This window comes from Gallinula chloropus, assembly GCF_964237585.1.
Source record: "Gallinula chloropus genome assembly, chromosome: 21".
Taxonomy (NCBI): domain Eukaryota; kingdom Metazoa; phylum Chordata; class Aves; order Gruiformes; family Rallidae; genus Gallinula; species Gallinula chloropus.
Genome location: NC_140106.1, coordinates 9,520,317 through 9,591,952, shown reverse-complemented (window position 1 = coordinate 9,591,952; position 71,636 = coordinate 9,520,317). Strand labels below are relative to the sequence as shown.

Genomic DNA, 71,636 nt, shown 5'->3' with positions numbered 1-71,636 from the left:
CCCAGCACCCCCCATCACCAACCAAGAGGGTTTGCTTTTCCTCCAGCATCCCTCTCTGCCATCCATCATCAGTGGAGTCAGGCTGGGGCTTACTGGGATTCACTGGGGACCTGCTTTGTCCTTTGGATTTTGTTTTTTTCCTTCTCTAGTTTCTCTTTTCATCTCTCCCTTTTCCATCTTGGCTTTTTGTCTCCAGGCCATCTCCCTGCAGAGACATGGGGAGGGAAAGTAGAGGCAAATCACTTCCCAGAGCTGAAAGCCCCAGGAAGGGGCAGAAGGTCTGGGCATCTGAAACAGAGGGAAGAGTCAAGGAAAGGGCAGGAAAAGCAGAAAAAACCCTGAGGTAAACAATCTCACTGTGCTGTGACCTGCAGAAAAGCCATGGAATGATGTGGAATTAAGACCTGACTGATGGGCATGGGGGTTGGAAGCCCATGGAGCTCAGCTCCCAGGTCACCCAGTTGCACCTCACAACACAGCCCTGTGCTCAGCCTGAGAACTGGGACAAGAGCATCGCTGCTTCTACAGTCCTGCAGCGTGAAGGTGTGGGAAGCACTGCCAGCATGAAGAATTGGTACTTGGGGCTTATTCTGGGCCTTTCCATGAGCTCATCACACTCCTCCCTGCGCACCTCTGCTGTGTGGTCCACCCCCTCACCCCCCTGGGCATCGCTGCTACCGGACATACAGTGAGCCACAGCTCTGATGCCACATCCCTGGCTCCAGGCTGATGAAACCAACACCTCCAGCAGCTGGGAAATGCCAAAACCCAGAGAGTGAGCAGTGCCCTTATTCATTACTGGCATTTTAATTACTCTGCTGGGGTCAACTGCAGTAAATGGGCTCCTAGGCTGGGAGTCATAAATGCCCAGAAACCCGTGATATTTAGTCTAGCTTGGAGCTGTCAGGCCAGGCACAGAACCCTGCCTTACTCTCCTGTTAAATGAGCCTTGTTCTAAGGAAGGGAAAAAAAAAGAGAGAGATTAATGAATGCATCCATATGAGCTATTAAGAGAAAAATAGAGGCAGAGATAAAGACAGACAGAGGCAGAGAATGGTAGCTCCTAAAACATGTGTTTTCTGCAATTTCATTTGTTACACAATAGATGCAGTTTCTTTCTTTCCTCAGACTGGAAAGATGGGCTTGACAACCATCTCATCAACAGCAGCATATAATAACATCTCCTTGCTATTAATATGCAAATTGAAAGGCACACACTGATTAAAAACATATTAGACAAAGGCTATTGTCAGAGAGCCATGAGCAGAGGCTTGATCAGTGAGCAGTGGCCCACGGAGGGGGATGCTGCTTAAACTGGTCCCTTTCAAACACCAGCATGGCAAGCCCAGCCCACAGCAGTGAGGAGACTGAGCTGTCCCTGTCACTGCTGCACCAGTATAAACCTCCAGGAAAGAATCTGCAAAGAGAGTCTTCCTGTCTGGGCTTCTTCTGAAGGTGAAGTCACCCAGCTCTGCTTTTAAGCTCAGGTGCCCCTGGCAGGACCTGCAGCTCAGGTACTCATGCTGCTGGGGATGATGCCATCCCTCCTGTGCACCTGGGTACCCACAGCCCATCCATGTCTTTCCCAGGGAGCAGCTGGGCTCTTGCTGCTGCTCTCTTGGCGTGAGCAAGGGCTGTGGGACAGACAGACAGACAGATAGACAGACAGACAGTGTTTAAATGCAGCTCCAGGAGCTGGGGATGCTGGGAGGGTTTCAGGGGAGGCTGCCCAGGCAGGTTAAGGGAGCTGGTGCATTGTACTGATGGCACCAAGCGTGTTCCTTCACAAGATGAGGTGTGATAACAGTCCCATCAAAGATGGATTAAAGAGTTTTATTCTAGGTCAGGGCATCTGTGGTCACTAGGCTAAAGGCAGGGGGAAAGGGGACAAGACCACTATGCAGGGATGTGCAGGACTGCTCAGCACCAGCTGCTCATGTCCTGCCCCATGGCCACAACAGCCCCAGTCTGCAGCCCCTGGGGGGAAGGGTATGGATGTGGGTCCCAGTGAAGCACACAGCAGCTGCACGCAGAGATGAGTTGTGGCAGTGCTGGTGGGATGATGACATGAGCAAAGGTGCTGGGAAAATGAGGGTAGGATATAGAGGAGGAATTACAGAGTTTGCTTTAGATCTCCTATGCTTTAGGGTACAAGTACAGTGTAAGAAAGTGATACACAAGTGCAAAACTTTGATGTGAAGAGCTCTGCAGCCACCTCCTGACCCAGCTCCTCACAGCCAGAGGAACACACTTGGTGAAGACAAACATCAGCAGGTCAACAGGACCAACTCCATCACCCCTCTTGTGATGCTGGAAATAGAAATTAGACTGGAAAATTTACCCAAAGGCCCCACACTTGAGCTCAGTGCAGTAACCCAAGTGGGGCACTTTGCAGTATTACTGGGTATTTGCTTTCCCTCTCTCAAGATCCCAATAGGGATGATGGAATGGGGTCATCTTGCAGATCCACAACAGATTTGGAGGCTCCCAGCAGCTTCTCACTAGTGAGAGAGGACTTTGAGCTGGTCACATGCTTGAGGAGTTCAGATGAATCCAGACAAGAGCAGGAAGCTGCCAGCTCAGCCAGGAGGAGGAAAGCAGGCTCTCCCATACATAATTTGAAGATTATGGAAGGTGCTTTTAAAGGTCAGGACTTGCTAATTAAGTTGATGCAAGAGGAACTTCACAAAGCAAGCACCACTTACGTACTAGGAGCATTCTTCTCCTGTGATTAATTTCTTTGCATGCATGAAGTGGCATGTCTCAGGGTAGAGTTACTTTACACACTGTTGCCATAGAGCTCCATCGCCTCAGTACAAGAAACCAGCTCCAAAACCATGTATTATTTGTGCTGTGTTTTGTCTGAGCATAAAACACTACAGGAAGTTAGTGTCTTGCCTCTGGAAACATCACCCAACATCTCTGCAGCACAGCCTGCAGAACTATATTGATGCAACATCCCCCAAAAGATTACAGTTTGGGTGTTAATAATCACACTCCCAGCTGTCTCCCAGCAGCACTCCAGTTAGCACTGCTCCTCAGAAGGAGTGTGTGTGTGGTGGGACAACCAGACTGACACTTCATTACTGAGATTTACTTTGGTTACTGAATTGGCCTGTGCAGAATCTTAAGCTGGGGAAAACATTTGGCTGGAAGAGACAAAAGTCGATTCTGTAGCACAGAATAGATGCTCTGCAGGAAAAATGCAGAGTGTGTTGTTGTGGTTTGGGTTTTGTTTTTTAACAAAGAAAATACATGCAAATGTTTTCATCCTTCAAGTTAAAGTAACCTTGGGGGATGCGATGGCTGCACCACATCTGTTTGCAAAGATCCCTAACACAGAGTTTAAGCCCAGGGTGGGTACCAGTCTTGACATCAGAGAAGAGCATGAGATCTGGAGGCATTTCTGCCCGGATCACTGACTTCCCACTAGGAGATTTGTCTTTTTATGTCTTGCTTTGAAGGCCTAATGAACTTAGGAAAAGCAAGAGATTAGAAGGATTTAGGCACCAAAGCTTGATTGACTGGACTGGGACAATGTTGGCAATAAATGCAAATATTGTGCTGCTCCAGTTACTCCAGTTTGAAACAGAGCAGAGGGATGTGACAGGGCATCTCACTCTTCCTCCCAGTGACGTGCCTCTTGCTCACCAGGGCTGGGTGGCGTGGGACACGGCAACCTCACCCCTCCTGTCCAAGTGTACATACATCTTTGCATCATTTTCATGGGAAAAAACTGCCAGAAAGTGGCCAAAACACACAGAAAATGAGATTTTTAATGTTTTTTTTTTCTGAATTTCTGGCTTTGGTGGCTCTCTTACTCCAAACAAACCACCAACTCCAGGCAGAGAAGGGCAAAGGGACTCGTGCAGTTCGGGCACCGGAGGCTGAGTTCCACCCAGCTCACTGCAGCAGCACCAGAGCTGTCGCCACACCTGCCTGGGGAAAGAAATTGTGTTTGGGCTGTAATTAATTTGCTGCTATTAGCTTGTAGTGATTACTTGAGCACACAAATCTGAATTTTTTTTTTCCCCTCCTCTGCAGCACCCTGGATGCAGCTCGGAGGAAGGGAGAATTTTGGGGAGGAGGGGAGAGGAGGGAGGCTCAGAAAAGTCAGGCTGCACACACATGAACAACATGCCCTATTTCTGTAAATCATTCTCCCTGTAAAGAGGCAGTTTAGATTCAGGAACACTGGCGTCTTATGTTATTACCCAAAACACAATAAACTGAGCAGCCCCACAGCTATGAAACCCAAGGAGATGCTTACTCATCTGTGAACAGCCCCGTTCTCCTCCACACACGAAAGGCATTGATGCAAGAGCACAAATTAATCACACAGAGCTTCTTCAGTATCTTTTACTGTCCCCTGAGAGCAAACAATTAGATTCTGCAGCACATCAGACCCTTCCCAGTGTGGGACTGATGGCACGAGCCCACCACACCGTCCAGCTGTGGCTCCCCATGAGTGGAGCCCCCTGGCAGCCTCTGGGATGTGGAAGAGCAACCATCTGTCTCCTGATCTCTGTTTAGACGCCTTAGCAGGGGAAAAGCAAAGGAGATGCTGCTGGTTGGGATGCTGCAAAGCACAGACCTGGAGCAGCCTCTGTTTTGCAGGCACCTCCAGCCTGCCAGGAGCTTTCAAAGCTGTAGGAGAGGGTGCAGGAGCCTCTGAATGCTCCTGCAGCACATGTAAAAGCAGCACAGGTCTGTGGGCACACACACAGCAAGGTGCACAAGTTACTCCACTTCTATAGGAAACAGTTTTTAAACACACCACTCAGAACCAGCAAGAGGAGGAGGAGGTGAGCACCAAAGGCACAAGGCTTTGCGATGGGCTCCGGGGGTTCCCACTCTCCCCCAAACACCCCCAAAACTCCCCTCCCCCCCACCCCCCCAGCAATATAAGGGAGCAAGGCAAAAGGAAAAGCCACTCACAGACAGGCTGCATGCTGGAAGCACCTGTAACTTCCTTCACTTGTCCCTTTTGTCAGCAGAAGATGCTCTCTGAGCGTGCAACAGCATCCCGCACCTGGACCCGCAGCAGATGCCAGTGCTGCTCCGAGTCTGTGCCTGCCACTCTCACAGGCCAAAGCTTTGGAAGTGTCCCCAGGCCACATCCTGCCACCACTCACCGTGAGCTTACACCCAGAGAGGTTTAAAGAAGCAGGATGGTGTGTGTATTCCCTTTGCCAGATAGGAAGAGGACCAGTAGGATGGCTCAGCTCTGTCAAGCCAATTAGCCCGGCGATGATACAGATGTAGCACATCCCTTTGATTAAATGCCAAATGAAGATAAAGCACTGGATATTGCTTATTTAGTATATTTGCCAACAAGATTTCATACATGATGGCAAAAAAAACCAAACCCCAAACCCTCATCACAGGAGTTTTATTCCTTCTTAAATGAAAAGGGATCTATTTTGTCTTCGTTGGGCTTCTGTGGAGCAACATTTATTATTGATCTTCCTCCTTAGGTAGGAGACTGATTTCTCCTCTCTGCTGAAGATTTGAAAGAGTCTTTTAAAAATAAATCTGTTCAGTTTGGGCTTTTAATTGCCTTTGCAAGGTGAAAAGAATAATTTCCACCAACCAAAGCAGGTTAGTTTCCACTAAGAGGGTGACCCCAGCAGCGAGGGATTTCAGAGTCCCAGATGAGATGGTAATTAAGCAGCCTGTTACAGAACATCAGCACTGCAAAGGAAAAGCCCTGCAGCTGCCTGCAGCCTGTACACTGCTCCAGCCAGACATGGAAGATGAACTTCTCCCCGTGCTTCCAGGAGCAAGTCCAGAGAAGGGCAACCAGGCTGGGGAAGGGGCTGGAGGGCAGTGAACCTTCCAATGGGCGGCTGAGGGGGCTGGGGGTGTTCAGCCTGGAGAAGAGGAGGCTGAGGGGAGACCTTCTCCCCACCTCCCCTGCCCTGACAGGAGGGTGCAGAGAGGTGGGGATTGATCTCTTTGCCCAACTGACAGGTGACAGGATGAGGGGAACAGGCTCAAGCTGCCCCAGGGCAGGGTCAGATCAGACACTGGGGAAAAGTTCTTCCCTGGAAGGGCTCTGGGGCACTGGCACAGGCTGCCCAGGGAGGGGGCTGAGTCACCACCCCTGGGTGGATTTAACAGACGGGTAGATGAGGTGCTCAGGGGTGTGGGTTAGCACAGGACAGGCACAGTTGGACTCGATGATCTCAAAGGTCTTTTCCAACCTGGTGATTCTCTGTAAGATCTGAAAACCAGACCCCTGACTGCAGCAGATTAAGACCACTGATCTTCCTCAGGCATCACAAGGGCCCCTCCACAAAAAGCCTGCTCCTCCTCCATCCCACAGGCTCACTTACAAGCAGAACACACGTAGTGACAGAGCTGCAGGTACCAGCAGTGGCTTCAGGACAATTATTTCTTAACAGGTGCTGCCTTGTGACCTCATGGCTATAAAGATCACCTCTCCCCAAACCACAGCTCAGTGCAGAGTTAGAGCGATGCTGCCTTGACATCATCCACTCATCCACCACCCAGGGCTGCTCAGACGTAGGGACCCTTTGGGTGTTGCTTCCCTCAAAGTGAGACAGGTCAAGTTTAATGAGCCCTGCATGTGATTATCATTAATATACACTAAGACTAATAATTCTATGAATATATAAAAGGACATCTGCATCACAACTGCAGTTCCCAAGTGACGTGGTCGAGCATCTCTCACCCTGTGCCACTCAGCACCAAAACACAGAGCAAAACACACGGTGCTTCGATTTTCCTTGTGCAGATGCAGGGAAGAGGGTGGAGGGAGAACACATGAATCATCTCTGCACGACTGGTTCAAGCAGAACATTCCCAAACCCACAAGCTGTGGATTAAATGAAGAGTTTCCCCGATGCAGAGCGAGTAGTGGGAGGTCACTGCTCTTCCTTGAGATGCTGGAGATTTGCACCTTGCTGGGATTCCTGGAAATGAATTGATGGCTCCATACACATTGGCTGCTCACTGTTTTTGTTGCACCATGCTGGGATTCCTGGAAATGAATTGATGGATCCATACACATTGGCTGCTCACTTCCAGGCACACCAGAGCCTCCGGCTGAGTGTGCCCAGAAAGGAAATGTCAAAGCCTGTTATTTCAGAGATGCAGAAGCAGGGTAATGGCCAGAGTCTCAGAAGAATTGTGCTTCTAAACATACATCAGGCAACCAAACTGCTCTTTAAAAAGGTGGTGTGTGATCCCCAGCAGCGTTCACAGGATGGGTGTCTCTGCATGCAACGTGCACTCACTGAGAGCGTGCAGCCAGGGCTGGTTTGCACTGCTTGCTGTACCTGCCTGAGACTGGACTGTGTTTAGTGCAGCTCCTCACACTGCAGCAGGTGAGCTAAGGAACCTGGGCTCTTGGGTGAGCTAAGGAACCTGGGCTCTTGGGTGAGTTAATGAACCTGGGCTCTTGGGTGAGCTAAGGATCCTGGGCTCTTGGGTGAGCTAGGAAATCCGGGCTCTTTGTGCTCAAAGCAGTGGAAAACCTAAAATCCTGGGGAGCTCCCTCTTCCTGGGGGCTGGAGTAACTTTTGTTTCTGCTCCCCTCAAAGCCATGGAGAACAAACAATTTTTTCCCTATGGATGATAGTCCCAAGTGCTGTGGAGTGGGACCTAGCTGAGGTCTGCCCCAACAGCATTCCTCTGGACAGTTAAGGCTGGGTTTTGGGCGGTTTTTTCTCCCTTCAATCCCATTTAGCTCTTTGCTCCCACCACGAGCCGCTGTCCCTGCCACAGGGCCACCAGACAGTGGTTCTGTGTGGGCACCAGGACTCCACCCAGAGGGCTGCCAGGGATGCCCAGCACGTAGAGAGTCTCCAGCACGTCCAGCTCCATCACTCCCAGCAGACCTGGCCCTGCTGAATGCTTCTCACAGGAGCAGTGTAGGGGATTTCCAGTGCTGGAAGAGAAAGGCTTTGGTCCAAACCCTCTGCCCCTGGGGCAGGGGATGCCAGGGCTTGGCAAGAAACCTGCAGCTCGGTGGTGCCAGCTCTGACAGCAAGTGGCTGGGGAGGCTGTGCCATGCTGGCCGGTGCCTCAGGGGAGGTCTGTCATCGCCACGGCTGCTGGAGCACCAAACCCTCCATCCCAGGGCATGGAGGATTTCCACCCTAGTGCAAAAACTCACCGGCTGGAATGCCTGGATGCTGGTGCTGGTGTGCCCTGCTGCAGCCACAGCTCCCAGCCCCACAGCCAGGGCAGCTCCAGGGATGCACAACGACGGTTGGTGTCGGTATCCTGAAACCAGCCTCCACATGCCGCCTCTCCGCTGTCCCCACCGCCGGTCCCTGATGCCTCTCCATCATCTCCCTGTGAGGTAACACCCTCTCAGCTGGTGCTACCCTCCCTGGATGGCCTGGCAAGCTGCTCCTGTGTCCTTCCTGCAGCTCTGCTGGGGGTGCTGCCCGCTCCCAGAACCGCAGGCAAGGCAGAGCAGCATCCAGCTCTGCGTCTGCATCAGCAACGTCGACAAAGCGAACGGCTTCCACCTCTCCTGTGGGGGATCCTACCCACAGGAAAAGGATTTTGCTCTTTCATTTTAGTTTTGCTTTGCTCACTGAACCATTTGTTTCTCTGAAGACAAGGAGGAAAGGGGGGGAAAAAAAAAAAAGAATTCATCCATTATACAATCCCTGTGATCGATTTTTTTTTGCTGCTCTTTATGGGGTGACACAAACCATGCTGGAGAAGGTGAGGAAAGTATGTTTATTTCTGGCTGAGGACTGATTACATCACTATCATGGGTCATGTAATAGAATAATTTGATACTCTCGGGAGGAATCTAAGAATAAATACGAAAAAGTAAAATATCTTGTTTCCACTGTCTCTGAAGGTGATGGATGATTAAGTGCTGTATTTACAGGATAGTTATCATACTCTAGACTCTGTGCTGAATAAATATTATCTTGAAAGGGTAAAAAAATCCATCGAAATATTTTAACTCACCACAAGATTAAAAAAAAAAAAAAAGAAGAAGAAAAAAAAATATTCCCATGTATTTGTCCAAAGCGAAGGTTAATTACATGTTAATCATCAAATCCACGCAGGCTCAATGTCCAAGAAAGCATCCTCTCCTTGCTGGCCAGTTCCCCTCCACAGAAGCAGCCTCGGTGGTTTTCCTTGTCTGGACTGATGAACTACTACTGGTTCTTCAGGCTGCAAGAGAGAAAGGAAGCAGGAGTCATAGAATCATAGACTGGGCTGGGTTGGGAGGGACCCCAAGGATCACAGAGCTCCAACCCCCCTGCCACAGGCAGGGACACCAACCTCCAGGTCTGGTGCTACACAACGTTGCCCAGGGCCAGCAGTGTGCCCTGGGGGCTGAGAGAGATAATGGGATCCTGTGGGTATCAAGAGTGTGGCCAGCAGGTCACAGGAGGGGATCCTCCCCCTCTGCTCTGCTCTGGTCAGGCCCCACCTGGAGTGTTGTGTCCAGTTCTGGGCTCCCTGGGATCAAACAGACAGGGATCTCCTGAAGAGAGTCCAGAGGAGGGACACAAAGATGATGAAGGGCCTGGAGCATCTCCCCTGTGAGGAAAGGCTGAGTGAGCTGGGGCTGTTCAGTCTGGAGAGGAGAAGACTAAGGGGGGATCTTATTAATGATTATAAATATCTGAAGGATGGGATGCAGGGGGAAATGGGCAGCCCCTTTTCAGTGTCTGTGGGGACAGGACAAGGGGCAATGGCTGCAAGTTGGAGCACAGGAAGAACTTTTCCCCAGTGAGGGTGAGGGAGCCCTGGGACAGGCTGCCCAGGGGGTGTGGAGTCTCCTTCTCTGGAGAGATTCCAGCCCCATCTGGACACCGACCTGTGTGCCCTGTCCTAGGGAGCTGCTTTGGCAGGGGGTTGGACCCGATGGGCTCTGGAGGTCCCTTCCAACCCCTGTGATTCTGTGATTATGTGATTTTGGGCTGATGAGGAATTTCTCCTTCAGCAGACGTTGGTGAGCTCAGGTTTACCCTTCCAGAAATCACTGATCCATATGCTCAACCCCAAAGATGCACCAGCCGTTCTGGGGCTTTCAAATGATGATCTCAAAGCAAAAGATATCAGAGAGATCTTTATTTTCACTTACACTGAAAGGGAAGGGAGATAATTTAATCCCATAATGAGAGAAAGTATTACACACTCTCTCTTCATAGGCAGTGTAATTATTCAGCTGCTCTCTGGAACTGAAATAATGACAAATTAAAATGCTTTTCAATTCCATCTACCTTTTATAACTATTCATCTTCTGGAGTTATTATCACTCTAAAGGCTTCTTTGTATTTTAGGCATCAGCCACTATACGTTACAGAAAGCACAGGGAAATTGTTACTGCTACCAGTAATAGTTGCAGTCATCGAGGTAAGAACGAAATCATTTGGCTTTGTTGTAAAGTATATGGTACAATCAAGTATTTAATATCATTTTCTGAAATGTATTGGAAGCTGTATATCAGAGAGTGCATCCCCTCTGGGTGACGATGCACAGGAGGGAGCTCAACCTCCGAGCGCTGGGGGCTGGAAGGATCCAGGGGAAACAGAACAAAACCCCATTTTGCATAAAAACCAACACAAACAAAGTCAGGTCAGGTACTGCCATAGCCTTCCTCTAGTCCTGTCTCCTGCTTTTTTTGTACAGCCTAAACTTCTGAAGCTGTGGAGCAGGGGTGGCTGCAGGCAGAGCACCCACCCAGGACCTGCCAGCTAAGTCAGGTCAGGGGCCAGGAGCATCTTTCAGCCACGACAGCCTCTACACCCTAGTTTACACTGCTTTAAATAGGTTGAAAATATCACTATTCCTATGGAAGTGATATTGGGGGGGGACACACAATGATGATGACGTTTCCCTGGGCACTGTATTTACAATATTTTGATCAGCTCAGGTTCCTGAACAGCCAAGCAGCTCGTGTTAATAAATACCCTATCCCAATTAGACATCTGTGCTCTCCATCAGAAGAAAGAAGCAGAAAAGAGCTCCCGGCACCGTGCCTGCTGTCACTGGCTCTGCAGCAGGCTGGTAATCATCCGGGTTTCACAGGGTGCAACCCAACGGCACGGGGATGGGCTGTGTGGGAAGATCTTCAGAGCATACCTTCCAAACTCAAAGTGACCACCCTCACAGCCCTCAGCACTCTTTTGGACTGGACACTGCTCTGCTTGGTACCTTTAAACTCCTACTGAATCTACTTCGCCCTAATAACAGCTGCAGGATCAGGCCCTCTCTCCCCAGAAGTCCTCAGATTAATGGGGAAGCGGGAGTTTGAAAGGGAACCCTAGATGTGTATTAGCATCTATGAATGTGTAAATGAGGGGGTTATAAAACCACAGAATACATTTCTGAACCCTGGATGTGGCAGAGAGGTCTGGCTGATCAAAGAGACGAAATAAAGGCGAAAAGATAAAATTCCTCTTTACGGGAGCGGGAATCGTTATCCCCATAGCGTCAGAGTCTTAATTAGTAGGGCTGGATCTCAGCCTCCCATCGCTGACAGCCAGAACAGGAGAGGACAGCTCGCAGCTCTCCCTACCCAGCAAGTTATTACAGTGTTTGATAGATTTGCAACCGGCCCAGAGACGGCACTTACATCAAATGTGGGTCTGGGCTCTGTACTCTGCCAACAGCATCTTTGGTCCTTTCATCCACAAGCCCCAGAGGAGCCGCTTCAGACCTGGAACTGGAGCATCTTCCCCAGACACAGTAATTTCCTCCTGGATGCGACGACGAACGCAGTGCCCTGTCCCCAATCCCACCCTGCCCGTGCTAATTAAAGGAGGGATGCCCTGAGTTAATATTCCACATGAAAATTCCTTTGCCCCAGAATCTGAACCTCCTCTGGCTTCTTCACAGCTACCTGGGACTTTAATTCTCCGCTGTCTGTTCCAAACCCCTTTTAGCAGTGGTTCCTCATCTTTCCAGTTTACATAAACCCAGGAGAGAGGGAAGTTTTGTTGCTGTCAGCCTGCAGTGAGCAGCCAGGCTGGCATGTGATGCTCTCCCTGCATTTCAGAGCTAGCCTGCCCTCCTTCCTGCAGCGACTCATCAGCTGGGATTTGGGCTGCCACTGGTCCCCATAGAAACGGAGCCCCCCGGTGCTGACCACGGTCCAGCTGAATCAGGCTCCAGCACTGCAGCCTTGCTCATCATCCCGCTCATCATCCTGCTGCTCCTCTGCTCAAGAAGGGAGAAGGGGAGATTTAAATAAAACCCCCTAAAACCCACACTTCTATTTCTGGAAAGCAAGTCAAACAATGACTCAATCATCTCTACACAGTTCATAAATCCCTAATTAAAGGTTTAGTGCTCCTCCCTGCTGCAGATGTTCCAGAGTCCAGCCACATTTCCAAACCTGCTGCTGTGCTGGTGAGTGTGCCTGCAGCCCCCAGCGCTGGCTGTCAGAGCTGGAGCTCTGCTTCCCAGGATGTGAACAGCAGCCCGGGCTCAGCTGCTCCATGGGAAGGTATGCTCCCATCAGAGCCATGACAAACACTGCCCTGACCTGGTGCACGCAGATCTGTGATGTCTTTAGAAGAAATATTCTCCTGTATCTGACTCTCACCCCAATTCCTCACGTTAAGACAAGAGACGAAAAGTATGGGGGGTTCCTTTCTCTTCAAATACACAGCTTACAGAGGGGAATAAAGGGAGCTAGTAGAGTCCAAGCTTTGCACAATCACTGGCCAGAGGAATAAGGACTAGCTCCATATCAGCTGCCTCCTCCTGCATCCTTTATCCAGCACCAATATACCAGCTAAGACGCTTTCAGCGTTCCCAGCCAAGACCCCGTTTTCCCCATCTTCTGGTCAAACACAGTCAGAGGCACCCAGAGAACCCCTGAAAGTCCTCTAACTAACAGCTCAGCTCTCCCTGCCAGCCACCCCCTAAGGAAGAGGAGGTCAGCTGCAGAGTAGTCAGCCTTGACTTCCCGCTCTGCTCATGGAGCTCCAGCGCTGCTGGCGCTGAGAAGTGATGGAGATCTGAGTAACAGGCCCTGCCAAGCAGCAGTTCAAGGGCTGCTGTATGGTGGGGTTATTTAAAGCGTCTCCAGCAGTGGCTCAGTTGTGTGTTGCTCTCTGGAGAGCTCTCAAAAACTGTAATAAATATCCACAACTTGACTCATTCCTCATAAAAGTTCTTCTCTCCTAAAGCAGCTTTTCAGAAGACTCATCTGCCTGGTATTTTTGGGTGCTGCCTGCGGATCACCTTCCCCACTAACCCATCCCAGAGCAAAATCCCTTTCCTTTACAAACTGTTTGCTATCCCACCCCCCCTTCTTTTTTTTTTTTTTAATTATATGAAGTATGACAGCTCCATAAAATGTTTTGTTGCCTTGGCAACTGCAATCCACTGGCTTCAGACTGAGTTATGAGGATGAGGACAGCCTTGACACTAACCACTGATAATGAGGACAGTGGAAAAAAAAGGGGTGGGCGAGACACTGGCTGGGGTATGTGGGGGGCTGCCAGAGGGACAGAGCACATTTACACTCACTTCACCCTGAGCTTGAGAGCTGAGGTGCTGTGGCCAGCCAGCCTTGCTCCGGGACAACGGGCGGCACTGGGAACTCAGCAGAAGGGCTGGTTCTGGATTTCAAAATTAACTTTCTTTGTATGGCAGACACAATCACTTGTAGAAAGCTACAAAAAAAACCCCTCTAGCTGCAACCTTAACAAAGCCTGGTTGTGTCCCTGCTGCCCTGCACATCCCCCTGTGCTGGAAGCAGGGCTGAACGGAGGGCACATGAGCCTTCAGGCACTCCTACGACAGCACGATGGAGGACAGCTTCTCACAATGCATTCATTTACAGCACCAGAAATGAAGATTTCTTCACCTCTGCCTGCACAACAGATGATTTCTATAGCCAGGGACACGAGCTGTATGAGCTGTTTTACTTTCCTGCTATTACCGCTATTATCCGGCTCTGTGGAGCACCATGTACAAGGTCATCTCTGTGTATGGGCAAGCAGAACAACTCCATCTGTGAGACAACCCCCACACCCCTTCCAAGGCTCATTCTGGGGCTGCATCTTGGGTCCAGCTGCATTCAGGAGCACACAGGGCTGGCACCGACCCCTTAGGTGATGAGGGACGGACAGACAGAGTCAGCATAAAGGGTGTGGGTAACTCATTCCCTCAGTCCCACATAGAGGACGAGGAAGCTGCAAAACCAGCTTTAAATAGGAGAGTAAAATCTGGTTACATACTAATTACAGGGTGGGAAGAGCTTTTGTTGTGCACAAGCCCAAGCTGCCAATCTATTGTCTCCGTGGCTCCGCTCTTCCGCCGTGCTCCGGTACTTGGCCTCAGAGAAAACCGTGTGAGAACGAACAACGGCTGGAGGAGATGGAATAATCAGAGCAATTTCCCATAGAAAATTGGTCAGAGGAACGTCTGTAATTGGCATTCCATTATTACATCTGTAACGCTCTTGCTTTTGAATTTATGGCTGTGTTTCCCCCCTTGTGTTGGATGCCCGTGAAAAATCCCTGGAGACCGGATTGAAGTCGTTATGAATAAATGATAAGAAACTAAATTTAGAAGGACTGATAAGAATGTTAATGCACAGGAGGGGAAAGTCCTTTAAGAAAAGCGAGTCCTGTGGACCTCTGTGCTGCCCTGGTGTTCCCTGCTCGTGCTGGCTTGATCTTCACGGAGATGAAAGAGAAAGGGCACCTTTCTGCCAGTATTCCGTGTGTTTTCAGAGCTCTGGAAAGCTCTGGGAATGACATGAAGGGAGTGTAATGCCTTTTGGCGTGCTGCTGTCTGGTTGAGATGGGAAGGGACACCAGGAGCCTCCATAAACCAAACCCAGTGCTGTTTGCACCCCGTGCTCTCTCCTTCCCAACTACCTGACTACCCTGTGTGCTCAGGACAGTCTTTGTGTGTACCCTGCTGCTTTATCACCCCCTGCAGGGACACACAGACAGACACACACACACATGGGGTTTCTGCTCAGCCAAACAGCAGCACATCCCCCGGCACAGAATGGGATTCCCAGGTTCTCCATCCTGCCACCCGGCCTCCTGCCACGCATGCTTTGGGGACGTGAGGGTCTTCTCCCCAGTGGGCAGCAGTAAAGGACTGTGGATGTGAATTACTGTCCCAACTCCTACCCAGCCATTCCCCTTCAGCCCTGAGCTCTGCAGTGGATACACTCCGTTACGCTCCGACTCCGGACAGGAGAAGATGAAGCAAGATGATCCTTCGCCTTTGCAATTCTCCTCTGAGTAAGTTGGAAGGAGGCATTTGGGAAAGGAAGAGATGCAGAAGGCCTTCTCCTCCTGCACAAGCTGCCTACGTGTCGCGATGATGCTCTGCTAATTGCAGGTGACTGAGAAACGAAAGCAGAAGGTGTGGGTACGGCGCAGAGGATGCGAGGCACCCTCCCACGCTGAGAAGGAGCAGCACATCTTATCTGCACACCCATATTTCCCATCCATGAGGCTGCTCTGATTTGAAATGAACTCCTTTATCCTTCATGGTGACACCAGCAGCAATAACGACACAGACTCAGGACTGGCAGGGGAAGGACAAGCTGCGGCTCTGATCCCAGGCAGCACATCACAACTGCTCTCATTCCAGGGGTCCCACAGGAAGAGCTGTCAGCTCTGTTTTCCAGTGTGCCCATTTTGTTGCACTGGGTACAGACCCCATCAGCACCACCCTGCACCACCAGATGTACAGAGAGAGCCGAAGGCAGTAAAGGACCTAGTGAAAGTCCCAGATTGCTCGTGGCACAGCCTAAAGCCACATCTCACTTGCCTGGCCCCAGCCCTCTCCTCCACAACCCATCTGGATCACCACGGCCGCTCCTTTCCTTCCACCTCAGCATCCATGGCAAAAAGCTGGGGAGAACACCACCTCATTAGAAAGTCTGACACCTTCAGTGCCTTCCACTCATCGAGACCCTGAACACGACTACGTGCTCGTGTCCAGGAAGGGGGGCGTTTGGAAGACACTCAGATGCTCCGTGAATAAGTAGGATAGAAAGTGAGTAATACCAGGAACCTTTGAAGGTCTAACATCAGCTGGGGAAGTTCTGCCTTTGTCCTTCGGTAGATTAAGCAAAATTAGACATTAAGTACTTCTTGCTGCTCTGATCATCCTGCCCCATCTTTCAGAGTGCCCGTAAAACTACCTGAAGTATTTCAGTATCTAACGACACCTTTTATATCCCTCTTCTAATCTGGGCAGTCCCGGAGCTCTTCACTCTGAAACAGTTCCCAAAGCTCCCATGTAAGTGTATTAGGAGAGATTAGTTCATTAATCTACTCTCTGGTACCATGTATCACTTCATTTTAATAATTTGCCCTAATTGACAGAGCAGACTCCCTCCAAGTCTCCAAGTTGGGTGATACATAATTGCTCTAAATCACAGCATAAACATTTTCACTGGGAAACACCCGACCCTGTTGCACTCCCAGTGCCTCTTCTGAGGTTTAACACATGAGCAAAGCTGCAAACTCCCCATCACTAGGCACAAATGCTTGTGGCATAAGACCAGACATCAGTAATGTCTTGGGTCACTGCTGCCTGGTTCTTCTTCACCCATCCCAAGCCAGCAGGCAGGGCTCAGTTCCAGGACAGGGTGGGGAGCTATATGGCTTCCCCGACATCCTCTGACATTTCAGTGGGGAGGGATGGCAGAACCATAGCCTGGCTGAGGACACAGGGAAGGGACGTGCCAAGCTGGGAGATGCTCTGAGCTGTAAATGCCTACAGCTTGTCACAGGCAGAATCATTGAATTGTCATGGTTGGGAAAGATCTTCAAGATTATCAAGCCCAACCGTCAGCCCTACACCACTCTAACCACTAAAGCATCTCCCAGAGCACCTCATCTACCTGGTTTACAAACACCCCCAGGGAGAGCAACTCCACCACCTCCCTGCTCCAGTGCTCCACCACTCTTTCAGTGAAGAATTCTTTCCTGATCTTCAATCTGAACCTTCCCTGGTGCAACCTGAGCCCATTGCCTCCTGTCCTGTAGAAGTATGAGTGCTCCTGCCCACAAGTGATGGACAAGCTGAGGAGGAGAGGGGTGTCCCAGAGGATGTGTAGCTTCCTGGGAGGTTTCCTGAGAAGGGGAGTAAAGGAGGAGAAGGAAGGAAAGCAGGACATCCCCTTAACCTCTTCACTGCTCCATAGAGGAGCCCCCCTCCCTGGGACATTGCAGGCTCAGCCCTGCTCTCCTCCAAGCAGAGATGCCTTGGGTGTCTGTGCTTGCAAACCACCCCAGGGCTCCTCAGATGACAGGGTTATCAGAGTGTAAAGCACAGGTACGTGTACATTCATCTACAGAGACACAGACAGACAGGACATGGAGGGAAGAGAGCAGAGATACCCACTTGGTCTGATGCTTGGAGCCCTTCAGGTGTGCGTGGTACTGCTCTATGGAGTTCAGGGTGACGTTGCAGATGTTGCAGGTGTAGCTGCGCTTCAGCCCTGTGAAGAAAACCAGAGTCATTAGTTGTGCATCGCCCTCAGCACCGGCTCTGGGCTTGGGGGTAGGCTGCAGGCAAGCTCAGGGCTGCACAGGGAGGTGAAACACCTCCATGCCTGGGCTCTTCGTGATGAAAACAGGCAGCTGGAAAGCACAAATGAGTGAAAATGGCTGAAGAAAGGAGGAAAAACAGGAAAAAAAACCCAAACCAGTAACCCTTGCCCCCAGCAAACCTCTAATTAATTACAAAGTACTCAGATCTCCAAGCTCATTTCCAGTTTCCCAGACATTTCTCTTCGCAGTAACCCATCTATTTACTTTTCCAGGCCAGGCTATCCAAGCATTAGTGAAGCCTAAAGGGATGTTTTAAAAAGCACAGACAGAGCAGAGCCAAGCAGGGTTCAAAGGCAAATCCCTCCTGGAGACAGTGGTCCCTGCGGATCCTCAGCTCAGGCATCCCTCTCCCGTGGTGCTCTCACAAAGCATCATCACGCTCAGACTAATGAGCCCACGAGGCCCCATTTACTCCTCCAGATTTTTTTTTGGTAGCAATTCCTGGTTAGTGTATTTAGGAGCCAAATCACTTAGGAACTTATTTTTTTCCCCACCCCTCCCCAGAGGGATCCACTTTGATCTACCCGCCGGAATGCACGGCTGTGATTGCTGAACACCGCCACCGACCCCAGAGAGCAGGCACCAGGCAGCGCTCATCTGAAGGTCAGTGCTGGGAGCTGGGTACCAGGCACACATCCAGACCCTGGAAGCTCGTTTTGCCTGATGGATTTAAGCCTTGGCCCCAATACCTGTCTGCACCCCTGGCCGCAGAGCAGCCCTTCCTCTGCTAATTTTAGCCCTTCGCAGATGCAATAACAACTATTTATAAAGCTGTTGCTCTTCCTGCTGGCCAACAGAGCACCAGGGAACTAGAAATAACATCTCAGTGGGTTCACAGTGGAGATGTTATGAAATTTCCGTGGTGTTTTTGGGTTGGGGGGGTGGTGTTTTGTTTTGTTTTGACTTTCTAACCATCCTCTCAGCTGTCTCCACTCCTTTTCATTTCATTGTCTGTTCGATTGCCAGGGTTATAATGTGATTTTTTCCAAGGAAATATACTGCATTTTTTTCTTATTGCTATGTAAATTGGGGAGCATGTGATGGAAGTGCAGCAGTGCAGTCAGCTGAGGAGCGTAACCATGAGCAAGACAGGGCAGGAGCCTGCACTGGACTCTGGAGAAGCACATGGGATGTTACCTCCTGCTAGCAAAAAGGAGATGAACGGTGCCAGCAGCACTGAAACAGACCACACAAACACCCCCAGAGCAAGAGGTATGGTCCATTCCACTCCCTGCATCATGAAAGGATCAAGGCTGTACCCTCTGAAGGGGCTGTGGGACCCCTGGAAAAGACCCTCAGGGCAGGAGCAGCATCCCTGTGCTTGGTTTAAAGAGCGTTCCTCTCCCCATGCACTGCTCTGCCCCTGGGCACAGGTTGTAGGAGACCAAGGGATTAAGCAGATTCCTGCACATCTCAAACAGACACTGCAAAGCAATTTATAAATAAGGGAAGTCATAGAAAACAGTCTCAAAAAACATCCCAAGCTGAAGAACTAAACTCAACAAAATCATAGAATCACAGGGGTTGGAAGGGACCTCCAGAGCCCATCAGGTCCAACCCCCTGCCAAAGCAGCTCCCTAGGACAGGGCACACAGGTTGGTGTCCAGATAGGTCCTGGATCTCTCCAGAGAAGGAGACTCCACACCCCCTGGGCAGCCTGTCCCAGGGCTCCCTCACCCTCACTGAGGAAAAGTTCTTCCCCATGTTGGTGTGGAACTCCCTGTGCTCCAACTTGCAGCCATTGCCCCTTGTCCTGTCCCCACAGACACTGAAACGGGGCTGCCCATTCCCCCCTGCATCCCACTCTTCAGATATTGATAAACATTAATAAGGTCCCCCCTTAGTCTTCTTCTCTCCAGGCTGAACAGCCCCAGCTTACTCAGCCTTTCCTCACAGGGGGAGATGCTCCAGGCCCTTCATCATCTCTGTGTCCCTCCTCTGGACTCTCTCCAGGAGATCCCTGTCTGTTTGATCCCAGGGAGCCCAGAACTGGACACAACACTCCAGGTGGGGCCTGACCAGTGCAGAGCAGAGGGGGAAGATCCCCTCCTGTGACCTGCTGGCCACACTCCTCCTGATGCCCCCCAGGATCCCATTGTCTCTCTCAGCCCCAGGGCACACTGCTGGCTCATGGCCACCCTGTCACCCACCAGGACCCCCAGGTCCTTCTCCACAGAGCTCCTCTCCAGCACGTCACCAGCCTGCACTTCGCCCCTTCAGCCAAGATCAAACTTCACAGCTCTGAAACATCCACTTCCAGCAAGACCTTTGCTCCCCCAAGGACTGTGCTCACACAAGAGACTGCTGGATTCTCACAGAGACCATGGCAATGAGAGAAGGCACCTTTCTCTGTACACAACCCAGAACAGCCCCAAACTGTACTCAACCAACTGTCCCAAACTGTGCTCAACCGACTGTCCTGTGCAGTAAAAAAAAAGCAAGATGATTTTGCAGATATCATAAAAAAATTGGCTGTTTAACACTGGAATAGCTTTAACATCACTACTGAAGCTTGGGGTTTTTTACTGCAGATTGATACTCAGACTGGGATGGTTATCATGGTGTTTCTTCTGATCCCAACCTTTCTGCTCCCTGCTATTTCAGACCATCCAATACAGGGAGTTGTCCTGGGCTGGTCTCTGGGAAGGGGGAAGGTGGTCAGGGTTAATGAGGAAGGCAGGATTATGGATGCAATCCCTGCACAGCACAGCCTGAGGTGCCCAGAGACACAAAACCCGCTATTCTCAGCATCATTTATTGTACTAAATCAGAAAATTATTTCTTCCCCATTTAAGTTTGTGCCTCAGAATTACAATTTAATGACTTAAGGCTGGGAGCATTTTCAGTTCTCAGCAGGACAAGGAAATCAAGACTTTGCCACCTCTGAAAAGGTGAAAAATCTAAAAATAGGAGCCTAGCAGCCAGGCAGCAATCAGAGAGAGAGGTGAAGGAGAAAAGGCCTTTTCCCAACGCAGTGTGCTGCCTGCTGGCTGCTGGGAATGGCCAGTATTGGGTTGGATTTGTGTCAGTTTGGAAAACGTAGAGTTTGGTCCATTTCTGAGGGGTTTATTCTTAGTGCCCCCCTCCTCCCTTCCTCCCTCTGTGGAGGATGAGCGGGTCCAGCTTGTGACAGATCACGTTGTCATTCACACACACCCATTCTGGTTTGTGTTCCTAAATGGGTTGTCACCCCAAACATTCCCCGGTGACTTTTACAGTCACAGAACAACGTGATGCTGCCAGGGAAGTTCCTCTGTGCCTGCAAAACCAGATCTGATTCATTTCTTCCTTTTTATTTCTTCTTTATTCTTTTCCCTCCTTCCACAAGGAGGGGAAGTGGCCCAAGGGACAACCATCTGTGGGAGAAATGAGAAGATTCTCCTAGGAACTACCACCACAACAAACCCAGGTCATTGCCCTTCTGCATCACCTGGCATTCCCAGTCCCCATGCTGGGACAGCATCCAGGCTGGGTTGGGAAGCCCAGGACAGCATCCCAGCCCTGTGGGGGCAAAGCCCAGAGCCCAAACAGACCCGGCTGCAGCTGCTGGAGGTGTCCCAGCGATGGAGAAGCAGCCTGCTGTGTGCTGGTGGTGTCACCGCGATGGCACAGGGGAGGGAAGGGCTGTGTCACGTCCCCCCCCCTCAATGCTTCTCGAGCACAAAGGACAGGAAAACAAAATGCTTTCTGATTTCTGCAAATGGAGCAAACCTGGCAACCAGACAGGCAGGGTCAGTACAAATCGGAGCGTGGCAGAGCCCCCGGGACAGGACAGGGCTCTTTTCCCTGCTCCCAGCAGCATGCCTACAGCTTAATTCCATTATTCTTTCACCTTGGGAAAAGAGCGCAGCGATTTCAGAGCAGAATTACAGCAGCAGTCACTTCTCTGCCTCATCCAACATGTTTTTACCCCAAGGACAGCGCGGGGCTGGATGTACATTAAATGCCTGTTTCCCTTCAGACATCCCTGAAGAGAGAGACAGCGATCTGGGGGCTCTTCCTCCCAGCATGGGCAAAACCTGGCACGAATTAAGTACAGAAACGTGCACATATGGCCCAGTCTGACGCTGTTTATCTCCCTTCACATTTCTTCTCTCCTCCCCTCCTTTGTAGTTTAACATCCTAATAATTCCCTGGGCGTCACAGACTGCATTAGCACCACTGACATTCCACACACATCGGAATTAATACGGAACCAGCCATGCTTTTCTTTGCGGGGGGGGAGAAATGAGAAGCCTCTCCAAGGAACTACGACCAACTAAACCACTAAACACTGTCCTGTCCTCCTAGAAAACACCAAACCAACCCCAAAACCCAAAGGGAGTTGCAAATTTTAGTCTCCACAGTCGAGCTGCTGCTTTGCACCAATTCACCTCCACGAACATCCCTTAATTGAAGGGCTCTGCTTAAAAATACCCGAGCTGTGGGATTCCTACCACGGGCTGCTGTTTAGGAACAGTTTTAATGTACCATGTAATAGCCTCTTTTGACTTTCCACACTATTATTTCCTTGCAGAACTTGTTAAAACAATTCATTTAGAACAAGTAACGCACGGTGTTCTCATATTCCATCGGTTGATCCTCACTGTGTTTAACGGCGCAGGCTGCGCGCAGGGTGTACATACACATTTACCATTCCCAGCTGTAGGTACAGGCTCTCTCCCCCCCAAAAAAACCCCTCACTTTCTCAAGGTCCCTTCCAACTTCTGTCATTCTGTGACTTTTCCCTTTTCAAGCTTCAGACCCTCACCTTGCAACCAGTCCTGCTTTGCTCAAATACCTTGTGTGTCTCTTGCATGGGAATCCGGCTCAACGTAGCCAAAAATCACCTTTAACAAATAATTCCAACATATTCTGCTCGAGCAGAGTGGGGAAATGATAATGCAGGAGTATTTAAACAGTTGCCTGCATTACTGCTCTTGTTGCTGGGGGAGCTGGGCTGGTTCAGCCTGGAGAAGAGAAGGCTGTGGGGGGACCTCATTGCAGCCTTCCAGTGCCTGAAGGGAGCAGAGACATAGGAGGGGAATCAGCTTGTTACAGGGCAGAGACTGGCAGGACAATGGGGTGGATTAAAGCTGAAAGAGGGAAGGTTTAGATTGGATATTAGGGGGAAGTTCTTTGCAGAGAGAGTGGTGAGGGGCTGGAACAGGCTGCCCAGAGAGGGGGTGGGTGCCCCATCCCTGGGGGTGTTCAAGGCCAGGTTGGCTGGGGCCCTGGGGAACCTTGTGTAGCTCCAGGCTGGAGGTTGGTGTCCCTGCCTGTGGCAGGGGGATTGGAGCTCTGTGACCCTTGGGGTCCCTTCCAACCCAGACCAGGCTGGGATTCCATGACTACACATCGCGATGTGGCCCAGGACAGAGATCTAACCGTGGCTGATCAAATCACTTAGGGATGCTGTCCTTATGGAACTGATTCCCGATGCAGTGGAAGAGGGTCTAGTCAAAGCTTCTCTCCCTGGCTGGCAGCTCCTGTCTCCGTTAAGCCAAGCACTGTCAGCAGCTGTGCACCTTCATGCCACGGCGCAGGGACAAGGCCGCACACAGCTGACACGGGAGCTGCCTCAGCACCTTGCTGCAGGCCGAGGCCTGGGACCGGGTTGCGATGGCCACACGGCAGAGGTCGGGACTGGGGAAACTGGTAATATTTTAAATTAAGGTAATAAGGTTCTAATGCTCAGCAGCTAATTTAACAGCATACATTAACTGCAGCCTTACTGAATCTTAATTACTCATGTAGGTGGAAGCGCCGTCAGTGATTACAGCTCCTAAGTGGGGACTCTGGGTTTCTTTATCACTGGCATGGCAAGGCTGATGATGGTGATGAGCAAAGGGCAATGCTGTCCCCCTGCCATGTCCAGCATAGGAGGGACCCGGAGCTGCTTGGCCGCAGCAGCTCTTCCCACCTGCTGGAAAATGTGGCTGTAGACTGGGCTGACTGTGAACTTGCTTGTGCTCAGCAGAATCACAGGTCTGCTGGTGTCCATGGATGTGCTGTGCTCCCCAACACTGGGATCATCATTCCCATGGCAGGGTTAAGTGCTGCAGGACCTCTTTAGTTGGAAACCCAGCGTCCCAAGACTGATTTGTATGGGAGGAGTCTTGAGTATGACGGGAAGTCACAGAATCACAGAATTGGAGTGGTTGGAAGGGGCCTCCAGAGCTCATCAGGTCCAACCCCCTGCCAAAGCAGCTCCCTAGGACAGGGCACACAGGTTGGTGTCTAGACAGGGCTGGAATCTCTCCAGAGAAGGAGACTCCACACCCCCTGGGCAGCCTGTCCCAGGGCTCCCTCACCCTCACAGGGAAGAAGCTCTTCCACATATTGATGGGGAACTCCCTGTGCTCCAACTTGAGCCCATCGCCCCTTGTCCTGTCCCCACAGACACTGAGAAGAGGCTGCCCATGTCCCCCTGTGTCCCACCCTTCAGACATTGATAACCATCGATCAGATCCCCTCTCAGGCTTCTTTTCTCCAGGCTGAACAGCCCCAGCTCACTCAGCCTTTCGTCATAGTGGAGATGCTCCAGCTCCTCCATCATCTTGGTAGCCTCTGCTGGACTCTCTCCAGCAGATCCCTGGAACTCCACTGAAACAAGACATGGAGGAAGGAAACTCCCCTCCCATAGACTGCAGGCTGAAACCACAGGCAGCCATTCCCTCTGGAATACCAGAATTAACAGTATCTGGTCTCCCTGGGGTTTGCCAAGGCTCCCAAGCTCTCCTGAAACGATGGCTTCATAAAATACACTGACTGACACCTGCTGGAGTTGAGTATTAGCCCTGCAGGCAGTCAGCAATAGGAAGATGGACCCCCACCCCCCCGAGCAGTCTGCCTCTGGAAATGCTGTGCTCAGTCCGAATCCCATATCCACATCTACCTCTGCATCCTCATGATACAGCAGCATTCCCCACCCTATGTCATGACATGTGCTCATGTAAAATTGAATGGGCTCCTATGTCCATTAAATGAAATATTAACCAGTCGAGTCATTAATGTCATTCTGCATAAGATGAATTAAAACACATTCCAGGGGAGCACTCCTTAAATCTCTTCCTACTAACCAAAAGCAACAGCACAGAATGGAAAGTATTTATAAGACACACAAAGAAACTAGGAGCTGAGAGGGGGAAGGAAACTCGGCTCACTGCCTGACTTTGCAGGAGAGATCTGCAACTGTGAGGATTTACCTGAGAATACAAAGGCTTCAGGTGACAGCATCCCCCTGCAGCTGTCCTGATTCTGCTTTACTGCAGCTGCTGCAATTTATTTTTGGGATTCACAGTGTAATCTCCTTGAGAGAATCAGAGAGAGGTGGGGGTGGTTGGGAACTCTGGAGATGTCCCCAGTCCCACCCCCCAGAGCAGGGTCCCCAGGGCAGCACCCAGGATCACGGGGTGCAAATGTCTCCAGAGATGGAGACTCCCCAACCCCTCTGGGCAGCCTGGCCCAGGGCTCTGCCACCTTCCCAGCAAAGAAGTTCCTCCTCAGGGTTAGGTAGAGCCTCCTCTGCTCCAGTTTGTGCCCATGGCCCCTTATCCTGTCCCTGGGCACCCTGAACACAGACTGACCCATCCTCCTGAGCCCACCCCTCAGGGGTTTATCAGCACTGAGAAGATCCCCCTCAGTCTTCCCTTCTCCAGGGTAAAAAGTCCCAAGTCCCTCAGCCTCTCTTCCTGAGAGAGATGTTCTGGTCCCCTCAGCATCTCCTCAGCCCTTTGTTGTCCCCTCTCCAGTAGTTCCCTATCCTTCCTGAACAGAGGCACCAGTTTCTGCTCCATGTTCCAGTGCTTTTCCTGCTCACCAGGACCAAGTGCCCCACAAGAAGACACATCCCTGCAGTTCAGGGCAGCCCAGCTAACCACCCTAGGTACTCAGGGCTCTGAGCCTCTTTCCATCACTACATAAAATCCAGGTTTTACTGGCAGGCACCTGAGAGAGCCTGAAATGCTTTGGCAATCACTTGTTGCCCCTCAAAAGGTGCTGATGACCGAGGGACAGTCTGTCTGTCCGATCATTCAATATCCATGCAGGAAAGGACACAACAAAGCCCAGACTTTCCAACCCTGTGCCAGCCTTCAAAAGAGAGAGAGAGTGAGTTGCTGTGAGGCTTTGGCTCAGCACCAGCAAGAAGCAGAGCTCGTTATTACCGAAATTCCTTGAGAATGAGGTTTGCCAGGGCCTGGCACGAGCCCTCTGCCCCCACAGAGCTCACCTGCCTCAGAGGAGGAACCTCAGCGATGGGTAAAGCCAGATGTGAAGTTAAACTGGTGAAATGTGACCTGATGGAGCTAAAATGTGATTCGCTTTCTGCCAGGCACAGGCTGTGGTGGTGAGGGCTGCCAGACAGAGCCACACCGGTGTCTCCGACTGAGCAGCGGATGAGTGGTGCATCTGGACAGGGCGAGCTGCCAGGGGCACAGCCCAGAGCTGGGGTTCCTTACTGTACCCCCTCCTTTTTGGCTTTTTACGACCCATTTCAGGGTTGGCTGGGGCACAGTTGCAGCTACAAGAGGCAGCTCTGCAGGGTCTGTCCATGTGCTCTCTCACTGAGGAAGAGCAAAGGGGTTTCCAGTCCAGTCCTTGAAGCAGGGGTCCAAGGGACCAGCCACATTGCCATTTGGAGATGCCAGATGGATCCTGCCCAGGGCAGCAGTGAGCTCTGCCTATCAACCCACGCAGCATGTGCACGGTGTGACTACTGTTAGCAAGGCTCCTTCCCCCTTCCCCCCTTTTTTTACCATCCTTTCTCATTTCTGAGTAGAAAACAAGGCTTTGAAACTGCAGGATGAGCACTTGGCAAGAAGAATCAATGCTTTTGTTTCCTATAAATATCAGTTGTCCAAAAATATATCTCTATTCTTATTCCTCCAAATACACATTCATATTTATCAATAAATATTTTATTACAGCCATTATCAAAACATCAAAGGCTGCTGGAGTGTTTGACTTCAACCGACACTGCTTGTTCCAGGCTCACACAATGCATCAAATGTTTGTCTCCCACAGCAGTCAAAATAGAATTAATATTTAAGTTGCGATGGGAGAAGCCACGGGGGTTAGTGTGGAAGGGAGATGAGTTTGCATTCTAGCAAAAAAAACAAGGGAGCACAACAAGTGCTGAGCCAGGGGAAGCCACAGCCATCGTCCCTACCACCTGCTGCCCAACACCAAACCCGCCGGGCATCGGCAGCACCCTCGGACAAGGTCTCGCTGACAAGCTGGGAGGGACTGCCACTGGGTATCTCTGAGCTGCCACCGTCACCACGCTTCTCACGTCACACATGATGCTGTCTGCTGAGGTAAGGCTGTGGCAGAGCTCTGCCTCCTACATCCATAGTGATCTGCTCTAGCCCCAGTGCTACAGGCATACGGGAGTGTGTCACAGTCCCTAGCTAAGAAAAGCTGTAAAACAGGGGATGTCCTGGCTGTACCCCGACTCCAGCAGTGGAGATGAGTGTTGCAGGACTCCAGGACATCTTCCTTGGCTCACTGAGTCTGGCTGTGTGGCTGTCCACACTAGAAAGCGCTGGACACCCATGACTCTGAGACAACAGCATAGAAGCATCTGACCAGAGGACCGAATCCAGCTTCCCTGGACACGGGGATGCCTAAAGCCGTGGCACAGCTCAGCAGACCCTCCTCCCCTGCAACCAACAGACAGCAACAGGACAACAGAGGATTCATCTGTGAATCCCCACCGTGCACAGACCCACTGTAAAGCCAAACCCCAGCACGGGCTGATATGAGTACACAAAGCCTTCCAGTTTCACCTCTCCTCCACACAAGCAAAATGAATAAAACACTTCACAATTGATTTATTTACAGTTAATGACATCCTCAGCCACTCTCGAGCTTGGCACAGTTCAAAGTACTAAGCACTTCCATGTTATTGTCCCAGGTTTTATTTCCCTGCATATTTCCAGCAGCGGGCAGTGACTCAGCCACATGAATCATTTATGGCACCGTGAGTCACACTAGGTAGCACACCAAGGCTCTGGATAACCATTACAAGGTTTAGTTGAGATCAAGAAAGGCACAAGATACTGCGTCGTCGTTAGTATTTAAAGGAGAGTTATTTCATTTGGCTGGGGAGGGGGTGTTTAAGGTATTTTAGAATGTTAATGCACTGTCTTGCTGGTAAACTAGACTTCCTCTCCCACATGGATTTGAAAGTCCAACCTGCACTTTCCTCTCAGCCTACGTGGTGTGTGCGTACGGGGATATCATCACGACCACGGAGGAAGCTTTCACCAGGAGGCTCATACCTCTCCTCCTGTAATGACACCTCGATGCTAAAAGGCACTTTGCTCACCCTGTGGTGACGCATCCCCATCAACTCAGCCTGTCCTCCCTCTGCGCCAGGCTGGGACGGGACTGGGCAGCACTGGGGACGCTCAGGGCAGGAGGCTGCCAGCCAGGATGTGGTTCTGCTCTGATGAGGGGGACTTCCCTCTTCCCCCCACCAAGGGGTGCAGGACCCAAATCCAGGTGACCCCAGGGCACAGCACCCACAGGACCCTGCAGGAGCTGCTCCTGATGGGACCAGGACAGACAGACAGCTGCTCTCCCTCCAGCAGGAACAGAGAAAACTTGTGTTTAACATCACCACCACGAGTGCTTGGTTCCTCCTTGCTGCTGCTGACCCAGGGCCATTGCAGTGTTTTACAAGCACTAATTAAATCACAGAAGACAGCTAATGCTCTCCATCAGGGAGGTGCCAGGAGTGCTCTGCCTCCAGCAGCACATGTCTGTCCCCATTTCCCTGTGCTTTATCCACTCTCCTCTCGGTCCACATTGGAGGACAGAAGCGTGTGCTGACGGAAGGGACTTTTGTTTTAGGGAAAAGCAAAAGAAATACCCAGGAAACAACTTTTCAACGATGTTGCCCAAACTGCAGAGCGGCCTCTTAGAGGAGGGGATTATTTTTATGGTCACAGGAACCTCACGAGCACCACAGCCCACCCAGCTTGACCAGAGGAACAGTGGGCAAGGGCACATTGCTGCGGTCACCAGACCCCAGGGAAAGCAGGTCCTCGCTCTCTGCACACCGATGCTCTCACCTCTCAGCTCTCCCAGGTCCAGGGTCTTCCCCAGCTGCTCCAGGAGGTCAGCCCTTGCTGCGTTCTTCTTGTGCTTCTTGCCATCGTAGTGCTGCTGTGCCATCATGGGGTTGTTGAACCAGGCTGCACACAGCTGGCAGTACCGGTCCGAGTCTCTCCGCTGATGCGGTGACGGTACCACCGGCGGATTATCCGTGTGCGGCTGCTTTAGGGAGCTGAGAGCGGTTTCTGTAAGAGGAAACATTCAGCCATGAGCTCTCCCAGGCTGTCTCAGCAACAGCAGACCCCGAGGCAGATCCCACATTAGACACAGGGAATAATTAGCAGCAGTTACAGGGTCCCAGTGGATATTTGGGATGTTACTGCTTGGAAATCTACCATTTCTCATTAAAAAAAAAAGCAGCGTGAAAGGAGAGCACAGGACTGTTCCTCAACTCCCTGCATTTCCCTAGCTGGGAGAGGAGGATGCTCTCATTGCAGCCTCGCATCTCATCGCTGTTGTGACTAAACCTGCCAAACTTATCCTGCTTCAATTGCGACTTCCAGGAAAAATTGCCAGTGGATAATAAACAGAACATGCAAACCCATCTACTTCTCAAGAGAGACAGGCAGATTTATCTTTATCTCAGGATTCCTTTCCCCCACCACCACCAATTTATTTGGTCTCAGGAAGAATAGGGAAAGCTGCAGGGACTGTGAATTGTCACAGATGAAAACTAATATTCAACAGCCTGATGCCTCATTCAAGTACCCCCCACACTGTGAACGGACAGGTCCCAGTAACCCACGACCTTCATTTAATCCCATCTCCCTTCATAGTCACCCAAAGGCCACCTGGGAACACAGAGGTGATTCTCCAAATAATTTCAAAGGAAAATGGGTCATTAGTCTTTACATAACAGAGCTGCACCTTGTTTGCCAGAGCCTTCCTGCCTTCAACGAGCCAGCAAAGCCGCGGAAAAACCAGTTTGAAGTAAAACAAAGTTCAGATAACGTCGGGATACAAAAAATACACAATGACTAGGGCTTAATTACCACACCTCATTCAAAAATTCCCTTTCATGTGGGTTTTTTCCTTCCCTTTTCTTTTCCAGATGAAATGCCTGCCATCTAAATAATTAAGGAACCGCTCTCTCCCTGTCGGAAGGACAGGCAAACTTTAAGGCGGTGAAGAGGAGCTCGATGGCTCCTTTGATCATGAAGCTCTGTGCTCTTGAAGCCCCGGTGAGAGAGCGGCTTGGCAAGTGATGAACCCACCTCAGCGCTTGATGTTGGCACCAGTGGGTGAAGTGGGGTTATATTTAGATGGGTAATTACCACCCAAGCCCACTGTGATTGACTCCACGGCTCAAGAAAGTTAATACCGTCACAAATCTTCCGCTGACCTGCTTGGGAAGGGATGTCTATTAACTTTCCTCAGGGAAATTGTATCTTACATATAGTGTTACTTACAACCTTATCAATTTCCAGGCGTTTATGAGCTCCTATTGTTTTTGATGACAACTGCCAAGGTATCAGAGTTCCGTGTCCAGGTGGCTGGTCAGGGCACTGTCACCCTCCTCGCGTGGCAGCCTCTGGACAAGCGCTCAGGGCTGTGTTTCCTCTCACTGCCCAGCACAAGAGAGGCAAGCTCCTTCATTAATGAAGTGATTACACCACGGGCTCCTGCAGAAGATCTCTCTTCCCCTCCTCCTGCTGCCTCATAAATGCCGTTTGGATTCGTATTGCCCCACCAGCGTATTCCTCTGCCCAGCTCCTGCTTAAACAGCTGAGATAGAAACCAAGCAGGATGCTGACCAAGAAAATCCTCCTCCTTTGGCCTGACCCCCAGTGCCCCTTGCAGCACCCTGGGGCTGCACTCGGACACATCCCGGCTCTGAGGTCAGTGGCTGCAGTGCTGCCTCCAGGAAAATGTCTCCTGAAACCTCCAGTGGGCAGCACTTGGGATGTTCCCAGCTCTATTTTGCTCCTAAAAACAACATCTTTAGTCATACTTATGCCAGCCCCTGTTTCTGTAGCTCACCCCCAGCCCCCCGAGGTGCACGCAGCAAACAGAGCAGACACACCACAGAGCAGAGCTGAGCCAGCCATGGGGATGAAGAAGACATTAGGGAACAACAACATTGCCTGTCCAAAGGTTGTGAAGGCTGTGCCTGCACTTGACTCCCGAAAAGCAAATGAGCACCTGCAGAGCCCCCCTCAAGGAGCTCTCCCTACATAAAGGGTCGCTGGCCTGGGCTGCCCTGTGAGGGGACCGGGCACAGACCTGGGGATGCCGCGTGGTGCCAGCCCTCTGTTGCTCACCAGGACAGGGCTGAGCCACACCAGGCACAGCCAAGGCACCAGGACTGGGATGCAGAGATGTTTGGGCATCTGCAACCAACCAGCTGTCGCAGCAGTGCAGGGCTGTGATTGACATGCTGCTCTCCAGGCCCCAGGCTGTAAAGTTAAATCTCTTGGGTCTTTTGGTCATCTTTCTCCTTGTTTATATGTTTCCTGTCGCCAGAGGGGAACCAGGGAGGCTGATGTTCACAGAGCTGGTGGTGTCCTCAGGAGTTACATCTCCCGCTCGCTGAAGGAATACGACTGGAGCATCCTCATCCTCTGCTGCTCAGCTGGCAGCTGGACCAGTGGCCCCGTGGCTGTGCATCTGAGCCCTTCTCAAGTCGGCTGGTGGCTTGTGCTCATCCAAACGCAGTGCAGGAGGCAGGCTGTCAGCAGGGCTGGCATTCCTACTTCAGGAGATTGCCCCAGAGCCCCCATTCCTGCTCCAGCCCCACTCCAAGCCCACCGCAACACCCAGACCCCAACCAGCCATGGGTTGCAGCCCCTACAGCAGGGTCCCAGCACTGCACCCTATGCCCATGTCACATGGTGACTGCCCCAGATGAGGGATTCCCTCTTAGCACACACCATACAGCGTATTTCCTTGCAAAGCCACATTCCTCAGGCTCTGCTCCCAACTAGCACCAGTCCCAAGGTGTGCTGAGCCCAGCTTGGCGACTAAGGAAACATCCCGCTTCTTCCCAGTCCTCTTAAAATGAAATAAAGCTGACTTCTCAAAAAAACATGGATTTATCATGTTGATAAGTGCCACATAACTACTAGAGAACAGAAAATACCCTCACTCCCCCCGCAGCGACACGAAAATGAATAATAAACACCCGCAAAACATCAAATGTTAAAAACGCTTCTCCACCTAAAACACAAACATAAAAGCTGCTAGTTTGACTATTTCAAGTATTTCAAAATGCTAAATAGCTCATGACAGTCTGCCTTACGTTCCCCTGTGCTGTGGGAGGGAAGTGAGAAAGCCTTACTTCGCTGCAAGAAGCAAAATACAAAGTTAGAAACACTTTAGCGCTCTGGTGATGAACTGATGTTTGACTTCTTTCTTGCATGCAAAGCTTTTTATTCATAGCTGCACTTCAACAGCACCCGACTTCTTCGTCATCGTCGCTCTCCAGGAACACAGCACGAGGATGAGAAAGTAACTGAGCCACGGCAACGGGGCGCTGGAGAAATCCAGCCTTCCTCAGAAGGCAAACCTGGGGCTATGGCAGACTCCAGGCATGGCTGGATGGATCCTCACACCCTGTCCTCATCTGAAATGCAAACCCTGCATGAGGAACTGGAGAACAAGGATGGATGACAACCTAGGAACCCTTTCCACCAGCAGAATCATGCCCTTAGTCCTCACCCTGGAGCTGGCATCTCCCCTCACACAGCCCCAGCACCCCCTGAAGCCGTGACCCACGGCAGCGGCACGGCACTGTGGGTGCCAGAGGACCAATTTCCACCTTCCCCAAGCGATGCCTGTGAGTACCTGCACTTCCATCAGTGACAGCAGCAGCCACTTCCCCCCACAGTTCTTGGCTTCATAACTCATGCTGGTGGCTGGATACAAGCTGACAGAAGACGTCAGAGACGGCAGGAGAAATTCAGCAGCGGTGACATAAAGGCTCTGTGGGCTCCAGCCTGGTGCAGCAGGAGCAATAGGACAGATCAGAAATATTTCACTGTGTGATGAGGTCGTTATGGCACTTCTCTCTCTCCTGAAAGCACCATTGGAGAAATGAGAGATCTATGTTTCACTGGGATGCTAAAATCACAAGGGAAGGTGTAACTCCGTAAGGGGACTGGGAATAGGTGTGATTTTCTATGGGTCTGGTGAGAGAGAAAACCCATTCTGCTCAGGGGCTGAATTCAGCCACCAGCGTGTCTGTGTATACCTGTTATACAGGTACCAGTATAGGTTGGGAACTGGCCTTTTGGGGAGCAGTGCAGGTGAGAGGGTCCTGGGGGGCAGAAGGATGCCCATGATCAGCACTGTGCCCTCGTGGATAAGGCAGCTGATTAGTAGGTCAGGAGAGGTCCCTCTCCCCCTCTGCTCTGCCCTGGTGGGGCCACACCTGGAATATTTGGTCCAGCTCTGGGCTCCTCAGCTCAAAGAGGACACAGAACTCCTTGAAAGAGCCCAGCACAGGGGCACTGAGATGATGGAGTGGAACCCCTTCCTTGTGAGGAGAGGCTGAGGGAGCTGGGCCTCTTTAGCTTGGAGAAGAGGAGACCAACGGGTGACCTCATTAATGTTTATAAATACATAAAGGGTGAGAGGCAGGAGGCTGGAGCCAGGCTCTGCTCAGCGATGGCAGCGACAGGACAAGGGGCAAGGGGCACAAGCTGGAGCAGAGGAAGCTCCATGGGAATGTCAGCAGGAACTTTTTCCCTGTGAGGGTGGCAGAGCCCTGGGACAGGCTGCCCAGAGAGGTTGGGGAGTCTCCTTCTCTGGAGACATTCAAACCTGCCTGGATGTGTTCCTGTGGGATTTAGTCTGGGTGATGCTGCTCTGGCAGGGGGGTGGGACTGGATGATCTTTCAAGGTCCCTTCCAACTCCTCATGCTCTGTGACTCTGTGATCTGCAAAGTAGGTCTGAACCCTCCTGAAGGCAGGTGACTGATGCTGCAGCATCTGCATCCGGATTATCCAGTAGGAACGTGGGGGCAAGAACTGCTGGGCAGTCGAGATGCATCCTAACATCCTGCCCTACTTGACATACCATGCTCAGAGTTTAGGACTGATGTTACCTCCGTGGTGATGAGAGGGAAGCCTGTTCTGTACCAGCACAGCAGAGGTGGGATAAACATTTCACCTTGTGGCATGAAACACCGGGAAGCTCCGGAGCTGCTCTCCAGTATAACGTTAACTGGAGCTCTGGTACCACGCTGCTATGCAGGGCAGAGTGTTCAGCACACAGGCACACGTTGGATGTTCAGCAGAGGTACCTCCAGAAATCCTTCCCTCTGCTGCTTTCCATCCAGAAACAGATGCAGGTGCTGGGTTGGGAAGAGCAGCTCTGCAGGGGTGAAGCCTCAGGGAATCTCTGGCCAGTGGCAGCCTTGCAGCACAGCATCTCTCAGAGGCAATGCCACCAGGAACAGAATTCCAGTCACAGACACTCTTCAAATTTCCACCTTTGCTGAGAACATTGCTTTTTTCCCAATGTTTTGGGTTGGATATTTTTTTCCCCTGGAACCCACTGCTCCTCAAACAGCTCCAGAATTCTTCCTAAATTTCCCCTGCAGTTTCAACTGCATTCATTAGTCTTCATCTCGTCCCCTAAATTCATTTAGTTTCTGTGCAGTCTCAAGGCGTGCTGTGCTCCACAGAGGCAGCTGAACATCCCTGTGAACACACCAACTCCTGCAAAGATGGTCAGGGCAAAGGATTTCACAGGCTCTTTCCTCCCTTTACCTGCACTTGGGGAATTCTGAAACACATTTTAAGCTGGGTTGTTTGGGGGTTTTTTTTGGTAATTAAAAGACTATGAGAGTTCAAATATCTGTACAGGCTCTTTCTCACTTTTTTGGGTCACATTGGAAAGTTAAAAAAAAAATCCTCTTCAATGCTTAGGGAAATACCAAGGAAAACAGGCAGCCCCTTCAATGGTCTGAAGGATTACTGTGCTGTCATCAGAAGAGAAGCTTGATCTCTTTTAAAGACACCAACCACAAGCTTGTGCTCCTGAAGTACCCGCTGCTCCATCACTGACTCAACTCCCAGGTCCCCAGAACACAGGAGGGCTGGGTCCATCCACAGCAACACTCCACTGGTCACCAGTACCTCTGAATCGCTGCAAGGCAGGGTCTTGTTCCTGAGCAGATCAATCCTACCTTCATCATTGTGTATCCCCACTAAGGAAATCAAAGGGAAAACAGACTGCAACTCTTCGTGCTGGGTGATGTGGAAACATCCACATGCTGGTCCCACAGCTCCAGCACTGTGGGAGGGGGCTCGGGGATGCAGCACACCCAACAACAGCTTTTTAATGATCCCCCCCAAAGGAACATCTCTCCAGCCTCCATCACTGAGTTTCCATGGCCAATTCTGGCAAGCAGGGCTTTAGGGAGAGCCTCTGGAGTGCCCTTCCATGGACCTGGGGAAGAAAGGTGGCTGGATAGTCCCAGTGATGAATTCCTGTTGAAAAACACTCAGATCCCCTGTAGCCACGTGCCTGGACATGCTGTTGTCACAGACACACATGAAGACCCCAGGGATGGGATGCTTCCCCCCCTCAGGAGCACCCAGCACCATCAGGGCTGGGCACGGTCAGCTCCAGGACTCCTGAGCACTGGAGCCTTGCAGGTTCCATCCGAGAGGCTAAAAGCTGCCTGGTGCCAGCCATGAAGGGCTGGGAAGAAAATCCAGTGGAAAAGAGCTGGGTGGCACTGTAGGGAGTCCTGAAAAACCACTGACTGTGTTCAAAGGGCACGTTTCTGAGATCGACTGGAGAGCAAAAGGCGCCTGTTAATGTATTCCTGCTGCTCAGCTTCATCAGATCAAGTGTCTGGAAGAGCTGATGAGTCCTTGAGTTACTTTCCTAGTGATTACAACGGCTGGAGAGCCCATTACTCTTGGAGCACCCGGTGCAGCTCCCTTGGAGTCACAGAGAGTCGCCTTGGCCCCAGCACTCCGTGCAGACCCCGGGCTCCTGGCTGCTGTCCCAGCCCAAACAGCCCCAGACCCACAGGGTCCTGCCAATGAGGGCCCCAGAGGTCCTGGGCATCTTCCTCAGTTGTTGGGTGAATCAGAGTTGTTGGGGTCGGTGGGAATCAGTCCCTGAAACCCAGCACCCCTCAGGAACTCACCTGGATTTAACCAGAAATGCCAGGTCTTGTGGCAGGCCCTTTGAGGCCAGAGGAGAAACTGCTGTAGGGGTGCAGATAGGGACAGGACTCTGAGCCCTAAGGCAAGCACCAGGCAATTAAACACCATAACGAGCACAGCACTTCTCTCTGTGCCCTTGTAAAGCTTTGCTGGCTGCAGAGAACAGCCTGAGGAGTCCTAAAGTGAGTTGGCTGCACGCTATCACGTTTGGTGACATTAGACTGTCCCTGGCTTGCTGTGGGATGCTCTGGAGCAGCCAGCACCCCCTGCCACCCACGGGACTCGCTTCCTGGTACCCCAAGTTTCCTGATGAACTCATGAACTCTGCCACACCTTTGCTTACCAAGCCTTCTGAGAGCACGCTCAATAGTTAAAACAAGTCAGCCACCATCTAAAGTGATTCCCAGAACTCCCTCCAGCAAAGGGGGTAACGCTTCCCAAGCCAGTCCTGGCAAAGGGCAGACGAAATTCTCTGTGTATCAGCATCTATCAGTCTGTAAAGTTAAAAAAAGCAACAAAACCCAAGAGCCAACATCCCCCTCCCTAACCCTTAACCCTACCCCCTTATTCAATCACATCTCGGATTTATGCACATCGTGCCAGGCAGGGTGTAAAGTGCACAGCTGAATTTATATCCTGCTCCAAAGGAAGTGTCCCCAGTAGCAAGACTGGGATGCATCTGTCTGCAGGCCCATGGCCCAGTTACCCTGCCTGGTTAGCAAGAGGAATACTTTGTTCAAGCATCCCCCAGTGTGACAACCACAGTGGAAGTTTCGTTTCAGTGTATATTTGGGGGTTGCAGAGACTTTATGGTTCAGCAAACAATCGGATGGGGAAGTTCTCCAGTCCCAACATCAGACTCTTTAAATGTGGAAGTTAATAGGCTCACGTCATCAGAGTCACCAGGGGAGAAATGATGAATACCCATCGGGGCAACAATCAGAACACAATCCATCCCATGCTTTTTAAAGCCCAGGGTTCCCTCTGAGGTGAAAGCAAATGATACCCTGTTCTGTACAGGCAGACGAAAGGCTTATTAGACATATGAGCTGTTGAATAACTTCTGATAATTAAGGTGAGGTGTGGCTATTCGTGCTGGAGGAGACATTGCCTTCCACCAAGCAAAAACCCTTTGGGAAGCAGGGAGCCAGAGGTAGGGCTCTCACAGCCCTGGCTGACAAACCACTAATCCGTGGGAACAAAGCAGACAATGCCGAGCATCAGCAGTTGTTAAAGGTTGTTATGACAGCGACAGGAGTGAATAGTTGCTTCTGCCAGCCTCCATCACTCAACTACCCATCTGCTGCCACCCAGCAGACACCGAGCTGGCCCACTCCACCCCACGCCAGACCCTCCTGCTCGCTGCCTGGACCTACCTGTGGCTTTTAATGTTGGTTGTTCACCTAGCAACAGTTTTAACCTTTTGGCATGGATTTTCCCTTGGTAGTGCGATTCGGCCACCACTGCTGAGGTAAAGGACATGTTACATAGCGTGCAGCATTTGTTCTTATCCACTGAGTCACCATCACTGCCCTGGGTGGAGACAAAAAAACACAAGACAAAAAAAAAAGAAACCAGAGGTGTTTAAGCCCACCAAGCACAGTCAGGGAGTAAGAAGAGAGAGGAAGCTAGGTTGTTATGCTAAGGTGGTTTCCAAGGGGGTTTCCCTTCTTTGTCATCCCTGGTCCAGCCCTGCAGGTCTCTGAGGTCTGGGCACTCCCAAGCTCCCAGCACCTTGGCTCTCATTGCTGCACTGGGAGCTTGTTCCACCACTCTGTGCTTCCCCCTGGCCAAGGGATTCATCCTTCACCCAGACCCTCAGTCCTACTCCTGTTCCCTGGCTGAGTCGTACTAATCTGGGGCTTCCCCTGCCATCAGACACCGGTGCTTCCTCTGGCTGTACGAGAGCCCAGAGCAGCTGGGGATGGGATGGGATGGGATGGGATGGGATGGGATGGGATGGGATGGGATGGGATGGGATGGGATGGGATGGGATGGGATGGGATGGAAGGGGGACAGGTGGGAGAAGCAAACAAACCAGCAGGACTCACATGGGATCACGCACCAGCCCCGGACACCTCCTGCCACTCTACCTCAGCATGGTCATTCCCAAGCCCTTGGAGGAGACCCCCTTGTCCCCCACCCCCCCCCCCCAACCCTCCCCCCACTTTGTGCAGAGACCAAAGGAAAGCTCAGCCAGAAGGTCAGGGAGCCCTGGATGCACCCCAGGTGTTTGCTCCACCAAGTAAGAGCTCCATGGGCCACTTGGCCACCCCAGGCTGCCCATCTGCCAGGCTCAACACCCCTCCATGGGCTACCCAGAGGAGCCTGAAGGCAAAGGCAGTCTCGGTGCCCACACTAAGGCCAGGAAAAACCACCACTGCAGCCTTCACAGAGAAGGATAAAGCAGAGCAAAGCACCTAAAGAACACCCCTGTGTGCTGCTCCTTGCAGGCAACAGTAAAACAACTCATCCCAGCAGCCAGTGCCACCTAAACCAAACTCACAGTGGTGGCCCACAGCCCTGTCTGGGGACCTGGGTGGTGAAACACCCTGGTGCCAAGGTGACATACCAGTGTGAGACCTGAAGTGCTGGCTAACACATGGCACGTGGATGGTTTTCAGAGGGTACAAATGCACCATCCAGCATTTCGGTGCCAGCGAGCGGCTCTCGTGGCTGCACAGACACAAAGTAGGAGCCACTCCTGGCAGTTCCTAATTGCTGCATCGTAATTTTCCACAAGTAAATCCCAATTTAATGAGCATATTGGGTATTCCTGGAGGAATAAAGGCAGCCTGGCACTGCTGGCTGGCTGAGCTCCACGAGCAGGAGTGGCTGTAGCTGAAAGCTGCCTGCTCCCAGCACAGCCACATCACTGCCCACATCATCACACATCCTGGATCCTGCCGAGGTTCCCAGTGTCCCACCCGGACACCTGTGACCCTAGTGGGAGCTCTGAGCATCCCAGCACTACCCTTGACACCTCCCAACACCCAGGATGGAGGTATCCCTGCTTCCCAGGCACAGATGCGTCTGCTGGGATCCTTCCCTGCTCTGATGGGGGTTTCTGCCCCCAGTGCTGGGGGATGCAGCAGCTGAGTGGAGGTGACAAGCTGGGTGAGGAGAGACCAAGCAGCACAGGCAGCTTTGGGAGAAGAGCTTACCAAGAGCCCTGGGCTGATCATTCATCAGCTAAACACGACTGCTGCTGCCAGCAAGTGTTTGCAGACAACCTGCTCCCACAGGTACAAGGGCAAGTGTGCAAACAGCAAACAAGCAGGGGACAAGCACATTGGCACCATTTGCCACAGTTAATTGTTCAATCCAGGTCACAAAGGAAACAGGAATCACTTTTAAGGCCGTACATACCTGGCTCTGCTTTTCCAGAGATCTCAGTGTGTTCCATTGGCCACGGAACTCAATTTATAAGTGATCTCTTTTGGAAACACTGCTTTGTGCAGAGCAAGACCTTTCCAAAGCTGGGAAAGGACCTTCTGCATGCAGGTCGTTAGCATCCCAGTTCAGTCCCTGGACAAGATGGTCAGATCTGGCCCCTGTGCCAGGGCAAAGCTCCCTCCAGTGACAAGCCAGCTGGAGACAGTCGTGCACTCTTTTTCTGGGTGTTTGGGTGGGGATTGTTTTGGGGGCTTTTTTAAAGCAAATATTCCAACTGCTGGTATCCAGACAGACCAGAAAACATCCTGCTTCCAAAGCTGAGATCTTCATTTCACAACAGCTTCACAGCAAGCTGCAAATGCCCTCTGCAGCTCATCCCTGTGCAGAGATTCGAGCGCTCACGGGGCACACGACTGGTCTCGTGCCCCTGCACACACCAAGCACATTCCTGGGAATGATGCCACTGCCAAAGGGACAGCAGAGACAGAGGTAAAGTCCAAAATCTGGCTGCCCACCAGCACCACACCTCCAGCACACCCTACGTGCCTCCGGCAGCCCCCAAGCACCCTGGGACCCCACGGATGCCCCCTGAGCATCCCATACTGTGGGGCAGGAGAGGGGCTCTGCAGTACTTGGGAGAGCAAGCCACAGTCAGCAGCTGAACAATGGTATAAGGTCATTTTCTCCCCCCAAAAACACCCACAATTAGAAACCAGACAAATTTTCATCACTTTTTTGTTGTTGTTAACTATAAATCAACTTAAACCTTCGGGAGAAATCTCAAGGGGTGGTAAGTACTGTTCTGAGTGTAATTTGCACTTCTTTTAAATAGGTTTCTCTCAAGATATTTTGTGTCTTCAAAGGGAAATCACTTGAAAGTTAAGAGCAGAGGAAAAAAAAAATATTCCCAGGCTCTATTGATCATCACCAGAGAGCCTCCAACCCAGCTCTCCTGAAAACCTGATACGCTTCAGTCCTTAAGCACCAGGGTCTCCCTCTTCCTGGTCTGCACTTCAGTGACTTTTTTTTTTCCTTCACAACCTACTTTCACAACTAAACTGCAGTTAAAAAAAAATAATTAAAGAATTTGAACCCCCTGCAAACACCTTGTGGAGAGCCCAAGCTCCAGTTTACACTGATCCACAGCTTTGCTGAGTTCACCCAAGTCTCTGGGTGAGAGGCTGGATGGGGATTTGGCTCCAGACTGGTGCCTGTCTGCAGGGGAGGGGTGTCCTGTTGTGGAAAACGCTTGGGAATGGTGCTTTTGGGTTGTGGTATTTTTTTATGCTGACCTGGGAAGTGGAGGACTCTGCCTCATCAGAAATCCTTTGTTGGGAATTTAGGAATAGGAAGATAAAGGACATTTGTCAATCAGGATATGCAACAGATAGCACATAAAATAAGGGGGAACACTGCTAATGAAGTTTTGCTGTTGGTTTGTGTTAAAAGAATTATGGTAAAATCTATCTCTCAAATTAGGGTTCAATCAGAAACTGAGGAACACAGAGCTCTGCTAAAGAGGCAGATGAAATTTATACCCATACATTGGACAATGAGAACATATAAGTGGTTAAACTGTGACTCAGGACATGGGGTGGAATGTGAGGATTATCTGGCTCAGTGTTCCACAAACAGGTTTTGGCAGGCAATGAACTGAAACCTGGGTTGAGCCTTGAATCCCTTCAACAAACAATGTGCCCAACAAACATCCAAGCCCCACTATTCAGCTGCTGCAAGCATTTAAGGCTCTCCATTTGGCTTCAAAACCAGATTGGCAACAGATAAGGGCTATGTAAGATAATTCAGTAAGCTCATAAACATTAATTTTCTTCACCAATGGGAAGCAGGAACCTGCCAGACATGGAATGTGTATTGGTTTTATGTACTATTGTGAATAAGGTGCCTTGGTTGAGCTTGTAAACCTTTGAAATAGCTAATCCACAGATAAACAGGGGAGGGATTTTGGACAGGAATATGGTATAAAAATGCTACAAACTCTGACCAAGAGTGTGCCTGCTTTGTTGGGTCACCCACTTTTGCAAGAACATATAATAAATTAGTAATGTGTCTACTGAGAGTCCTTTCTTTAGAGCCACTGGCATTTCTAACACTGTCCCCAAACTCAGACCAAACCGGAGCCTGAGAGTCCAAAACACAACCAACCTTTGCTGGCTGTTTTCCATATGCTAAAGGCTGCTCTTTGTTAGCAGGATGCAGGAGATCATAGAGTCATAGAATCACAGCCTGGTCTGGGTTGGAAGAGACCCCAAGGATCACAGAGCTCCAACCACCTGCCACAAGCAGGGACACCAACCTCCAGGCCTGGAGCTACACAAGGTTGCCCAGGGCCCCATCCAACCTGGCCTTGAACACCCCCAGGGATGGGGCACCCACCCCCTCTTTGGGCAGCCTGTTCCAGCCACTCACCACTCTCTCTGTAAAAAACTTCCCCCTAATATCTCATCTCACCCTTCCTTCCTTCAGCTTCACTCCATCCCCCTTGTCCTGCCATTATCTACCCTTTTAACAAGCTGATTCCCCTCCTGTTTGTATGTTCCCTTCAGGAGTCAGGGCTTGAGCTTTATTAATTAGGCACCCAACTGGGCAGCAGCATCCTGCACCCATCCCTGCACCAAGCCACCCAGGCTGGCCCAGCCCTGAAGGGTAATTATGCCATCTCATTTGTCAGGGGCTGTTTTACCTGTAACCTGATGGGCTGTGGCAACGCAATCCGGGTGTCTTTTGTCACCCGCTGAATGACACCGCGACGACGGGATTGTGCAGCCAAGCTGGTAAAATAACATCACCTCTCTACTGGTGCACCCAGGCGAGCCCAGTATGAGCAGGGGCACAGGTCTTGGCCAACCTGCATCCCGCTGGGGCACGGCCCCGCTCTCCAGGGATGCTGTGCATCCACCTGTCCATCACCCATCACTCCTCCCTGCTTCCCTAGATCCCAAGCCCAGTTCAGCCTGGAGAGGGAGCAGTAAATAAGCACTAAGGTCTCAATTTTGTCTCCCAAAACCCCACAGAAGGAACTCTAACCCCACGCTGCATCACACCAGCCACCATCCAAGGAATATTTCTACCATCTGATCTGGCAGTCTTGTGCAGAAGATCCTTTCTCACCAACCTCTGCACAGATGCAGCACTGATGGGCACGAACTGAAGCCCAACAAAACACACCGTGGCCTCAGAGATAAGGCATCAGCTTCCCAATGCCACCATCCCTCATCTCCCACCACCCCGCTCCACAGCCCTGCCACCAGCTTAATTTATTAGGGCTTCGGTTTGTAATATTATAAACTTCAAAGCAAGCCTTGAACATCCATCAGAATTAACTCCAGTTATTCAGACGCCTGTTAACAAGCTGCTAAAAGGCATAATCCTCACACAGGGCTGGGCAGTGGCTGATGTTCCTTAAGCAATCCTCAGAAAAGTCAGGATTTCTATTCCACGGATCCAAATCTGCTGTCTAAACTTCCTAGGTTTTACTGAGAAGGAAAGATTAGACAAGCCCTTGAAATACAGCAGTGTAAAACACAGCACTGCAAACTGTCTTTGAAGTTTTGAGTTAATTTTCCTGCGTGGTGAAGGTGTTGCTGCTAAAAGAGCTTTATTTTCCATAACGCTCCCTGTGAAACTGAGGCCACTTCCACTTTGGAGCCTGTTTTTTCCTGTGGTACAAGCAAAGAACAAGTACCAGGCCAGAGCTACCTAAATCCAAAATGCTCCTGAGCTGTTTGAGGGTCTCAGGACCCTCCACAGTCCAACGCATCCCTCAACTTAGTGCTGGCTTTCCAAGGGATGTGTTGGACATCAAGCCCCATCCTGTGGTCCCCACTGTGGCAGGGACAGAGCCACAGGCAGCTCAGCAAGGATGGAGGATGTTCCTTGGTTGGAGACCCCAGGTGGGTATCCAAACCCAGGCAGGAAGGATGGAGCCCTGGAGAAGGGAGGGGGACTGGGGTGCATGCAGCAGAGTCCCAGCTCCAGGATGGGGGGTCCCCCAGGAAATCCCCCTCCCTAAGACAGAGAGTCTCAGCCAGTCCCAGCCTTCTGCTGGGGAATGAAGTCACTTCTCACATCGTTAACTCCTGTCATTGAAAGCAGCACCTGACCTTTTGGTTGAGAAGCTCTGATGAGGCACAAGCACTGGGTAAGAACAGCAGCTCTAAACCAGCCCTTTCCTCTCCCTTTCGGTGTAACTGCTGAAGATTTAAGTTACAGCATGCAGTAAATTCTGCCCCAGGAGCTATAAAAACTCTGATTTCCTTGCTGATTGGGAACCAAAACTCAGTGTCCCAAGGCACCATTTATGCCTCAGAAAGACAAGGCTCTTGGAATCACAGAATCACAAAGAGGTTGGAAAAGACCTTTAAGATCATCAAGTCCAACTGTTAACCAAGCACTCCCCAGCCCACCCCTAACCCCCATCCCCAAACACCACGAGCACCCTTTCAATCCCTCAAGGATGGAGACTCCCCTGGGGCAGCCTGTTCCAGTGCTTGGCAACCCTCTCAGTGAAGGTATTTTCCCTATTATCTCATTTAAACCTCCTCTGGCACAACTTGAGGCTGTTTCCCCTTGTTCTATCACTTGTTACCTGGGAGAAGAGACCAACCTCCCCCATCTCCAGCACTGCCTGGCAGGACACACATCACCCTCAGCAAGGAAATCCAATATCCTGCTATCTTCCCTCAAGCAATTCACCCTTGCTGTCATGACCCCTTTCTTTTTTTCAAGGGAAATGATGCTGGTTAAAGCAATTTACTACCTTATAGTACAAATAGGGCTAGAAAGAATTTGAAGGCTTTTCTCCCATCCCCCAAAACCAGGTTTGACAGCACATCAGAAATGTTGGTCGTGTCTGCCTTGATCATGAGTCAGGGTCCTATTCTTTAAAGGTGGTGGGAAAAGGCTGATTAAAACCAATTCATCAATCCTGGGACTTGAGGCTACGACTCCGAATTTCAGAGGGGCCCTGACACAGGCTGTGACCTTCTCAGATTCCTTTTGAGCTGAAATGTTAAGAGGAAATTTAAAATAAAAGGTCACCAGTCCCTCAGTACACCCAAGACATGAGATTTCCCCCCTCCCCTCCTGCCCCAAAATAACCCCAAAATGATAACAGAGCCCAACAACTGAGTCATTACCCAGCAGACGTCTAATTGTATAACTCCCCTACTTCTTACTAGGAAAGGATGAGGGGTGTTTGGGGAACACAGAGTATTTTGATAGACCTCAAACAGCAGCAGAAACACCCCCCTTTGCCTCAACTGAAAGGTCAGGTAGCAAGCGCTGTCTTTAAGCCTGTTGCACTGAGTACCTACAACAGCCACAGCTTCTCCTTCCTCCTGCCCTTTGCAAAAAAAGGCCAAGTTTAGTGGTCAAGAGGATACAAATCAAATGGCTTTTGATAAAAAAAACCCAAAAAGCTAATATTCTAATTTTTAATTGTTTGTAATGGTCATTAAAGTTGGTGTGTCATGGATGGACTAGCAGTGCTGGACCCCTGAACTGGGCAATACAGTCTCTCTCTGCAGCTGGCAGTGGATGTCAAGGGTTGGTGTGGGTGGGAAGGAGCTTCAGACCCTCCTCCCAGTGCCCCCCTGCCATGGGCAGGGACACCCCCTACCAACCCAGGGTGCCCAAAGCCCCATCCAACCTGGCCTTGAACCCTGCCAGGGTCCCAGGGGCAGCCCCAGCTTCTCTGGGTACCTTGTGCCAGCGCTTCATCACCCTCTGAGTGCCCTAAATATTTCAGGTCTCTTGAAACACAAAGGCTTGGCTGATATCTGACCTACTCTGAGGGCTACTCAGAGCTGTAAACACTGGCAGATTTTTTCCCTGCTGTATTTTCAAACCATAAGTCATTTCAGCATTGAGGTCTCCAGAGCTATCGCTCACCCAGGGCGTCAGGACTTGTTAATTCACCCCTGCTAAGGGCTGCCCTGGGCACAACCAAACATCCTCAGACCCAGAATTACGTTACTGCCCACTGCTGCCTTTCACCAAGTAACAAGGGAAGCAGTTCAGCTTTGACTTGTTGAGGTCTCTTTGGATCTCCATCCACCACATCATAGAATCACAGAATCACCAGGGGTTGGAAGGGACCTCCAGAGATCATCAGGTCCAACCGCCTGCCAAAGCAGCTCCCTAGGACAGGGCACACAGGTCAGTGTCCAGACAGGGCTGGAATCTCTCCAGAGAAGGAGACTCCACACCCCCTGGGCAGCCTGTCCCAGGGCTCCCTCACCCTCACTGGGGAAAAGCTCTTCCCCATGTTGGTGGGGAACTCCCTGTGCTCCAACTTGCAGCCATCACCCCTTGTCCTGACCCCACAGACACTGAAAAGGGGCTGCCCATTTCCCCTGCATCCCACACTTCAGATATTGATAAACATTAATAAGATCCCCCCTTAGTCTTCTCCTCTCCAGGCTGAACAGCCCCAGCTCACTCAGCCTTTTCTCACAGGGGAGATGCTCCAGGCCCTTCAGCATCTGTGTGTCCCTCCTCTGGACTCTCTCCAGGAGATCCCTGTCTGTTTGATCCCAGGGAGCCCAGAACTGGACACAACACTCCAGGTGGGGCCTGAGCAGGGCAGAGTAGAGGGGGAAATCCTCATGCTAAGGCACACATGAGCAAGGCATTTTCTTGTTAAGGGTAACAAAGCTCGTTAGAGGACCGTGTTGTTCCAAGCCTGCATGTGCACATCCACTGCTCCTTTCCCAGTCTGTAATTAACAACTCAATAAAAATACCATGAGATTCTGTTGTTAAGGGGTAGATTGCATCCACAGTGACCCTGTGTGCAGCAGCAAAGCTCTGCTAAAAATTTAATTACTGTGTGAAGGAGCTTTCAGGTTCCTTTGGCCAAACTTGCCTGTTTCTCCCTTTAATTAGAAGATGCCATGCTAATATCAACAGCACTAAAGCACAGCCACCATCCTGCAGGTCTGAAGTGCTCGGGATGCTGTTGCTGGGAACCTCACCGACAGCTCTCACACCAGCCCCAGAATGTGGGATAGAGCCAAATGAATAATTCACTGTGAATCAGTCCTGGACAGATTTAGTCTCCTTTGATTGCCTGACAAATGGCTTTGAGCTGGCCCAGCTTCCTCACGTTGGTTTGTTGATCTGAATGAGGATGTTGATCGGTTGAGGAACCTGATTGCTGCTTTTTGGAACACCCCATCAGCCTTGGTGAGGAGCTTTTTGGGTCCAGCACACCTTTTTCATCAGCTCTCAGGAAAATAAATCAAGGTTGGAAGAGACTCTGAGGTGCCTCTGCTCTTCCTGGAGGGGGTTGCAGCACGATGCAGTGATGACACCACAGGCATCCCCTGACCTGATGCAGCTCTGTACACATCCCTCCTGCATCCCAACCACCCAAACACACCAGCCTGCAGCAGCCACTGCCCTGCCTCCCCAACAAAACACTACCCATTGCATTTAAACTGAGTAAACACTAGATATTTGCTATCAATGTATATTTTTTTTACCTAGGGAAGAACATTCATATAACTAAACCCACAACTCCTGCTGCTGCTCTATGCAATATTTCTCCTACAGCTTATTGAAAATTATTTCCAGTTACTTAGCATTTCAGCTAATCTAAACATTACCTCTGGGTACCTGATCATCTGTGGCTGTAACAGCAAAAAAAAAACCCCAGTGTAGGACAGAGTCAATGATTCACAAAGCAGCTGAGTAAACAGGGACTTATAAATTATACCCACATTTTCTGACCGGAGCTTTTTAGCTGGACAACCTCCATCTATGGGATGAAGCATATAATAGAGGCGAACTTTGCTGGCATGTTTCCGACTCTGGAAAATAAAAAAAGAAGAGAAAAAAAAAGGGAAAAGAAAAAAAAAAAGGCAAGAAATGAAGTTACACAAAGGAAGAAGCTCTATTGCTGTGCATACAACAACAGTCTGCAGTAAGATTTCACATCCCCTTGATATACGTTATCCAACGAGGGAGGAGAAAAGGGGGAGAAGACCCAGGTAAGGAATGTTTGTGTTTGATGGAGGTTTCACAGGGAGCTGAAATGAGCTGTGGAATGATTGTGGTGTCTGGCATTAGCAGGAGGAATGGTCCACCCTGTGAGGAGCAACTTTGAATACTGTGAGGAGGAATAAAGGTATCAGTGCTTGTTATCAGACTGTTCCCATAGTGGGAGAGACTGGAAAGAGTGGGGTTATTGGGCTTCAGTGGGGTTATTTGGCTTTGGGTGGAGATGGGATGGCATCATGAAGGATCCATCAGGTGCACACACACACACACACACACACACAAGTCCACGGTTCCTATGCTTACCAGAGAATTAAACACATAGGGGGCATGAAACCTCCTTCTCCAGGAAATAAGCCCACTGACACCTGCCAAAGCTTTGAAAGAAATTTCTCCCACAAGTAAATGACCAGGTAATTGTGTGTTATGAGATCTCTCCTCATGCACAGCTGGGGATAAGGACTGCACGGATCCTGAGCCCCTTCTCCTCCCAGTAAAACTCTCTACCAGCCATGGAAAGGGATGGAGATGTGCTCTGGGTTGAGCTGTGGGGAGTCCTGGGCTCAACCTGATGTTTGCTGCTGCAGAAACCAGCCCCAGGAGCCCGGGCACTGCTGCAAGGTCGTTCTGCCTTCACGAGTCCTGCCAGGCATCACCCCCATGCTGTGGGGCAGAGGATGGATGCAGACCTTCCAGCATCAGCAGTGGTCACCAGTCCCTTCCCCCAGTCTTTCACATGGGAAGCTAACAAGCAGCCCCCCAGCCAGAAAGCTGCTCCCCACCTTGTCAAGCTGTCTCCCAGGAGAAGCACCGAGTGGGCACCTGCTGCTTGGGAACACTTACAGCACAGGGAGGTTTCAGGGTCTGTGGTGGGAGACTGAGAGAGCTTGAGGGATGCCTGGAGGAGACTCACTCTTCCCATGAAGGACACGGAGCAACAAGGCTTTGCACTGCTTTCGGGCACAACCAGTGCTTACCAGCAAGTGAGGATGAGGAGGGACAGAGAGATGTCCTGCTCACACCATCACCAGCACACAAAGCACAACATAAAGGAAGATTTAAACACTTCCACAGCAGGAGCACGACAAACCCCTTGGAAGCAGTAACTTACAGCCAGCTCCTGTCTCCCAGTACATGTTGGAGGGTGGGGAGGGGGGGGAAGACTGCACCTACCAAATACCTGCACCCAGAGCCCAGGCCTGCACAGCACCTATTATTATGCAAATTCCCCCCTCTGAATCTCCATTTCTGATTGACTCACAGAACAACAGCACCGTGATATTATCATTTCAGAGCACAGATTTGCAGCTTTAATATATTAAATTACCATTACCCTGTTCTGGAAGATTCTTTTTCCTGCGGTGGGAACTTGGAGCTGAATTTGCAGGGAGCTCTATTTGCATCCATAAATGTGACTGTGCAGTGATTTATTGTTTTTTTTTTTTAATGGAGCACATCAGTCAAGATAAATAACATCAAATAACGTCTAGATGTGTCTTCCTGAGCACAGTTAGAAAGTGTGACCCAGCTGTAGTCAAAGCTAAGCACAGGAAACCCCAAAAGCTTCAGTGCTCGGTGATTAGCAGTCCAGGCAGCGCTGGAGTAAATTAAGAAATGACAAAATAAACATCTGAAACTCTAAGGACAGATGTGCCAGGTTAGGCTTGGGAGTTGACAGCGCTCCTGCTCCCAGCCTAGTGATGCTCAGCTGGTTTCAGCTCATGTGGGGGGTTGGCACACCAGGAAAGCCCCTTCCTCTGAGGGAACACAGCCACAGCCTGTGGAATTTAGAGGTTAAAAACGTTTGGGGGGGTTTTTTGCTGGCTTTTTTTGGCAAGATTTTAGCAGTAATCATTTGTAGTGTTCTTCCCCGTGGCACTCAGCTGTGCCATAAATGATGCCCAAATGTCTGCATTAAAAGGCAGCAAAGCTTCAGCCTGCTGTAAAACACCTCTCACCTGTATTTACGCATTTGTTTGGATTTATGAGGGCTAAGGTAAAGAAATAACTTATGTTTGGCATAATTTAAAACTACACGGCTCCTTATGCAGCCTTATTATCCCCCAGTTATAAAAGCAGAGCTTAAAATCATCCCTGGCCTTTGCAAGTACGTGGTGAGTGAGCATCTCATTCCCTCTCAGGAGTGGAGGTAGCACAGCCCATTTGTCACCCATTTTATCTCTGGTATTTCCTACATTTACATGTGTATTTATCATCCTAACACCACAGCAAGAGTGAAGTGATTATCCTGAGCTTGCTGCTCGCAAACAGCCCCGTGGGTTATCTTTTCCCCTCCACAAAGCAACCTGGAATCTTGCAGCTCTGAGATGTGACATGGGCAAGAGCTGGGGAGGGGGTGGCACAGCCCCTGTGGCAGCATTGCCACTGGGCAGGGGGACATGCCACGCTCTGGAGCTGGGTCCCAGCTCTGATTGGAGGTCTGGAGGACGCAGCTCTGGGAGGGTGTCTAGGGATGGCTGGAGATAAGAGCATCCTTGCTTCCCCACCAGCTGCCTGGACCTTCAGACCTCAGGCAGAGACCCATGGCAGGGATGGCTCAGACAGCTGAGCATCAGCTGGCAGCTGCCATCCAAGTTATTCCAGATGCAAGGGGAAAAGGGAGCCAATGAGGGACCATGTACTGGAGTCAAGCAACAGGGATCAGGTGGGATCAGCACACATCCAGCTCCCATTCTGACCCATCTCACCATATGGGCATGCTTTAGAGAATACAAAACCTTGACATGCCTGTAGCTCCATGGTCTGGAAGAAGGATGGTGCCCTTGGAGATACCTACCTGCTCATCAACAGCCACCTCAGTTTGATCTCAGGTGCACTAAGAGACTATTTCTGTGCCTGTGGCTATTTCAAAGGCATTTTCACTTAAATTCCCTGCCTCTAGCATCTGGAAACAGCTCCTTTAGAGGGCAGAAACTCTACTTTAATACTCTATGCTTTAAAAACAACCTTCTCTATGCAGGGATTGGAGGTGGGGGTTGGGGGGGGAGCTGCAAAAGAGCCTGTTCTCACACAGTGACTGCAGCCTTCTGCATTGCAAGCTCATGCATGGCAATGAAGTTTTGCAGCACATTCCTGCCCAGAGTGAGCAGCAGCACAGCCAGAGGAGACAATAGTGTCTCTGTGGGAGCAGCAGCAGCTGGCAGGACCCACAGATGAGCTGGTGTCAGACACAGGAGTCCCGCTCACCCCGGTGGGGCTGCTCATGCAGCAGCTTGTTACTCCACCAGCAGCAATATCCCTGGGGAGGGATGAGATGCAGCTCCCTTTAAAAGGCTAGGAGCCCCCGTGGAGGCTTTAGCTGGGGAGTGGCTGGGCTGCACAGATGCACACAGACAACCCCCTACACCCCCCCCAACTCCACTGTCACCCCTGGGGTGCGGCAGGCATCCCCCTCTCAGGAAGAGCTCAGCAGCCTGTGGCAGCCCTGGGCTCTGCTCCCACTTTGCACCACTGATTTAAGCTGACCTGACAGCCCAAAATAGCTCACCATCTTGTGAGAGACTTCTTCCTGTCCCCCCAACCACCTCACCAGGTTCAAAGCAACCATTCCTGCTGCTGGCCTCACACCGTGCTCACATCTCCTCTCCCTGGAGCTCCCTGTGTCACCCCTTCGTTCGCTCCTCATTGCAGCACCTTTTTTCCAGGGGATCTGCCTTTCCTCTCCCTTCCCTGTGCCAAAGACCAGAGACCCACCACACCAGGGATGTGCGGCTGTGCTGAGAGCAGAGGCACAGCGGGGAGATGAAGGAAGGAGCAGTCATGGCAGCCCGACTGGCAGAGGCTCTTACTTTGGAATAAAAACCTTTTTCAGCAGCCTTTTGGTTGGCTTTTATTCCTTTTAGTGTGTACTGTGTTGATTTTTGGTTTGTGTGCTGGCAGTTTCTTAATTAAATTGCCATGAAACACACACTCACATGATTACACCAACTTCATTATCCATGTTGGCCCTACTGGTAATCTCATCAGAGGAGGGGAAGTTATTTTGGCCAGTTATTTTGGTTCTCTAAACTGAATACCAATGACATTATCCTCCTGAAGCTCCCTCCTCACATCCCTTTCCCAGTCCTCCTGTGCTCAGTGGCTGTGCCAAGCTGGGAGGGCTCCTCTCCCCATCGTCACCACTCAGTGCTACCATGCCCAGCTCGGTTTTCCTCCTCAAAGTTCCCCACACTCACAGAATCACAAGGTTGGAAGAGACCTTTGAAGATCATCAAGTCCAACTATTCCCATCCTAAGCTAAACCATATCCCTAAGTACCTCATCAATCCTTTTTTTGAACACATCCAGGGATGGTGACTCAGCCCCTCCCTGGGCAGCCTGTTCCAGCCCTGACAACTCTTTCAGTAAATAATTTTTTTCTAATATCCAATCTAAACCTGCCCTGGGGCAGCTTGAGCCCATTGCCCCTTGTTCTATCTCCTGTCCCCTGGCTGAAGACACCATCACCCACCTCTCTGCACCCTCCTGGCAGGGCAGGGGAGGTGGGGAGAAGGTCTCCCCTCAGCCTCCTCTTCTCCAGGCTCAACACCCCCAGCTCCCTCAGCTGCTCCTCAGAGGATTTGCCCTCCAGCCCCTTCCCCAGCCTGGTTGCCCTTCTCTGGATTCACTCCAGGACCTCAATGTCCTTCTTATGGTGGGGAACCCAGAACTGCACACAGTACAGAGGTGTGAGCCCAAGTCCCTGGGAAGGACCAGCAGTGGTGATGCACAACATGTGGCCAGCTCTACTCAACTTGAGAGCTTGCAAACTACAGGACCCGCTGACCCAAACCCCACCATCCTTCTGCCTTTCATAATCCCTGCCTAACAAACTCCCAAAATTTCTGCTGGCACGGAACCAATTTCTTCCTCATACTGTGATATAACAACATCCTCTGCTCTCTTTTAAATAGAGGACAGAAGTATTTTCAGCAAACGCCTTCCCTTTTTTGCCTCCTCTACCCACACGACCAGCAAACGCCACCACCGAGATCCCCCTTGTTCACCACAGAGACAAACTCCCGTCTGTTATTCCAGACGCTGCTGGGTGCCAACGTCCTTTTTCTCCCTTTGTAATTTTTGCAAAGCCTCATTTATAATTTATGGTCATTTCTATCCACTTCCCCTTATTCCTCTGTGAGTTAATATTTTAAAAAGCGTCTACTCATGCTTGTGACTTTGTGGGCACACAGAGACGTGTCTGTAATTCCCAACTGCACACAGATGACTTTTCATTCCTGTGAAACCAGCTTCTTCAGAGCTGCAGGTAGACATATGACTGGTTTGGACACTGCTCTGCCTATGCATACCAGTACTCACAGAATCACCAGGGTGGAAAAGACCTTTGAGATCATTGAGTCCACCCGTACCCATCCTCTACTAACCCACATCCCTGAGCACCTCATCTACCTGTCTGTTAAATCCACCCAGGGGTGTGACTCAGCCCCTCCCTGGGCAGCCTCTGCCAGTGCCCCAGAGCCCTTTCAGGGAAGAACTTTTCCTCAGTGTCCGATCTGACCCTGCCTTGGCGCAGCTTGAGCCCATTGCCCCTTGTCCCATCTCCTGTCCCCTGGCTGAAGAGACCATCGCCCACCTCTCTGCACCCTCCTGGCAGGGCAGGGGAGGTGGGGAGAAGGTCTCCCCTCAGCCTCCTCTTCTCCAGGCTGAACACCCCCAGCCCCCTCAGAGGATTTGCCCTCCAGTCCCTTCCCCAGCCTGGTTGCCCTTCTCTGGACTCACTCCAGGGCTTCCAGGTCTTTCTTGGAGCGAGGGACCCAGAGCTGAACCCAGCACTCGAGGTGCAGCCTCCCCAGTGCCGAGTGCGGGGGCACAATCCCTGCCCTGGCCCTGCGGCCACGCTGGGGCTGACACAAGCCCAGATGCCGTTGGGCTCCCTGGCCCCCCGGGCACGCTGCCGGCTCAGGGTCAGTCCCAGGCACCCAACACCCCCAGGTCCTTCTCCCCAGCAGCTCTCCAGCCGCTCTGCCCCAGCCTGTAGCACTCAGGGTCATTATGTCCCAGGCACAGGACTCTGCCCTTGGCCTTGTTGAACCTCATCCCGCTGGTCCAGTCTGGCCAGACCACTCTGCAGAGCCTCTCCACCCTCAGGCAGATCCACAGGCCCTCCCAGCTTAGTGTCATCCCCAAACTTAGGGAACAACTGATCCCTTCACCCAGGTCACTGATAAAGCCGTTGAGCAGGCACTTGCAACTGGTGTTCAAGCCTGATGACTGATGATCTATTCATCTGAGTAACCACTGGCTGATTCCAGTTCTCCAGATCCACACTCATTTCCCTGTGCTCACCAACCCCAAGCACCGATCTCCTCTCCAGGGACACCAACAGCATCACGAGTCCAGTGCGCATGGCTGGAAGCATTTCACAGGCCCCAGCAGCTTCTCCCACATCTTGACCACTCTCATTTGAGAAATACAAAAACAAGATCTCAGAAGCTCCAAGGAAAACCAATAGCAGCGACTCGTGGGTGATAAGAGGGGCTGTGGCTGCCGCTCTGCAGTCGCACGGGGTCAAAGCACCCAGTCTGAGCCTGACAACTGCAATTACAATCAACAGTGCAGCTGCTTCAGTCACCTTCATAAGAGAAAAACCTCACCCACTCGATCCTCCTTTGCTCCTGTGGCTCCACAAAACACGTTTCCTGCCAGAAAGCCCCCAAACACCCTTTGCCATCTGCCACCCTCCTGCTTGAGGCATTGAAGCTGTAGAGAGGGTCCAGCCGGCAGCGCAGGTGGTCCCTTGGGAAAAGGGTTTCTGCACTGCGCTTGTTCAAGGGAAAAGAAAAACAACACCTTTGGGTTTCTACCCTTGGTGCAGTCCCCATGGCACAAGGCAGGTGGTGCTGGTACCCTGTATGGGTGGTACAGGGCATCTCAGATTGGTACCTGATATAGGTGGTAGAAAGCATCTCAGATGGTACTGATACCCCATGCGGGTGGGCACCACACATCGTACAGGGCATCTCCCATGCAGCATCACTGCCCCAGCCCAGCCTGCTCACAACAGCTGATCCAGATGGACCCAGGCTCAGCCCTGCATCTCCCCGCCTGACAGATACCTGCAGACCTCCAAACCAGCACAGCATGAATTTTCTGTCTCAGAAATCACCGTTTCAGTTATGTGATCTTTACCTTTACCGCTTCCTATATTGATTTCGACTGTAGCCAAAGTACCTCTTCCCCTGCACACTGCTGTGTACCCTATGGAGAGGAAAATAACTCTCTTTACAGCCTGCTGCCAGAGCAGCGTGGCACAGCCCGGCTCAGCGCTCATCTCACAGGCTGCAGAGCCCTGCACACCCTCCTGCCAGTGCCTGGGATCACTGGCTGGCTTCTGTTCATCCCCAAACACACTGAAAGTCCCTTCTCACTTCACATCCTCACATTTCTTCTGCAGAGGGATCTCACACCTAAACTAAAGCAACCAGGAATTTATATTTCCACTGGTGTGTAAGGATTGTTCTCCAGGCATTGCACCTCCCTGCCAGCGTAAAGAGGATGCAGAGGATGGAGCCTCTGAAGGGTTCTTTGCTCAGCAAGCTAAATCCTTGCTGTTTGTCTCAGCTCAGGCCGTTCTGCCATCGGGTACAGATGCTGGAGGCGTGGATGAGCTTCCCTGCTGATACAGGGCAACGTCCTGGAGTCGAGTGGGAAACAGAAGAGTTAACACTGACCGAGTGTCTCATCCCCACAGGGGAAGTGGCTCAGCACCACCCTCAGCACTGACAGCGCTGCTGTTGCTCCCGTTCTATCTTTACGTGTCTGAAACACATCACTTGGAAAGCACGTCAGCGCCAGTCACTGCTGAGAGCCGCTCAGCCCCGGCACGGCGCGTGGGAGGGGTTTGTCACAACACACCAGGATAACTAAAGACTCTGCTTTCAAACACCTGGAACCCAAATCCAAACATGGGGTTGAGAGCTTGAAATATTAAAGGAGAGTAAGAGGGAATATCTGGAACAAACAGGTGCCCTCCCTGCACCTAGGGAGCAGAATCATAGACTCACAGGCTGGTCTGGGTTGGAAGGGACCCCAAGGGTCACAGAGCTCCAACCCCAATGCCACAGGCAGGGACACCAACCTCCAGGCCCGGAGCTACACAAGGTTGCCCATCCAGCCTGGCCATAAAGGGGATGCTGCAGGAAAACGGGAGCTGCAAGGACTTTTCCTGGGGATGGCTCAGGTAGCAGCAACGTTTAGCTACTTTTATTCCACATATGCTTAACGTGACACCCCTGGTGCCACTCTGAACGGGTGACCTCAGGGTCTCATCCCTGGTGCGTTTCACCACTGCTCCAAAAGTACCTTTGAACTCAGGTTATTTTTAGCCAGAAACAGGACTCCAGCACAGGGGCACTGTGGAAGGGAGCTGCGCTGGAGGCTTCTCCTGCTCTGCCGCCGCGGCTCTTTAGCGATAGACGCTGACACTGGGAGTGCATTAAAAATAATGTCGAGCCATTACCGCTGACAGCAGCGTAGTAACACAGAGACATTTAGTCTGCGCTGGGTTCCTGGAGCACAGCTGCAATCGAGCTGCCCTGGTGAGCCCCTAACGTGCTGTGGGGGGGGGAGAAGGCATGTGAGCCCCCCACCTGCAGCACCAACATCCACACATCTCCTCCACGTATAATGCATGGCCACGTTTACTCAACTGCTCCTAGCACTACCTGGGTACAGAGGCCAGGTGCAGGGCTGTAGGTGCCCATACACAAACCAGAGCAGTCCCTTTGAGCTCTTTGCAAACAAGCCACAAAAAAGCTTTCATTAGCCCCATTTCTTTCCTTTCTTTTTTCTTCCCAAGCCAAGGTTCTCCTACCAAACACCAGCACAATCTGCAGGGGAAGGGTATGGGAACGACAGGTTGGACATCCCCTCCTCCTCTGCCCTCTGAAGCCATCACAGGTTGTTCTCAATAAAGCAAGCCAAGACTTGCCAGGTAAGCAGCACAGAGGAGAGAGGAGAAACATGAAGCATCCCCTCAGGAATCAGCAGGCTCCCTGACACACACAAGCCCTGCACCGTCTCCGTTTCCAGCCAAAGAGCGTCCTTTCCGCTCCCCCATCCGGGAAGTGCCTGCGGCATCTCATGCAGGCAGCTGGCACCAGGCATGGGATATTCCAGCTCCTCATGTTCAAGTGCAGCATTTACTTCGTTAAACAGACTATGTGCTCTTCCACTGCATTAATATTTCAGCCACGGGATTGCCTTTCTGAGCACACGCATCTCGGTCCTTAAGGCGCTAACGTGCCAATAGTAAACAATGTTTATTATTCCTTCAGACAAGCCATCATTTTATGCAGTTTCCCAGAGAAGGATGGCCCAACTGGAAGCAGATTAACCTGAGCATCACTCCAGCTCTGCACAGACAAGGAGTATTGATGAGGCTGTCGATACCGCTCGCCTGCTTCGCTCCGGAGACAGGGTGAGAAATTCCAGAGAGCGCTCCAGCTCCGGAGATGAGCCAAAGGGCACGGCACTTTATTTGTTCTCCCCAGTTTCCTCTGCGTTTGAATTTTAATCCACTTTGCCTCTGCCCTCCCCCTGCGGCTCAGGCTCCACCACCAGCCTTTAAGCATCATTCCTTCATCTCACAAGGTGAAACCAACATTCACCTGGTACCTTCCCGGGTGTATTTCTTCATACGAAATGAAAAAGCAAAGCAGCATCTGAACACCTGAAGCAATAAAGATTACAATGGAGGAAAGTGTTATAGCAGTTTAAGGAGCAAATGTGGTGATGAATATGCAGCTCAGGGTGGAATCTGAGAGAGGCTTTGCATATTTGGTAATTTTCCTGCAGGATTTTCAAGGAGAGACTTGAAAATAAATGGCAGCATCTTCCTAATGGCTGTGAACACATCTACAGAGAGATGAGGACTCGGAGGTAACTAAGAAAGCTTAGCTTTTGAAATTTACGGAGCAGCTCACCACAGTGATTGATACAGCCCCTCTCAAAGGCAGGGCTGGAAGGAAGCATTAAATTACGGGTGATCCTGAGAGCATCCAGCAACAAGAGGCTTCCCACTCCAGAGGAAGGTGACAGGCAGAAATACTGAGAAGGAACAAAAAAAAAGCCACTCATCTCCAGGGCATGGACTTTCAATCGCATTGCAGCAAGCACAATACGTCCTGGTTTTCTCCTCCTCCTCCTGTTTCTCAAGCCCTCAAGTGGCACCGGCCACTTCCCAAATCACTGCTGCTCTCTGACCCTCTTGGAATCCTCCTGCGCTCCTCCCCATGCAGAGGACCGCAGCCCTCGCTACGGGCTGGTAAAGCAGCCACCCAGCTGCAAGAGCTTCTGATCCCAGGGCAGCAGCCTCAGTTATGCCTTTGCAATACCTTTGAGGGGACAAATGGTATTTGAATAGCTGATAATAGTTGATAAAAAGCCACAGGAGCCTGATGCAAGATTGAGCACAAACCGTGTGCTCTGAATCCCACCCTTATGACGCTCTCCTGTCACCTCAGAACAGGCTCTGTGTGAAAGGTGCAGGCTCTGGGTAGCTGCCTTCTGGTTCTCCCACCCACAGATGTCATTTAAAAACAACAACAACCACAAAAATAATCACTCCTTTCATATCAAAGTTGTGCTTGAAAGACAAGCACCGGCTGTGCCTTCAAAGCCCAGCTAAACGGCCGATGGCTGCGAGACGCTGCCCGTCTCCCTGGCTGGCACAGAATGTGCCCCAGGAGGAAGGTGCCAGTAGATGTGCCCCTCGAGATGCAGCTGACCCTGCATCCCATCACCCACAGCCCCAGGAGGAAGCAGCTGAGGAAGGAGCAGCCGTGGCGCAGCACGGGCATCCTTCTGCTCCACGCACGCCGCAGGAGCCGGCTGATGTCGGCACCAATTAAAGAGGCTCAGGAGAGGCTGGTCCCAACCTCATGCAGACCAAGCATCCCATTTGGAAGGGGTCTGCCAGCACCCTCCCACTTGACAGCGAGCAAGAGAGGAGGCTTGAAACCCTCTCCCTCCCCACAGCACCGCGCAGTTGGGTACCACCTGCCTGACAGCCTGGAGCATGTTGCATCCTCCTGACCTTTTTTGTTGCATCCTTTATCTCATCCCCTTTCATCCTTGTTCCTCCTGAAGGGGACAGGGAGAGCCAGCACATGCAGAAAGCTCGGCACATCACAGAGGTACAGCGAGCTATCACCTAGCAGGAATTTTATCAAGCATCCCTATTTGGATGCTTTATTCCAGTAGCAGAAATGGGAAGGGAGTTTTCCCATACTTCAGGGGACAAATTAACATATTAATTTGCTTTAAGAATTAAAATATTCAAGCACACGATCTTCTGGGCATTGGCAACAACCAGTAAGATCTGTCTCATCTCTTTCTCACCGCTGCATGGAAGCTAACCGGTGTCTTTAAAGCAACCTCCTGCCATCCTCAGCATCACAGCATGCAGAGAGCTCGTTAAGGCATTTTCTCATTTAAGCACCTGCAACTTCATTACAAGTCGATATCCCAAAGCCAGTTACTCAGATCAGCTCTGCTCTGGAGCAAGCCCTGGACCTTTCCCAAGGATGGAGAGCAGAGCGAAGGCACAGCAGACATACCACACAAAGCCAGGGATGCAGTTGCACAAAGCACAGAAACCAAGGGCAGTATTTTGCTGTATGTCAAGTTGGGAGCAAAAACATGCTGCAAACACTGATTCTTTTGTCATTTTTTTTCCACTACACTTGCCCTTGGAAATAACACCCCTTAATATCGCACGACTGACATCAAATTATTATTTTTTATTTTATTCCTGGCAAAGTAGTAGCACAGGAGAAGAGAAGAGTTATTGGATGATGATTTGGAGAAGGAGACAGCGATTGGAACCGACTATTCCTGTTTGGCAAGATAAAAACATCCCCCTTTCATTCCTTCTATTTTCTTACAGAGAAATGTCTTATTTTGCATGCACAAAGGAGCCAAGAGCTCCGAGCCCAGCACAAAGGCTGCAGATCTTACTCGGCTGCGTGAGAGAGGCAGCAGATGAATTCCCTTTCTCTCTAAGCTCTGGCTTGGTGAGGGTAAGGGCACTGCTGACCAAAACAAGCCAGGCTGAGGAGGAAGATGTGGTACCAGCACCGTTCAGGAGCTTGGCATCGCTGCTTTGCAGGGTGGTGGTCTGCAGGTGCCTTCAGCAGCTCCCAGTGTGTGGCTCGGCGTGCTCATTTGCCCACCCTTTGCATGGCTCCCCAGCACGTGCAGAGCCCTACAGCACCACCACCAAGCTCCACTGGTACCCATGGGCAGCCAGGCTGGACCCAGTCCCTCCCTCCCCATCATCCACTCCCTTCTTCAGGAAACCAAAGCGGGGATGATCCAGGCAGCACAAGGAGTTTCCCAGCACAGCTCTCTGGATACTGAAAGGCTCATCTGCTTGGATTAGGCTGCACGAGCCACACCAGTACTGGGGTTTGTGGTGTTTTACTCTTCCCCATGAAAGTCAAGCCAGTAAAAATGAAAAGTCCTGCTCTGCACAGGAAGGGTTTTTCTGTTTATTTGTAGAAAATCTAGTCTGAAGCTGTCATTGTCCCTACGAGAAAGAATCCATTTTGACCCCAGAATCCTTTTTAAAGGAAAGAAGGAAAGAAAAGTGTGAAAATTGTGACCAGTGACTTCTTAATTAGGAAGAAACAGCGAATTTTACATTGCTGCTATTAACTAATTGGCTTGCAGCAAAAGGGCTGCTGGTTTCAGGCAGGATGGAGCTCAGGTACATTCAGCAGCAGAGATTTGTAAAGAAGAGTCAAGCCAGGAATCCTGATGTTAGAAAAGGGAATAACCGCACCCCAGACTTGATCTGCTCATCTTACTGGGGGTGAGAAACCCCTTGGGAGCAGGTGCCAGGCAGACAGGACAGCCTGCTGTGTTCACAGGCAGCTGCTGTGACCAAACCCTTCTCAAACAGCGTCAGAGCGAGACCTACTTGGGGAGAAACAATTCACCAGTAAGTTTCTGTGCTTAACGTGTCAGTCCAGCCACACACACTTCCTTGTCTAGGAAAAAAAAGAGGCTGAGTTCACCTAAGGGGAGGCTCACGATGGATTCTTTGCTCAGGTCTCTGGGAGCCCCGTCCAGCTCGCATCCCAAGGAGCAGAGCGCTGCAGAGCGGCTTTCCGTTCGCATCTGCAGTCAAAGCACATGGAGTCGGGGTGCCTCCCCCGCAAGGCTCGATGCTGCACCGTGCTGCTGGCAGCCCCAGCATCCAGGGAAGGAAACATCCAGGGCACAGCTCTGCTGCCCCAGCGAGAGCTCCTCAGGGGAATCACCTTCCCCATAAGTATTTGGGGCAGGTTTTCAGCCTTCTCCCTGTGTCTGTGGGTCTCTCAGGACCCAGGCGTGGGGGGGATGCGGGATGCGCTCCACAGTGGTGACCTGCGGACGGTCCAAAGCACTGCATCTCCCCACAGAGAGCAGAGGCTGCTGTGAGGACACAGCAAAGACAGCAGAGCTGCAGGCAGAGGCACCTTCAGCCTCAGGGGCCACCAGAGACCCACAGATTGGGGGGTGGGCTGGTCCCCCCTGCCCAGTCACGTTCTCCATCCCTTCGCTTTGCATTCCACAGCCCAGCAGGCAGGGCTCAGTAATGACATCGTTGTGCTGAATGTCTACTGCGTCTGCTGGGATTTCACAGGGGATGACAAACGAGCACACCACCCTCACACTAAAATATACAACGGAAAACAATGTTGTTTTCCACATTTCAAAAACATCTGCCAGGAATTAACGATTCAGCTCATACCTGCGACTACGGGCGCGGAAGGAAAGAGATTGGCTGAGCACCCCCATCGCTCCCAGTCACTGCTCCTGTTCCTGCAGCAAGGCTTCTGCCTCCTGTAGACAAAATTTGGCATCTGCATCGCCCTTGATCAAGATCTTGAAGGTGCCCCTAGAACTGCAGCCTTAGATAGCACAGTGGCAGCCAGGGATCTCTGCTGCAGGCTGAGGGCAGCCAGCGGAGTGCTCACTCACCAAATCAGACATGTAAAGCACCCTATGAGTAAGCGTGTGTTATTGTTCACATCACTTATTAACACAGCACAGCATCCTTGGATACTGCGCACTGGAGAAGCTTCTCATACATCTCCATTGGCCACACAGACATCTGTCTGCCCATTGCCTAGTACTTGGATCAGAGAAAAAGTTTGGGGAAACTTCATCTTCCAGGCTCTTGGCACAGACTCTGCTCTTGGTGAAATACTGCAGACACCAACAGCATAACCTCAAAGCAGGGGTGAACTCAGAAGCCCCTCAGCCCCAGGTTCTCCACCTTCACCAGCAGCCACAGCCCCTCGCCACGATGAGGATCCGCTCCTCAGAGCTGTAGAACTGCTTCATGCACATATCCCACACCCCAGGGAGCCGAGGACAAGACCCAGACAGGCAGCAGGTTTCCTTTCCTGAAGGATTTCACAGCAGCATATCCCTCAGTGATTCCCTCCCCTTGCTTAATTGGAATTTATTTAATTTTGTTTTGAAGATATTCAGTGCCGTTAATTGCTGTTCTAACGTGTCTCTAATAATAGATCCTTTCTAATTGTTTATTGCTTGCCTACCTCTTAAGTGCTTAAATACACTGGCAAATACTAATCTATTCTCTGTGCAATCAGTGGCTCCTACTCGGCAAGGCGTAAGCGCAGCGCATCTAATAGAAAAACTGGAGTTCGTTTGGCTGAACTCCTAATTGACCTCCTTGCTAGCTGTGTGCCTTTGAAAACGAGCTTGCAGTCATGTTCAAATCACAGCCTGACTTTGCAAATTTAGGCAAAGGGGAAAAAAAAACCCCACCCCAACCCAGCCCCGCAGCGGGCAGCGTCGCGGCGACGCCGGCGGTAAATAAACTGTCTTTTGAATCGTGAGTTTTCAAAGAGGAACTTGAAATGCTGGGGTGAACTACTCACTGGGAGCACAGCACCCGATTGCCACCCTGTAAAGACACGTGGCTGGAAGAGCCAGTGACTTGATGGAGGGGTTATAAACTGATGCCACAGAGCATCCTACCTCGTAATGGGCCACGCGCTGGGACTCGGATATTAGCTGAGCGCTGCACACTTTGCAGTAACTCTCCGTGAATAACTCCTGGTCGACGTCAGAGGATTTCATCTGTTGGCGACAGGGAAGAGACAAGAAGCAGCATCAGTCACAGGAGGCAGGCAGCACAGCAGGCCCTACAGAGACACAGCGAAGCAACGCTTGAGTCGCCCAGAGGGAACAAACCCAACACATAGGTGAAACACAGACCGCCCCCCATCCAGCTCCCTGGCCACAATTCGGTGTGCCCAAGTGCCCAACCAGCCTGTGCTGAGTGATTGATCCTCACTGCCAGCTGGAACCCAGTGGCATTTCCCTGGAGAAACGTGCCCAAGCCATGGGACACCCTCAGCTGCAGACATGAGCCGACTCCTCAGCTGCTCTGCCACCACGCTGTGAGCTGAGCTGTAAATAGCCGTTCCTCTCCATTACCTCCTGCATCCCCAAGCACCACATCCATAACGCAGCATCACTCGCGGCGCGAAACACCCTGAACTGTTTGTTACGCAACACGAAGGAGCCAATAAAGAGTCTTCCATAAACCACCAGGATCATTACAACCTGGAGGAAGGTGCTTGTAAGCTGGAAGGGTGAACTGCTGCATTGCTCAGTTGACATGGGAGGAAACTGCTTGGGGGAGTCACTGGGCTGGGCTGTTCTCCAGCAGGTGTTTAGATATCTGTGTGCTCCCTACAGCTTCCACTGAGGATGCCTGGACAGACATGAAGAGCCAGCGATGTCGTGGCTGTGGGGATACTTCAGGTCTCTGCTCACACCTTCTCATCACACAAACAACTGCAGGTCCCAGCTCCGGACCAGTAAGCAAGATGCTTACTGGGTATGTTGAGGCTTATGAAAGACTGAGCCCAGGCAGAGCCAGAAAACATCAGAAGTAGCTTCACATCAGGGGTATTTGAAACACAAAATCCTCAGTGCAATTCAAGAGGGAAAGAGAGGCTGATGCCTTCTGACTACTGCCAAGATGAAGCCTATTAATTCCCTACCATAACGAGGACTGGTGATAGAGTTTTAATAGAGTTTATTCTGCTGATCAGGAAGAAAAACAACATGGAAAGGAAAAGGAAAACCATCAGGTGGAGAAAAACCTGCAGGGCTGTGCCACAGTGCTCGGGGCAGTGCTGGCTCTGTCTCAGGGTTGGGGGCATCCCAGACTCCCCCCCCAAGATGCATCCCCCTGGCTTGGGGAATGATGCTTTCTGTGCACAGCTGCCAGCCAGCCCGCAGCAAGAGCTGCTGAGCTGGAGGTGGCTGCACTGACCCCCCCCCAACACGCTGCAGAACCTCCCAGGTATGAAGATCCCTGAGCATCTTATAAAACCAAGCAGCTGCATCAGCACCAAAAGCTCCCAGCCTGGAGAGACTGACTTGCCCCCTGCCCCAGGAAAAGGTTTATCTGGGTGTCGGTGCTCTACCAAAGCAACTCTGAGAGCTCTGCTGCCGGTGCCCTTGCTGTTTGAGTCTGTGAAGCCACTTGCTCCTTTCCTCTTGTTTAATCTTCATTCACTCTGCCTAGAGAAACTTTCAAAGGCACCAAAAGCCCCTTTCATGAGTACAAGTAGTGTTGCAAAATTGCATCAAAGACCAAATGAGGCGGAGGGAAGAAACCTCACTTAAATACAACAGGTTGACACAAAGCAAACCAAAGAATCTCATTAAACACCAACCCAGCAATTAAGACAGAGGCAGGTAGTATTGCCCTCATTTGCATGCAGTCTGCAACGCTCCTGGTATAAACTCTCATTGCAAAAATCAAAGCCAAAAGCTGCTCAGCGTTAGCTTAGCCCTTCCCACCCTGGCAACAGGTCCCAAGCCCATCCTGCCTCTGGCTGATACAAACCCAAGGAGCTGCCTGTGCCCCTGTCCAACAGCAGGGGTTGAACAGCCTTACCCAGGAGCAGGATTTAACAACACCTCTCTAAGCAGCGAGTTCTGATCCAGGTGTAGAGTTTGTTACCCTCAGTATTGCCTATTTTACGCACTGTTGGTAACTAAACAAGGATATATGGCATTGCAATGGGTGAAGATGGTTATCGTGCTGCCAGCAGAAGTGTCATGTGGTGTGATTCACATGGAACTAGCAGAGATACTTGCTAAAGCCCCTGGAGCAGCAGACCCTCAAGAAATACGTGGAGAGAGCAGTTCCAGACTGCAACGTGGTGGGAGCATCCCTGGTGTGCCAATCCCCCCGCCCCGTGCACTCAAGCACCCGTGGGTCCCACCCTGCTGCACAGCACCACAGGAAGCAGGAAGCAAAGCCAGGTATTGCTCTTTAATAGTGAGGAGGAGGAGGACAGCGAGGCAGAAGAGCGAGGGATGGGGATTAGGGGGAACGGGAGAATAAATGGAAGCAAAGCCTCCTTCGTGCCTTTGCAATGAATAAATTGGGCTGAACTGCAGGGAGGATCCCAGCATATATATAAGTTTGGCTGCTTAAAATAATTAGAAGGCTCTGGTAACAATAACAGCTCTGGGCAAACCTTATTACAAGGGGGTTGACAAAAATAAGAGTCACCTTAACAAAGACAACTTCCACACAAGCAATCCACTACCAGCACCCATGTATACAAATCCCCCTTGCAAAGCTGCCATGAAAGCCCCAACTGCCTGGAAACAAGTTTAAATTCAAGTACCAGCCACTGACTTGAGAAAACAGGATCACCAGGTTGGAAAAGACCTTTGAGATCATCGAGTCCAACTGTACCCACCCTCTACGAACCCACATCCCTGAGCACCTCATCTACCTGCCTGCCAAAGGAACGTGTGTCTCTCCCAGTCATGGTCCACAGGGATGGACTCACACACAGATGGGAGCAAAGGTCCAAGGCTGATGCTTCCCTGTGCAAAGGCTGTGACAACACACAACCCAGTTGAGGGACATCTGCCTCCCACCGAGGGATTGGGACAGAGATGCAGCAAGAGGCATACTCTGGACACACAGCCCTGGGAAGAAGAACACAGCTTTGGTGTGGGGGACCTGACCTAAACCCAGGGCTTTCTCCTGCTCCAGAAAAGCCCCCTTTTCTCCCCGTTTTGTCTTGTTTCTGCATTATTATTTTGTGGGTTGATGCTAGCAGCGATTTATTAACAACTTCTGTCTACGTGTGTAATAAACAGAGCTCATAAGCAATTAACCTTTCTGTATTGCTAATCACTTAATTCCATGCTGACTGTTCCTGCCAACAAGTGCCCAGCAGCTCCAAGCCCCGACAAGCCTCCAGGAAAGGAGGGCTTCCCTACACCAGCAGCCTTCAGCATGTCTGCAGCTGTGAAAGCACCACAGAATCACACAGCATCAGGAGTTGGAAGGGACCTTGAAAGATCATCCAGTCCCACCCCCCTGCCAGAGCAGCATCACCCAGACTAAATCCCACGGGAACACATCCAGGCAGGTTTGAATGTCTCCAGAAGAGACTCCCCAACCTCTCTGGGCAGCCTGTCCCAGGGCTCTGCCACCCTCACAGGGAAAAAGTTCCTCCTGACATTCCCATGGAGCTTCCTCTGCTCCAGCTTGTGCCCGTTGCCTCTTGTCCTGTCGCTGAGAAGAGCCTGGCATCATCTTGGTACCCCTGTGCTGGGCTCTTTCAAGGAGCTCTATGTCCTTCATGAGCTGAGGGGCCCAGAGTTGGACCCAACATTCCAGGTGTGGCCCCACCAGGACAGAGCAGAGGGGGAGAAGGACCTCTCCTGACATACTAACCACACATTTCTAACACAGCCAGGATGCCATTGGCCTTCTTGGCCACAAGGGCACAGTGCTGGCTAACGGCACCATGTGCCTCCAGGATGCTTGAGGAGGACACAGATGCTAAGCAAGAAGGGGGAAAGTGGGAGTGTTCCCTGCACACTCACTCTCTTGCTGAGAGGCCAAGTATTAACATGCAATCCACAGCCTCAGGCTGGACTCAGGCTGAGCAGAAGCACTTGGTTTGCTCACCAAGGTCTAGATACCTAAACTTTTGGTTACCTGCTCCTCAGGTGGGGACACAGACAGCGGGGCCTCCACCACAAACACCGTTGCATTGTCTCCTTGCAGCTTTATCATTTATCTGCTCTTGTGCTGGCACTCCAGTGTCAACACCTCCCTCTGCCTTCGGATCAGCAACCCCTGCACATGTCAGCTCAGCATCTCCAGGAAAGACAAACCGTGTCATAAGAGACTTCATTTTAAATACCTCGTGCCATATGGCCACGGCTCTTCTCAGCAGCTTCAGTGCCTCTAACAGCTTAATGAAAATCAATTTGATGGGGCTGACTCCGGCTTTTGGCAAGTGCTGGAAAGATGCTAACTAAGTTGCACTGAATTTGAGAGGACAGCACTCCATGTATTGACACCAGAGACATCCTCAAAGCCAAATTCCTTTTTAAGGATGTTTTGCACCAATTGGATCCCACTGGACCCGGACACGTGCGGAACGTGTTCTCATCACGGAGAGTGATGGAAGCACCCCTGCAACAAATGCTTTCACAATCCCAGCCCAGCCAGGACAGGACTGTGACAGGACCTCAAAGAGGTCTAGAGCAGCAACTTTAGGATGAGTGTGAGCTGCAGCCGCCCTCAGGTGCCTCACAAGGTGGGGGATGAAGGAGCACAACGCGCAGTCACCATGAGCAAACACTTCCCATCACATTCCTGGCCATTACTGTTGTCATCTCCTTTCCAGAACCTTCCCTCAGCAAGCCCCTTCCATTTTTATTGCAGCATACCCTGGTATCAAAGTTCAAGGCCCCCTTGTTTGAGCAATAGGAAAAGGATAATAATAATAATAGTAATAATAATAATAATGGGAAATTCATGGCTGGCAGCAAAAGTTCCAGAGCACCCAACAAATACGAACCAAGCACTGTTTCCAATTCCAAGTCCTGCCTTTGGTATCAATCCCCAGGCTGCCCTTGGAATTGTCAATGATTTGTCTACCCTGACATGAAGTGAAGAAGCATGAAACCCCTGAGAAGCAGCAGATGACTCCATGTCACACCAGGGTAGGGAGCCTGAACACACAGCACCATCCCTTGCCTAAGCAGCTTGTTGTCGGCAGCAGACAGCTTGCAGGTTCTCCAGACATCCCTCCTGTGCCAGCAGATCCCACGGCACTCAGAGCAACGGCTCAGGAGGGGATGCTGTAGATGGAGACAGCAAATGAAGGATCTAAGCCTCAGATCAGAGCCAAACCCCGGGGTAAAGTGGTGTCTCAGACTTTACAACACACGCCTCAGGTACAGGGATAAAAGTTACAGGGAACTATCACAGGAACTGCCGACTCGGCTGCTGCAACTGCAGAGCCAACCTCCTCCTTACCCAGAGGCTGACCTGCACACCCACCCATCCCTGTGCAGAAGGCAGCAGTGCAGCACACCCCATGCAGCACACCCAAACCCAGCAGGTCCCGCTCTGGGTGCTGCCTCACCACGCTCCAACGGGAACAAAACCGCTTCCTGCTGTCCCTGCCAGTCGTGCATCCAGCTGGTGGCTTCCAGGTACCTTTCTGCCTCATTTAGCTACTACTTTTTATTTTTAATTGTTTAAAATCACTGCTTCCAAGTGCCAAACCTTCCCCCCAGCCCACCCCCAAACCTCTTGCTCTGGTACCCCAGCGTGCTTCGCCCTGTGCAGGTCCAACCACCTTGTCCTGAGCCTGGCACAGGCTGCCCAGGGAGGGGGCTGAGTCACCACCCCTGGAAGTGTTTAAAAGATGGGTAGATGAGGTACTTAGGGATATGGTTTAGCATAGGACAGGAATGGTTGGACTCGATGATCTTAAAGGTCTTTCCCAACCTGGTGACTCTGTGAGCCCCAGCAGAGAGATGCTCATTCAACCACCCACTAGCACGATGCACCAGGGATCTCTCTCTGCACAGGTTCCTTTCTCCTATTGTACAATCAAGGATGAGGAACACGATCCAATACAGCACTGAATTCCACAGCTCTGCTTCTTCCAGTCAAGAGGAAAGTAAGAAGAAAAGCCCCATGGTCCTCTATCCAATTTACTCTCAAGGGCCTTCATCACCTTCCTCAGAATTATCAGCTTTGAAACCTCTGTGTCAGAGCACTAGACAGTCCTGCATCCCAGCAGTGATGGCAGTGGGGTCCCCCCACATGCAAAGAGCTCACTCCGAGCCACATCTCTGCAGAACTTTCACGCTATTCTCCCTTTTTCCCCTTCTCCTGCCAAACTAAAGATGCTCCATGTCCCTCCAGCTGTGCTGCACATCTGCCATCCCTGCCATGCTCCACCTTCCCTGCAATTCCTGCTCGGGCTGGGGTTTATCTGCCATCTCCCTACTCTCTCCTCTCCAGAAATCCTCTCCAGAGCCAATCTGCTTCACTTCTGCACACAGCCTTTGATGCGTTTTGACACGCTTTATTGGAGCCTTGACTATCAGAACAAGATTGTGTGTGGCATGAGCTGGAGAGCAGGGCATATCCTGCACATGTCTGCAGCATGTGGCATAACACGGCGGGGAGGATGCAGAGAGCAGCGTGGAGAAGACAGAGCCTCAGCGTAGACAAGTAGCAGCCTGAGCACCCCAAAACCCCCAACTTTTCATGCAACTTCCCCCACTTTAAGCAGCCAAATCACTGCAGACTCACTTCATGATGCTTGACAGGACTAGGAAAGGGATGCGCTGGCAGCAAGAGTCCCCTCAAGGGGCAGGGATGAAAGGAGCCCCATAGCTCCCACACCATGGGGAGGAGAGCACCAGCACTGGGAGGAGAGGAGAGCACCAGCACTGGGAGGGAAGCACCAATACTGGGAGGAGAGTGCCCGCACTGGGAGAGCTCTGCCCTGCTCCACACAAGGGGTAGAGAAACATCCCACAGGAATACAAGAGCAGCTGCAGGGTAGCTGCTGCTCCGTGTGGGATTGAGCCATGGGAGCAGCATCTCACCAGGGATGTCTCACTGAATCCCCGGGAGACTCATCAGCAGGGGAGCTGCCAGATGTTCCCACCTCCTCACTGGCATCACTGAGGCACTGCTTCAAAACATCAGAATCAAGCCCTAACCCCCCTGATGAACACATCAGGAGCTGCAGTCTCAGTGCCCTCTGGCCAGAAGGACCCACCAGGCGTGGAAGGTGCCTTCCAGCATAAGCCAAGGCTCAAGGCTCAGACTATGAGCATCCCTTCACCAGCACAGCCATGCAGCACGACCCAGGAGCAAGTGAGGAGACACGAGCTCACACAGCCAGTGCCTTTTTGACCCTCCTGCTTGTCTGAGGTGGGAACAGATGCTGAGCTGAGGAACTACCAGCACGTGGATTTAGAAACCAAAGGAAAGTCCCACGTGAGGCAGAGCCCAGCCCTCAGCGTGCCCAGCCCTCCGTGCCATGCACTGCCATGGGGGGATGGAGGAAGGATGCTGCTAAGCCCAAAGGGAGCTACACTGCAGTTCTGAGCTCAGCACCGTCCTACAAACACACGTATCCCCTTATACACATGAATTGTTCTAATTATTCACAGTACATCGTGTGGCAGGGCTTAATTGCATGCATGTGCTGACTGGAATAAAAATATATCTGAAGCAGGAGATTGATGTATTGTGACTGCTTTAATAAAGTTTGTAGGAACTGAACAAAGAGCAAATCACATTTTGTGCCTCTGGGCATCAATTCTGCATCCTGCATGCTTCAAGGAGGGGGCTCTGGCACTGACTCCAACACTGGCACAGCTCAGAGACCTCCTTAAAGAAGGGGTTAAGACAGAACTATGCAGGTTTTGGCAGAGATGGAGGGGGGGTGATGCAGTCAGATGGCAGAGGGGAGGAACTCACTTGTACTGGGATGAGCAAGAAAGCAGGTCCCCTAGCCTGGAACATCCCTCCTGCTGGCACCCCCCTGCAGAAACAGATTCCCCCCCACACCAAGTCCTGGTCAAGCCCCCCCAGGGAAGCTAGCCTGGTTCCACACAGCCTGACACGAAGCCCCAGCATCCACTCCATTCCCTCCCCTTTTAAATCCCCCTATTGCTCCCCTCTCCGCGCCCCTGCCCACCCAGGGCTGCATTTTTGGCAGCCCTGGCAGTGCCTCAGTCACAAGCACCAGGCTGCCCTGACCCCCCCCCAAGCACCTTGCACCCCTCTGTGAACCCCTCAGGCCATCAGGGCGGGAGCACAGGGCGCAGCGAGGCGCCTTGCGGGCACCCATGCTGCGGAGCCAGGGTTACCATGTGATGCTCGTGGTTGCTATGGAAACGGTGGTTTCTCACAAAGAGAAGCAGAAATAGTCTCCGAGCCTCCCCAGAGCGTGGTCCACTCTGCCAGGCTGTGGGCACCCCCAAAAGTCAGGGGGTTGCTGCTGCCCTGCCCTGGTCCCTGCCTGCCGATGGGTGCTGGGGCTGCGCTGCAGCAGGAGCTGAGGTGGGGTAGGGAGGGGGGGAACCAAAGCCTTTCTCTGTGGTTACAATCAGGACACCACGTTTATTTTTGGATAAGCAGGACCTACTTTTTCCTGTGCCTCCCTAATAACGTACAAAACAGTAGGAAGCGAGTCAAGCCGGATCCCGTGCCCGCAGCTCGTAGCCTCTGGGACTTTGCATAATCAAGGCTTGTCATTCCCCATCAGCTTCAGCTCTGAAGCCCAAGAGGCAAAGCCATGGAAGGTGGCAACGGGCTTAGAAGAAGCCTTCAGAGAACAAATCTGTCCATCGCTGATGGGGGATTATTTTAATACTGGGTTCCTCAATAGCAGTCTGTGCGTCGCTCTAGCTAGGCAAGCTAAAGCACCTCTCCCCAGATCCAGCTTCCACCTCCACAGCACGAACCCCAAATCCTTTTGGCATCACTGCTTGCTTGCTGACAGCACTAAAAGCTCCCTGCCCAGCAAAGGTTAACCAAGTTAGCGACAGCCAAGGCAGAGGTGCTCCTGGTTATCCTCACTGCCATCCCAGCTCCTATGAGTGGGCTGAGCTCCCCTGCCCTGTCCATGGCACATCTGCTACGTACCCAGCAGAGCTGCCTCACTGAGTGAGGATTTATAGGAGCCTGAGTCTCCCTGAGGCAGCGCTGGTCAGGAGCCCTTCCTGCTTGTAATGATTGATGGACTGTCTTCCCTTCGGCTCCAGCTCCCCTGCTGTAGCACAGGGCTTTTTCTAATCAATGAAATGATTTAGAAACAAGAGCCTGGGAATGCAAATGGTTTGTATCTAAGCCCCCAGTTAGCACAGCGCAGCGAAACCCCTGGCCTAATTTAATTGCACATCCAAATTCCCCATCCTCTAAAAGGGTATCAGCAGATTTCATTAAACTTCCTCACATTATCATGTAATCTGTCAATTAGCTTTGTGTGTAACAGCAAACAAGGAGCTTTATCTTCAGTAAAACATAAAACATTTACATTACAACATCCTCTTTTTCTTTGCCCATCCAGGATTGAGA

At 51.3% G+C, this 71,636-nt stretch overlaps 1 protein-coding gene across 1 annotated transcript; it reads right to left on the bottom strand.

The window, feature by feature from the left end:
• Nucleotides 1-17,286: 17,286 nt before the first annotated feature.
• ZMAT4 (zinc finger matrin-type 4) lies at nt 17,287-62,314 on the bottom strand (the record flags this gene model as incomplete). Its single annotated transcript, XM_084273910.1, has 6 exons — nt 17,287-17,290; nt 17,344-17,440; nt 28,613-28,840; nt 37,157-37,313; nt 46,918-47,007; nt 62,213-62,314. 6 exons carry the CDS (start codon nt 62,312-62,314, stop codon nt 17,287-17,289), a joined length of 678 nt encoding a protein of 225 aa, XP_084130036.1.
• Nucleotides 62,315-71,636: the final 9,322 nt, after the last annotated feature.